This window comes from Lygodium microphyllum, chromosome 16 (assembly GCF_053477565.2).
Source record: "Lygodium microphyllum isolate KBCC chromosome 16, Lygodium_microphyllum_v1.1.10, whole genome shotgun sequence".
NCBI lineage: Eukaryota > Viridiplantae > Streptophyta > Polypodiopsida > Schizaeales > Lygodiaceae > Lygodium > Lygodium microphyllum.
Genome location: NC_141150.1, coordinates 67,809,274 through 67,881,362, shown reverse-complemented (window position 1 = coordinate 67,881,362; position 72,089 = coordinate 67,809,274). Strand labels below are relative to the sequence as shown.

The following is a 72,089-nucleotide window of genomic DNA, read 5'->3' as shown; positions in this document are numbered from 1 at the left end:
AATGACATAACCCTAATACCATTGAATGTAATGACTAGAGATCAAGGAAAGCAAGCTAGTATTTTAGTAATGAGACCCAACAGTCTAGACGCATCATTGATAAGAAAGAAGAACTAGAAAAGGAGAAAAGAGAGAGTGGAAGCAAAGCTCACATTGAAAACAGATAATGCCACAATGCTAATTATGGGAAGACAAGTCCCAAATGCAGTGTAGAGAAATTTGCATCTAAAATAAAAGAGAAAGGGAGCACTAAGATCAAAGAGTACCTTATCGAATGCAATAGCTAGAGATAGCAGAAAAGGTCAAAAGTTGGGTAAGAAAAGTGCAAACCCATCTCTAAGATGTAGATCTAGTATTGGATAATGAACTACATGAATTAGCAAGCATAAGCTCACATTTCTTTCCCACATGCATTAGATCAAGGGGAAATCAAATACCTAACACACAAGAGTAGCAAGAGGACACTTTGACAAGGCTCAATCACACAAAAGATCCTTCAATCTTAGTTGTGATGGCCTATCCTCTTTTAGAATGTAGCAAAATTTGTCAAGTATTGACATGAGATGAATGTCAACACACCAAAGTGCTTATATATAAAAATAAAATGGAACTCCTGCCAAATATAGCTCGTTGATCCTTTGAGAAGTGGGGTATTGATTGCATTGGACCTATAAGTCATGCAGCCCATAACTCACCAAAAAAATACATTATTGTCTCAATTGACTAACTAATGAAGTGGGTTGAAGAAAGGGCAACTTGAAAGAACGATATTAGGATAACAACAGAGTTTGTATGGGAGTAGGTAATCTCTAGATTCAATTACCATTGTAAGTGACTAGGGCATGAATTTCATCATTCATGGTCATTGATTGTAAATCATCTGCTTACTAACCTCAGACAAATGGCCAAGTTGAAGCCATGAACAAGATCATGATCAATGTGCTAACCGGACAATCTCAACCTCTTGTTGCAACTAGGACCACAAGCTTATGATAGCCTTGTGGACATACCAAATAGCCTATAAGATGGCAATTAGATAAACTCATTTTAAACTAACATACAAGATTGATACAATTAGTTAGTTGAATTCTTCAACCCTAACTTGAGAGTTGATGTGTATAATAATGATGGTAAGGCATAGAAGCTTGGAAAAACACCTAGTGAACTTGAACACCTATCAGAAATAAGACTTTTGGCTAGACATGCCCTAATATGTCTGAAGGCCAAATGAAAAGCACGGTTTGACAAACATGTCAAACAAAGAGACTTTAAGAAGGGTGACCTTGTGTTGCCCTATTCCATTAAAGGCCACAAGAAAAATATGAATTTTAGATGTCTCATCCCTTTCTATGTACACCACATTAGTAGAACGAGCAATGTGGATCTTGAAACTCTAGAAGACGAGGAGGTTGATTTCTTCAATGGAAGCCATAATCAAGGAGTACTACTTGCCTACACATCCACTAAATAAGCCTCTAATAACACTGCTATTAAAATCACAAAAATTGTACCCAAAGATAATAAATCAAAGTGACCCACCATTCTTAGGGTCAAGCTCATTGCAAAGAGAGAGCATATGATCAATGATCTAATAGATGAGGGAGTTGATTATAATGTCATGATGCACACATATTGGACAAAAATTGAGCAACCTAAGCTAATCCCAACCATTGCCAAAGTCAACCCATATGGGGACACACCTTACACCCTACTAGGAAAGCACAAGGTGATGTTGAGCATCAAGATTGAGAGCCATTCTACCATTAGAATTCTATGTACTACGTAATGTGGAAGGAGTTGGGAGATGCTTTATTGGCACAAATAATCAAATGAAAAGCCAAGTGGATTGTTGATTATGACACTCAACAAATACATCTCGCCCTACCCAACGTCATGGCTTTTAGCAAGGGCATGCTCGTCCCTTTGAAGTAAGTGATGCCACCAATATCCTCAACCCCATAGAGTACAACCCCTCAAGAGTTGGGCAAAACCATGCTCAATGAACTAAAGGTATAAGTGGACCGCCAGGAACGAGTCGGCAAGGCATCCAAACTAACCACGAATCTTCAAAAGTGGATTCCTAAAGTAAAACAAAAAAACATTGAGTCTCCTTCCGATGTTAGAGACAACCAAGGAAATCTACTTTTCACCAATTAGAACCAAGCCACCAATGGTCCATTAGCACCAAAATAAGATGGGTCCCAAAAGTCTTACTACATGCTCAAGACTATTATGCAAGGAATCCTTAGATTTGGCTATTGATGACTTCACAATCATCTATCTCCTCTAGAGCCACAAACCAATGGTCCATCAGCACCAAAATAAGATGGGTCTCAAAAGTCTTACTACATGCTCATGACTATTATGTAAGGAATCCTTGGATTTGGCTATCGATGACTTCACAATCATCTGTCTCCTCTAGAGCCACAACAAGACCATCACTCATGGTTAATTCATCTTTACCATAAGAGTGAGCATCAACCACATATTGTAGGAAATTGCAAAATCAAACCACACAATGCAACACAACCAACCAATCTAAACCATTGACGATATACAAAAGAAAGGCACGTGTTGCAACAATAGTTCCTACTACTTTTGTGATAGAGAAACCTTCATAGAAATGCTCATCTAAGACTTTGACCATAGTCCAAACCTCAAAGCTTTAATAATCACGAACATCCAATGCTGCAAATAGTGGGAAGGAACACAAAGAATCCTCTATAACTTCTAGTTGCCCCAAAACCTCAATACTAGAATAACTTTACATGAGCTTGTAGGGAAGAGGCAAAAATCTAAAGCTCACCTTTGAAATAACAAACTGATAAGCCACAAAAGTACATACACAAGTACCCAATCTACTTCGATCGAAGTTTGTACCTCTTATGAGACCTACCTTTATTTCATACCACGGCTTCCTCCAATCTTTTTATTGCAATGCCTTCTCTCCACTGATGATCCTTAGAGCTAGCAACCCTTCCCTACTCATCCCTTCTTCCCATGGTAGTACATTCCATGTAGTAGGTCTTTTGATTAGAATGTATTAATGTGCAACCAACTATGTTGCTCGATGGTGTCTCAAGTAATGGTACTGTGAGGGACATTACTCAACAAATCTTAGTCAATGAGGTGAGTGAAACTTGCTTGAGTTTGGCTCAAAGACAATATCACATTGGTTGGATCCATGTTTGGAATTTTGTCTAGATTTGCAAGCAATTCTAGTCTAAAATTACCAAAACCAAACTATCCAAGAGTCAGATTATCCCCGTGGTACAATTATCAAAGGCTATTGCTTCTCCCACAATAATCACTTAGGACCAACAAAAATTGCTACAAATGGAGATCTCATCTACTCTAGAGGATGCACAAACTAAACCTTGGGCAACTGTCTAGTTCAACTCTACTAATTGTATCAACTAAACATGTCCTACAACACTGGATCCATTTCTAGGCCTAAGACCCTCTTACAAGGGACCCTCCATCTTGGAAGTAATAGCTAATATAGCCACTAAAATAAGTGAAGACATCATCACATCTATCAAACACTTCAATAATACTTTCACCCTATTCGTGTGTAGCTATGAAAGGCTAGATTTAGGTCTCCTGGATAAGAGTATAGTCAAAGCTCTTAAATCTTTGCCCTGATCATGGGAAGATTTTGAAATCATATTCATGAAGCATCCCATGATTGCTAAAGAGATAATACAACTCAAATTTCACAAGAAAACACTCTCAAACTATGCTTATTACCCTCCTTCAAATGTAGTTGTGTAGAGATGGCACCAGAGGACCTAGAGGATCTTGATTGACTAGCAAAATCTAAGTCCATCTTTCTTCGTAAAAAATTGATTCACCCTATGCACTAATGTAGAATAGCATTGCGCCATCAAGTCAAATGAAAATGACCCTACTTATGTCACCCCCCTTACAATCGACCACTAGTAGAGAACATTATGCTCCACCCATATCTAGACTAGATATGAAAAGAGCATCATATAGCTAGTAGAGTATGCTCAAGAGACCTCCTAACCAATGTCCTAACCTACACCACTCATGTTCGTGTATGCACATATGACATGGATTATTATGCTATGTTTGAGTGTAAGCCTTACTTTTATGGCTAGTTGCTATAAAAGTAGCTTTGTATCATACCACTACATTACCCTATATATAAATAAATGCTTAAGTACACCATATTCACCAAATGCACACCTTTGATAATCCATTCTACTATCCACCCCTCTGCAATTGTGGGAAGAATTGCATTCAATCAATCAGGGTGAGGGGTCCACCAAAATATTAGATGTGAAAACCTCAAGATACAAACTCTTGAGTGTTACACAATTTTTTTCTTGAACATGTTGAAACTTTCTCACAAGCTTGTGCCGTGTTTAGGTGCTTTGAAATGATAATAGTAGGAGAGAAAGAAATTTAGGAGAAAGTAACCAAGACCTAGCTACCTTTCATTGACAAAGTATAGTCAAAATACAACCTTATTATGGACACGTGGAAGTACCACCATTTGAGATACTAGCAAATTCAAAACTCCACCAAAGTGGTGGCCAAGGAGCTACTGGACAAATACATCCTAGAAAAGTACCTAGAAAATTTACAGTTTATGGCAAATGCACTGAATTTCTCACATCCTATGATCCCAACAAATAAAATGGAGTCACAATAGAGGATACAATTGGCCAACATCAACTAGAGATACCATTGCAATCTAATGTGGTGCACAAAGCCTTAAATCTACTAGAGAAGAAGGAAAAGGGCCAAAAAGAAAAATAGATATCTTCACTCAATTAGGCATAGATAAGTAGAAAATGAGCATTATTGATGGAGTGAGGATAAAGGACATTTTGAACCCCACTCTAAAGATCCAAGTGAAGCTATTCTGTACACTCTTTTGTAGCACTGAATACAATTCAACCATGAATAGGATTACTGTTGGGATGCTAGAAGATTTGGTAGTAAGAAATGTGGATAACAAAACCTCAATGCATATATCAACGAGGCTATCCATGTAGTAGCCAAGACTCTGGCTACATGAGCACAAGGACTTGAAGAGTCTACATGTACACTAGTGGTGAGCAAAAACACAGATAGAAAGAAAGCCACTACAAAGGACATGCTGGTAGGATTTAGGGGTGCCTTGACATCCATTATACAAGAAGCCATTAAGGATCCATAGGCAAGAAGAGCTTTAGGGCAAGTGCAAGAAGTATCATTGACACAAGAGGGACTAACAAGGCAAGAGCAGCCTACAAAGGAATGGCAAGATGAAGAAGTAATAAAGCTACAAAAAGAAGTAGAGGAAACATCAAGAAAGCTAGCAAAAAGACAAAGGAAGCTCAATGCATGTCAGGACACAAGTAGAATAGCATCAAGCCAAGTGGGATGAGAGAAAAAGCAGAGTAAAAACGTGATTTAAAAAGTACAATAAAAAGAGGAGAGAGAGGATAGAGAGTGAAAAGTATAGTAAAAAGAGGAGAGAAAGGATAGAGAGATAAAAGAGAAAAAAGGGAGGAGAGAGGATAGGAAGAGGAGGGGAGAAAGTAGAGTAGAAATAAGAGAGGATAGAGAGAGAAAAGTAGAGAGAAGAGAGAAAAATAGAGAGAGGAGAGGATAGGGAAAGTAGAGTGAAATGAGGAGAGAGAAGTAGAGAGGATAGAGAGAAAAGAGGAGAAGAAAAGAGAGAGTAAGGAAGAGAAACTCCTACATAGGGAGTTTGGGATGGATAATTATTAGGAGTACATAGACACATATACTCAAACTTGCGTATTATGATGGCCACAATCCTTGCTAGAGAGTGGAGAGAGAAGATCAAGAAACATGTCTATAGCAAGACAACCCTAGAAGATTATATGCATACACTAAGAGAAGATTCTCTTGTCCAAGAAGACAACTTGCAATATTAAGCATTAATCCTACCTTGATATCCTCAAGCCTAATCTCCATACAATAGTGAAGAATGTTTGAAGGTGATATGGTATAATAAGTGGAGGTTTGCTTATGCTTGAGACTATCAAGATACGATTAACCCTGATGGCATAGGTTTCTTCTCTTCTAAGAGGATCATCTCTTAGTTGAGTTAAATTGATGCATCCAATCTCAAAAAGAGAGGAAAAGGGAGCAATAGAGAGATAGAGAGGTAGAGAGGAAGTGCATTTAACATACTCATGACTTTATTCTTCAAAGTTGATAAGAAAGTTGACACTACGAGCTAGGATCATCGAATGTTAAATGATGAGATATCCTCATTCTTAGAGAGCCTTGATGTCGGTAGTAGACAAGGATTCATTTGGGTTGTGCAATTGTTGTTGTGTTCAATATCACGAGTAGAGTTAGAGCACTCAACTCATACTAGGCAAAGCCAACGCACTCATCATCGCTTCTTAGATTGTGGTTGCTATAGTAGATGGAACCCTTGTGATGGTGATAATACTATCTTGCTAGAGAGGCAATGACCCTCAACTCAAAGGAGCACCCCTCCCTTGTCATTGTGGGGAGCATGACCATGCCTTTCTAGATCAATACCTTTAAATGTTCCTCTATCCATTCATTTGTCTATTCCTTAGTTCATTGGACCATCAAAGGCCCCGTCCCCATACTCACTAGGGGGCAGATACCAAATTATTCGACTATGGCTGGTAGATCCAATGTTTGGCTCCTACCACCCTAGATCCACCTTCTACTTCAACGCCCCTGACTATATCCTTGCTCTCCTAGCCATCAACACAATGGTGTATGAGGCAAGTGCATATAGCAAAAAGGAGAGCCTATCCCATAATGACCACTCGTCCTAGTCTAAGGCATCTAAATTGTGTAGGCTTAAGATGCATGTGACTCCTCAAAGGCACAAGATGCCTGTAGTAATGGCTTATGTTGTCCTGGCTGGCTTGAGAAAGTATAGTGGAAAATAATCAAGAATGAAATTTAAAAAAATCTAAACAAGTGGAAGCAACAAAAGGTGGCATATGTGTGAGTTGAATCTAGCTCAACATCATACCTTGGGAGTACTGGTTATTCCACCTCAACACAGAATTTCTAAGTATATTATGATTTGATTTATTCATTTTTACTTTGCATGTGTAGTTCTTTCAAGCAATATTTATTGTATCTTGTTTTTTATAGTTTTCATTCCCTAGGCGTTCACCAACCAAGTTGGAGAAGGAGTATGGATAGTGGCATAACATATACTTCCTTGTGAGTGAGTCATTCTACCAATGAGAAGAGGTAATATTTAATCCAACTAACCTTAATTCTACATGCACTTACATGTAATGTTTGATCCAACTAATCTTAATTTTGTGTGTATTTCTTACGAAAAGATGGCTATGACAAGCCAATGTAGGAGTATGAGATCTTTGTCATAGCTAGTGCAAGAGTAATGCTTGATCCAACTAGTCTTAATTTTGTGTCTATTTCTTAATGCATTGGCTATGCCAAACCAATGCAAGAGTATGCAATCTTTGAATAGAGATCTCATCATATTGTACTTTGCTCTATTTATCTATGTATATGTTTTGTAATATTTTCTCTTTTAAATATATTTAGTTGGGGCTTAGTATCCCTTTTGTTGCATTGTACATAGTCTAATTGAATTTAATTAGATATGATAACTTTTATTAGTATGCTTCCATTGTGTTTTACATAGGTCTAAACATTAGTCCATGTTTGACAAGATAGAAAACATGGACAACAAGAATATAGCCCTATAAAGTCATAGATCCTTGCTATTTCTTTTTTCCTCTACATCCATCGATATACATGTCAATGTTTTTTCTTGCAAATATCAAAATTTGCACCTTGAATACTCTCGTGGAAATATGCCATCAAATTTTCTAAGGCTGATGACCACCCATTTTCTTGACAAAGAGTCATGTCTTCCATACCCCTTGTCACCTTCATCGTGATTAGGCTATCAATTTGTTAAGGTAATCCTCTCTCTCTCTCTCTCTCTCTCTCTCTCTCTCTCTCTCTCTCTCTCTCTCTCTCTCTCTCTCTCTCTCTCTCTCTCTCTCTCTCTCTCTCTCTCTCTCTCTCTCTCTCTCTCTCTCTCTCTCTCTCTCTCTCTCTCTCTCTCTCTCTCTCTCTCTCTCTCTCTCTCTCTCTCTCTCTCTCTCTCTCTCTCTAGCATTAATCCTACAATCTTACACCTCTAAGGAAGTGGGAAACAAGGGGTGTTTTCCAATTCATATGGCAGGGACAACTCTTAAGATGTGCAAGGAGAGGACAAGCCAAGAAACACTTCATGTGGAGTTATTTCACACATAATTGACTCAAATTTATATAGTTGGACAAATCTAATACAATATATTTATGGGACATCAATATTATTTGAAAGTAGATGGACATGTATGGATGAAAATTGAGGTATTATGTAGTAGCTTGTGCATGTTATGCAATAAAAGGAATGTGATTATTATAGAGTTAATAACATAATTTTCGAAATGAAAAAGATAATTGGGAATCAATGAAGATAAATATTTTAGGAGGCTATTTAATGTTAAGAGTGGTATAAAGAAAATAAAATGGATTCGTATGTACAAGAGAAGGGGGAGAATATCCCAAAGATATGTCCATGTATTAGGTTGAGGCTTGAACTAGCTATGGTACCATGACAATATATAACAATAAAAGATGGTAAAAATTATGACAAAAGAGAGTCAAATGTCACAGACATACATGACATGGCAAGTGTATACAAAAGCTTGAAAGTCTTAAATATCATGTAGTGCATATAAAACAACATTCACATCATTTTCTAGGCTGACTTAGTGTTAGCCTAGTTCTTTACACTGTTGATCTAGCTCATCACCCAAGTATACATATCAAAATTGCATGATACTCCTTGATGAAAGTGGATAATATCCATTTATATAAATTTGCATTTCTTGTTAACAATGCAGATATAAAACTATGCTCACTTGCAACAAGTAGATTGAAGGTAAGATGCATGCGAGTGGCATTTCAAGCAATAAAGCACGAGGGTGTAGAGTTGCATTCACTTGAGAGTAAGGAAAGAAGCCTAGATAAGGTCAATACCTAGATAGGGGGATCTAAGCTAATTTTAGGGGAAAAAATAAGCCTAGACTTGAGACAATATTCTAAAACCTATGATGTTGGGAAATGAGTGAATATGATCTAGAGTTAAAGACATTAAAGTGGAATCTAATACTAAGCTACTAAAGACATGAGGAAGAGATCGTGATGAGAGAGAAAGAAGAGGCATTTGCTAATCAACAACACCAAGAATATGCTCAAATGAAATAGAAGGAAAATTAATAAGTATACTTGCAAGCATTCTTCGACATGTGCGACCTTTATTTGTCTTGTGCTAGTATCAGTTTGGTCTGTTAGGTGACTTACATCTAGTTCTTGCACACAACAAGAGTAATGGAGAGGGGCTTTGGCTCATACAAATCAAACAACTTATATGAGCCTACCACCAAGTTTCGGGCTAAGATGACATCAGATTGCAAATTGTCTTGGAAGTGGTTTATCCTTCCCAAATAAGAGGGGGTTAACCTCACCGATGTTGAATGATTCCACTGATGCACACCTTCAAATAATATTTCTTCAAGAAAGTAAAGAGGAGAAATATGTGATGAATGCTATTGAGGCCATCTTAGAATGAATTCAATGTACTTTGCATTTGCCTTCCACCCAAAAGGTGATATGCTTGTAGAAGTAAATGAAAAGGATGATGAAGCATTGCCCTCAACATCAAGAGGATGTTGCTACCTCAAGGGATCCAATGAAGGAGAGACTTGAGTAGACACTAGTACACCAAAGAAAGGAAGTTACATATATATTGCTTGCTTGAACGTAGTTTTAACCACCACAAAAAGTTGAGTGCACCATTGGTGTCTCTATTGTCTTCATGACCATGAAGTAATCAACCACATCTTGCAAGATGTCCATCTCTAGTTGTTTGCTCAGCTATCTATTGTGATGACACATATCCTCAAGGGCATTGCTTGCAACCACATTAGGAGCAAGTGCTTGAGTGTGAGCTTGTCTCATGTGCAATAGATGGATTTGTACTTGTCTTGCAAGCACTAGTAGTTGGAACTATCATTCTAGGGAAAAATGGTGGCCACTCCTCTTTGAAATGTGCACCAAGTAAGACTCATGTTGCATTATATCTCTGCACATTCTTGTTGTGGCCTCCTATCTCCGTGCATCCTTGTTGTGGCCTTCTTGTCTTACCATCTTATTGATAGCCTTGGGGTGTAGCCCTGAATCTAATGGAGATGGAGTTGCATTCTTCGATGAGAATTTAGAGCCATATAACCCTTAGAGACTACACTAGCTACATTGGACATGACATAAACACACAATATTGATCATTTTAAAAAAATGAAACAAGCATGCAAAACACCAACAGTACCATTACATGCATGCATGCATGCAACAATACAACTGTGCCAATGCATGTAATGTAAGGATGAGTCCCATCTCATGCAAGGATAGTTTAGTCTCCTTACTCTCCCATGTAACAATCACCTTGATTCACACAGTGATGATGCAAGACCATGCAATGCCAAAACTATACCAAGGTGTTGTATGCATGCATTTCTAAAAAAACACGATAAATCCAATTCATGTAGTGCATGAAAGGATGATTGAAATGCATGCAAGGATGAGTAGTGCCATTGTATGCAAGTTGCCAATGCATCCAAGATGAGTGGTGCCAATGAATCCAAGCTAACAATGCATGCAAGGACAAATGGTACCAAATGTGTGCAAGGATGAGTGGTGTCAATGCATGCAGGGTACTAGGTTGCAAGATGTTGATGCATGTATTTAGTTGCAATGTGTTGACAAATGGTACTAATGCGTGTAAGGGTGAGTGGTGCCAATGCATGCAAGGTGCTAGGTTGTTGCAAGGTGTTGATGAATGTGTTGAGTTGCAATGTGTGTTGACACGTGCTAGCTGTCATGGAAGCTCCTAAGGCAATCAAGTTTATTTTTGGTGTTGTGGTCCATTTAATCTTGGTCCTAAGTGTCACATGTGGCTAAGGAGTTTGGAGTATGTACAAATCATATATCAATTTCATATTTTAATCCCCTTAACCATGATTGCCCCCATCAACCCATATTCCCTGAACCGATGCATGCATGGCTTATAGCATTCGTTCAGGAGAAGTAATGTACCATCGTTTCCCCTCTTGCAATCTCCTAAAAATGCACTATACCTTGGTACGAAAAATTGCGTGATTTTTCTAACATCAAGCTTGATCTCTTGTAAAGGTAGCATCCTAGGTTTCTATCTTGTGAGTAGCCTATAGCAAAATTTATTTTTCCTTTCCGATCGAATATCTCAAGCTTCCAACTAAAAGCCTTTTTCATAGACTTAAAGACCAATATTGAGAAACTATTCTTGATCCCCTTCCAATGCTACATTGAAGTTTTGATCCAACAAGGAAACCCTAGCCTTTACATTTTTTGCTGCTTCTTGCTTTGTATCCTTAAGCATTTACACGAGTTAACATATTTCTTTCTTTATATAGCTTCCATCTTCAAAGTGTCCTCATGATGTGGTTCTAAGGGCTCTTGATTCTTCACATTAGCCTTAGCCCCTTTATTTGGTACAAGTGAGATGAAGTACATGTTTGACATCCATCTCTACCTTCAATCCTTTTGTCTTTAAAAAACTCAAATTCTACCATTGATTTGTTTAGCTCCCTTTGAGCTCTCACAAACATTTGTAAACTTCTCTAGCAAGGAAACCCTAGCCTTGACATTTTCTATTGCTTCTTGCTTTGCATCCTTAAGCATCTACGTGAGTTTAGCATTTTCCTTTCTTTTTATAGCTTACATCTTGAAAGTGCCCTTGTGTGGTTGTGAGGCTCTTAATTCTTCTCTTTAGCCTTAGCTTCCTTATTTGGTGTAGGTGAGATGAAGCACACGTTTAACATCTACCTCTACTTGCAATCCTTTTGTATTTGCAAAATCTTGATTCATGACATTCATTTGTTCAACTCCCTTTGATCTCTCATCATCATTTGTAAGCTTCTTAGGACATTTTCCAACATAATGACTATACTTCTTGCACAAGAGATAAACCCTTGGGAATGGTACAATTTGACTTCAATGAATAATTATTCTTGCTTGCATCCTAATCTCCAAACCTTCGATGGTCTATTTCTCCCATTCGATAGAATGCAAGCATACTTCCCTCACAACAACATATGAAGGGTATACTCATGAATTTGAAAATGGAAATACACGTGAAATTGCCTTAAAATGTTAAGCCCTATAGTCAGAATGTGTATTGGTAAAAGCTTCATTCTATGTTGGTAGTATGAGCATTGGAGTAAGCAACAAAATAAGCTTCAATCTATGTTTGCCGGTGTAAGCAAAAAATGAACTAGATGGATGTGCAACCTATGTTTGCCAGTGTAAGCAAAAAATGAACTAGATGGATGTGCTAGTGTTGTTAAGCAAAGAATCAAAACGACCCCCTTGAAATTCCAATCATGGATGATAAGTCTCTACAAAGGTGGGTACATGGAAAAAGTGTATTGTATGAGGGGCAATCAACATGACTTGACATACAAGTAGCAGAGTGTCAAGCCATGAGTAGAGCCAATTGTAACGTGTCAAAACAATAGACAAAGTCAATAGCTAGACCAGACCATATGGCCAACAAGCAACATGACTAACAAGTGTGTGACTGACAAACAAGGTCAACAGTCAAGCTAGGCAATGTGACAAGTAGGTAAGCATTACACACACACACACAACTTCAAAATGTATGCATTATACTACATTGTCTAATTTAGTAACTTTACAATGGATCTCATTTTGTCATATCATGTCATTTACCAAAGATAAGCAAATCTCATATTTGTTTATCTATGGCCACCAATAGTCTAGTATTTAGGCGAGGGCGAGGTCCTAACAACTAATTTGTGGAAACAAAAGAAGTACCCCACAATACCCCTCCATTCATGATAGTGGTGGATTCCTTTGGAGTAAAAGTTACGCTAGCTCTTTCTAGGTATCCAAAGTATCTCAAACTCCATAAGCATGGCATGGCTGATCGAAAAGTCTGCTTTGACAAGAAACCATTGTATCTTCTCATGATTACATACTCGCATTTCAGAGTCAATGATGATGCCATGCATCTGCATCTGTCCCCTCATCAAAACCCCCTGCAGAATCCAGAATATTAAAGTGCAGTTGTTTTGAATGCTTTGCTCTCCTCCGCTGATCAAATTCTTCCCAGCCATCCAGCTATTAATCCAAGAAAACATCATACATTTAGTACTAAGTCATTCTAGTTCTCCAGAGTTACAGTCTTTGTAAATGATAGCTCACCGCTCGAAGATACTCAATAGTTAACTCATTTCCACGAACATAGAGAGTTGACAGCACCTCACAACCTTTAAGAATTTCCTTGGGGAAGCTTTTAAGACAGTTGTTATTCAGGTTCAGGACCTGGGGAAGCACGGTTCAAAATTTTGAACATACATCAGTATAATCATTTGCTTAAAAGTACTATGCTGCACCTGTGTCTCTCTTTACCTTCAAATTCTTCAAATTGCACAGAGAGGATGGAACTTCAGCCAAGCCATTTGTTGAGAGATCAAGCTTCACAATTACAAGAGTTCAAACAGTTAAGGATTGCAGCCCATCCCACAGATGGGATAACCGGAATGCAGCAGAATGAAACAGAAAAGGATAAGCTCTTCCACTAAACCAGAACGACCAGAAAAGCTACAACACCTCTACAAGTTGCCAGCACTGTCCCAATGATGAGGGTAACCCAGACAAACTGCCAAAAAAACAAAGCTAGGTCAGAAAGTAATCAGGGTGGAATGTCCATGATAGTAAAAGCATATATCAATTTTGAAGGATCAGACATGCAGCCAATTTTTTATATGAAAGAAAAGCATCGTACATTGGCACTTGCAGAAAAGACTAACTTCAGGCTCCATCACTTTGATGTAAAGACTTGTAGATTGATATTCAAAATGTGTCCTCCCAGGCCATCATCACTATTACCTGCTCTTTTCGCGGCTCTCCAATACCTCCTTTCATTCTTGTGAGTGCCACTCCTCTCTCAACTTCAAAAATGCACATATGCACAGATATTGGTGATTGGGGATGCAATGACACTTTTCATCCTCACCACTCCCACTCTCTTACAACTTCGAAAATGCACATATGCACAGAGATTGGTGATTGGGGATGCAATTATAATGTTACTGCCATGGCATGTGTCTTTACTCAATGTTTGTTGTGTTGCACCCTCTAGAGAAAAGTGCATATTACAACATTAAGGTGGGGCTCATGTAAAGAAATGCTAGGGCAAAAGACAAACATATGCAAATGTACGACAACGCAATGAACACAAATTGAAGTAACCCCCGATGAAATGAAGGATATAGAAGTATGAATGTGTACAAAGGGGCCTCAAACCTCCAGCAGAGGTCAGCTGAGAGTGGTACCAGAGACATCAAGATCACCCCTAAGAATGTGTTGTACTTGTGAGACGAATCCCAAAATGCAGCAGCAGCAGTCCATTGGGGCTCATGATGACATGGGCAGTGGTGGAGGGAGTGAAAGGCAGTCCTCTGAGATCAGCAAGATGTCTGAAAGGGACTCCGCGCAGTAAAACGCACGTGATGCGAGCTGAAACGCAGCTCCTGCGGTCTCCAGCAGTCAAGGATGGCATAGCAGCAGCTAGCAGCTACCCCAGAGAGCAGATGATGATTTCAGGTGGCTGGGGACAGCTATTGACAGAAGGGAGTGTAGGTGGCAGGCTGGGCGTACCTCTAGAAAACTAGGCGGAGGAGTAGACAGGCTAGTGGCAGCAAGCTGGAGATGACCTCCAACAGCAGGGTGGCAGCCTGGAAAGGATGACAATACACTGAATCAACTAGGTGCCAGCTCTTGAATGGGGTGTGGGCAACTAGAGAGAGTAATGGAGATGGCCAGCTGGTGTAGGATGATGAATGAAAGGCAAGAGTGTTAGAAATAAAGGATGGTGTTAGCATTCAGTATTCATGCTGTCATCTTCTGGTTGTGAGCTCTGTCAAAGTCTGACGAAAACAAAGGAACTCTAGCATTTTTGTGTGCACTTTTTAGGTCTGCAATCATCACATGCATTTCCAGCATGATTATCATCATTTCTCGCCTGTTTATGAGGCCCATTTTGTCAGTAGTGCCACATGGAGCATTTTTGCCCCCACTTGCAGGCATGTCAAACAGTCATCAAGTCAGCCATATTTGATAGCAGTTGGCCACATTTCAGCATCTTTGCCTATAAAGGCTGCTCATGACCATGTGCCCCCTCAACCAATTCATCACCTCCACATTCCTTCCTTTGCCTGCATCATGTTCTTCTCCTACCTCAATCCAATGCCCTCATAAACATGACCTTGCACACGCTGTTGGGGATTTTAAGTGAAAGGCCTTAATCACAAGGATTCAATAAACAAGTAACAGAGAAGACAAAGAAGAAATCTCTGAAAGAAAGAATGTATTTTGCAATAAAGACACAAGAAATATCAAATTCCAACTATAGAAGAGTCTTTAATTTAGATCTTATACATCATACATGAATCCAATTTAGACAAGACAATACCTCAAGATAATTTCACTAAAATGATAGCTCAAAAGTACCATATATGCATCAATCCAACCATTGTATACATGATCCAAAATCAAGACAGATTCTTTTGCAAGGAACAAAACCCGTATATGCATGAATTTCATTCAAGTCAAAAACAGCCCACATAAATCCAAAATACCATGTTTCTCCCTTCAAAGTATACATGAATCCAATTTAGACAAGACAATACCTCAAGATAATTTCACTAAAATGATAGCTCAAAAGTACCATATATGCATCAATCCAACCATTGTATACATGATCCAAAATCAAGACAGATTCTTTTGGAAGGAACAAAACCCGTATATGCATGAATTTCATTCAAGTCAAAAGCAGCCCGCATAAATCCAAAATACCATGTTTCTCCCTTCAAAGTATCCCTATTTTTAGCCTAGATAGGGACGAAGGAACAAACCAAATAGCTGATTCAGTTTATAATTCATTCAATTTGGGTATGGAGGATCATTTATTAGATGTATCTGGTGGCCATGATACGAAGGAGGTTACTACAAAGTCATTATCCAACAGAAAAGACCTGGATTGGACCCCTGAAAGTCAATTGGAATCAAGTCGAATACCTGGTTTTGTTAGGGGAAAAATAAAGAGAAATGTCGAAATATTCGCAAAACAAAACAATATATCAAAAATTACAATCGATGTTATGTATGCGGCTAAAGAAAGAATAGGCTCCTAAATTAAGTCTTTTCAGGATTCAACTTGAAACTTTTTTTTTCGGACCCCAAGGCAACGTTGAAAGATTGACAGTCGGAAACTGATAGTTTTGAGTATCTAACAATAGAATAATCCTTGAATTCCAGATATTATGGTAAAACTTCGCTTAAAAAGATATGGTGCAAAGCGACGTGTGACTCGGTTATCGAGATCCTTTTTGCGGGAAGTAACAACCGCCATTTCTACATATTTGGAATGTTTTCACTTCAACATTTGTAAAAAGATCCTCTTTATTAAATGAAACTTGAAAAATAATATCGTATGGTAAGAATTAAGTTTCCTACGATAGAAAGAAAAAAAAATATCTATGGTTATTTCTGTAAAACGAGATTACTAACCTTCGTAACTCCACGATTGTTCAGAATCAAGACATTGTCATTTCATATTCCAATCGATGCCTTTTATTCCGTGAAACAAAATGGATCAAAATGATCGAATTGTTGACTTAGATGAAATACTGGAATTTCTGTAACATGTACATCTAAGAGTTTTCAAAATATGGAAATGGTGTTCTTTTGTCCAAAGTGGGTCAGCAGTGGGGATGGATTGTCGCAACTATTCTCTGAATGTCAACAAAGATTCGGGAAGCGAGATTAGAACCTAAGGATTTCTCAAATAGTTCCAACTTAAAAATTACATTGGGAATGGGAAAACGTATAGTCTAATCTCAATCAAAAGATAGAGCGGCTTGGAAAGGCCAACCAAGATCGGATATAGCTGGTTTTCCGCAAAATCTATTGCAGTAGAGCGTACAATGTTTATGGTTTGGGATAGAGCACTCAATGGGCTAGGGTGGCCTCAAGCCTGACCAACCTCAAGGAAACTCCGAATACAGGCCATAGGTTTGTATAGACAGACTTTGGGTGCTAAGATCCGAAGTCGAGAGGGAAACAGCCCGGATCGTATGCTAAGGTCCTTAAGCAATCACTTAGTGGAAAAGGAGGTAATCGAGCGTTGACAGTCAGGATCCCTATCTTCAATAACCTAAATCAATTAGAAAGAAAAATCCTAGATCTACCCACACAAAACCCTCAATCGGAAGCATAACATGCAATAGAATCACCCCAAATCACAATAGAACTCACTGAGTAAGTAGTAAACAACAATGAAAAGCTTGAAATCTTTGAATAGAGTAGTCCACAAAAATCCAAAGACTCTCAAATCAATCCTTCCACATGCATCCAACAATCACAATCAATCTTCTCTATGTTTACTTCAATGTTTTTCCTAAGTTCGTTTTTCTTTATGCAAGCCCTATTGAGCTAAAAATGCATTAGCTTCACTTAAACAGCCCCAAAACATGCTTAATTAAGGAAGAAACCTTGTTTATTTAAAAGAAATGCATTCCTAGAGAGTGTCTATATCCCATAAGCACAAACCCACTTGGGAGGGCCCAAACTTTCCATAAATAGGTATGCTCCCTTCCATTCAACCTCAATCTCGTTTTTAAAGGTTTCACGTGTTTTCAGCTTGCTGCCCACACCCCCATTCACGGAGGACATCACAGTCCAAGCTGTCCATTGCAGTCTTCACTCATTTGGCGCCAGTTTCCAACCCTCCGTTATCAGTTTGCTATTGTTTCTAGCCAAGCGACTACTACTGTCCGTCATCCAACTGTCATACAGCCTCCCACATCAACATACTCTAGTTGTCTCCTTGCAGATTTTCTCTCCTCTAGCTGTCGCCATCATCTCTTCAACCTGTTGCTGTTGTTTTCTCTCCTATAGCCTGTATTTACTATTTTCTCTCTTGTAGCTTGCATTCACTGTTTTCTCTCTCCTCACTTGTGTTTTTAGTCTTTTTCTCTCCTACACTACCGTCTACATCAGATCCAAACTTCCTTGGCTGCATTTGCTGGTGTTCAACATCTAGAGACTGCCTTGCTACAATTCGGGATCCGTTGGAAGTACAACACACTCTCCAACTCATTACCCTTGCCCTGATCCTTGAGATATAGGAGTTCGAGGTATAGTATTCATTCATTACATAGTGTGTTTGCTGCATGAGCATTGTATATTCAATAGTCATATCACTTCATTCATTCTCTATGTTCATTGTCCATAAGTTACCCTAATCCTAATTGTGTTCTTCTATTAATCAATGCTTTGTCATATAGTATTATTTGTGTTTCTGTGTTAGGGTATTTCTTCACAGGTCCCATGCTTGGTCTTATATGTACTCAGAATAGGATCATTCAAGTATTCAAATTGAAGCAAACAAACTTGATCGATAAGCCTTAGTGAACAAAATTACAAAAGTCCTCCTAGAATAGTCGTAAACTTTGCTTTTTTGTAAATGCATCATTTTTTAATATTTTTTGACTTGGAGAACTTCTACCACTCAAGATAAGTCCTTGGATGTATTTAAATCCACCTAGAGATCTCATTAAGTAATTAAAATTTAATATTGGATCCTCAAAATATCTCAAAGAACAATTCTATTCCTAGAAAACCTTGTTAAAAATTCATGTCATGTATCTTTGTATAAATGATTTTTCCTATGGTTTTCCCTCATTGAACCTATAACCACATGAAATCCAAAGATATCAAGAGATTTGTTGTGTCTAGCCTAAAACCATTGGGGTTCTCACAAGAAGAGATTACAAAGGAGAGAGAAGAAATTCTACCAAAGATGATGACAAAAATCAATTGAAATACAAAGAAATCCAACTGTAGATTATATTTTTTGCAAAAAATCTTTGGTTGAATCCCTATACGACATATGCATCCGCTTTCAAATGATATTTATGAGACTATGGCTCAAAGAAATCCCAATTACTAAGAATATGACTCCGTGAAATCCCAATTTTTGAGACTATGCCTCAAAAAAAATTCAATTTTAATCAGTCCAAAATATTCAATGTTTGCTAGACAAAAATAGAAGCACAAAACAATGTATATGTGGCTCAAAAATCAACCAAAACAATCCATATACATCAAAATACATGTATAAGAGCAACCTCAACCCTCTAAAACATCACAAAACCCTTTCTTGGTCTTCAGGACAGTATACATCCAAGAAGACTATGTAATATCACAAATTCTTTAAGATAGCAATCCTAGCTGCAATTTATTTTTCCCATAACTTTTAGATACGAGCGACAAATAGGGCCATCCAAGTACTCAAATCAAACCAAACAAATCTATCGACAAGCCAACACAGCCAAAATCCCCAGAAATCCTCTTAGAATAATTATAAATGCTACTTTTTCAAAATGCCTTGATTTTTGAATTTTAAGGCTTGGACAACTTGTAAGACTTGAGATAAGTCCTTGCATGTGTTTAGATCCACCCAAAGTTCTCATTAAGTCATCAAAACTTAATAAAGGAAACCTAGACCATTTCAATGGACAAGTTTTGGTCCTAGAAAAAGTTGTTAGGATCATGAGTGAGTATCCCATAAGCATATATCTGAAATCCTTGTTTAAATGTCTTTCCCTTGCTTTTCTATCATTGAAGATGTAGTTATACAACATCCATCCCCTCCACACCTACACATCCTCTGGCATATGCCACATAATACAACCTACCTAGGCCAAAAGGCCAAATACTCATCTCCCAAAAAATCATGCATATCAACTTAGAGATACCTCCAGGATTAAAAACCCAGATAATCACCTTGCATAAGTAATGAAAAACATGCAACTAACCCAAGTACTCCCTCTTGGATCATAGGGCATTGAAAGCTTATGAAATCCAAATCACATATAGCCATCTATATCCTGCTCCAAGAAATTCATAGATCTACTAGGATCAAATGGTAGTGGTACCCTATCAAAACTTTGTAGCACCCCATAGCTTGCAATTCCACTCAAATCATACACTAGCATTGAGGTTTCCCACATCCCTTTTGCAATCAGCTTAAATGGTTTTGATCCATAAAACATATCCACATTTGTCCCAACATCATGCATAGAAAAGTACATATCCACATTTGTCCTGTCATCATACATATAAAAGCATATGATCCCAATATCAAGCATCCATAAAAAAGCAAACTGCATGACACATATCTCTCTGTTTTATGCTAGGAAAAAACATTGAAAAGCATTTTCTTTAGCTTTCACAAGTTGAATATCCTTCACAACTGCATCCTCATTCAAAGCATCATCTACATTCTTTGTAAAATATCATTTGCACTCGCAAACAAAGCATCATTGGCATGCACTATCATTGTCTTAGTTGCATTCACTGTCGCTATATCATTTGCATTTTTAGACAAAGTATCTATATATTTTTTCTCTATATCTTCTACACTCATTGTCATTATATTATCTATATTCACAAGAAATGTATCCTCTACACCTTTAGGCAAAGCATCTATCAAATACACATCTATGGCATCAGTCTGACAAGTCATCTACATATTCCACGTACTGAGCATCTTCTTCAAGGCTTGTTAGCTTCCACTATAACTCATGCATTTCATGTAAGAGTTTCTCAACTTCATCCTCTACACTCATTCCTATATCCTTGCAAACCATCCCTTCCGAATTATTCGCTCTTTTTCTTGAAGTCGTATAACCTTTAATTGCAACTCATGCATTTCCTGTAATAGTTCTACTAAATCTGTTTCTTGAGACCTTTTAGAGACCTACTCCAAATCTTCATCATACTCTAGATCCTACATAAAATACTCTTGCTTAAGAGCTTGCTCAAAGTTTTTCTAGATTGCACCATATTCTAGCTGCGTGTCTCCAACATGCTCTTTGATTTCACTTACCACAATTTACTCAAAATACTTCATCATATGATTATTTGAAATAGCATACAATTCCATCTGCATGCAATAGGTTCTGAGATATTTAGATATTTCTTTCCCATCAAATTGACCCAATTCATTGACCTGCGCTTGAAGAGCTTTTATCACTAGTTTGTTTTCCATGATTACCCAATACTTCTGTATCACATCTACCAACTAGTTGAAACTCCATTTCCGAAAACCCACCCCAGTCTACAATAACTTTCTTACTTCATCCGAAGGACCTATAGCATCTCCCATCCTGCAAAATTTTCTTTAGGCCTTTCACATTGGGTTCACCAAGGATGTCAAGAGATTAGTTGTATCTTGCCTAAAACCACCGAGGTTCTCGCAAGAAGAGATTACATGAGAGAGAAGAAATTCTACAGAAAGTGAAGGCGAGAATCAACTGACATACAAATAATATAATAAATCCAACACTAAACTATATGTTGTGGAATGTAATGAGCGATCTGATTTGTCCTATAGGTCAATTTTGGGCTCAAAAGGATGTTAATCTTTTTTTTCTGTGAAGAAGCTTAGATTAAATAAGTAAAAGTATTTACATCAAGCCTTCTGGCCAGCCATAAAAATCCTAACAATTCACAAGTCAAGCCAAAAGGTTACCAAAACCTAGCACACAAACATCATGCCATGGCACAATAGAAATAGAGCAAACAATATCCAACCAAGGAGCAACCACATTAGGAAGGACCAAGCCTATCAAAATCATGGAAGAGATTTGCCATGAACACAAGCCACATGACCACGAATACCTGAATTCCAATAAAAAATGAAGGCATTATGGATGCCAAATGTGCCAGAGAGTTGTCCATTTGAGAATATGAAAGAAGAAAATATGATTCGATTTTGCAAAGTGGACAAAGAAGGCATCTTGTCTAGGACCCAAGAATGGACGGGGCCATGAGCCACCGAGGTCCACACATGGGAAACAAAGCTCCAAATCTGTCTTTCTAGAGGGTAGGAGATGAAGAGATGAATTGTCTCGACACATATAGTATAGAAGATACATCTATTACATGAGACCTTGTGGGTACGTAGAAAATCTCCAGTGGAAAGAGCTTCGATAAGCAACCTCCATTATAAATACTTTCCCTTGATAAGGAATCTCGGACCTCCACAATTGAAAAAATATATCCTGCCACTTCACTTTGCCATCCTGATCATGCCAAACTTTATGGGCTTTCTCAATAAACCATCTCTCATCCTCTACCAATTTATGGTAGATTTGATTAGCCAACCTTTTTAGAAAGTGATTAGGTGTCACAAACATCCAGTCTTGCCAAGGGGAAGGAGGTTGAAGAGCAAGCAATGGATTACATCACTCAAGCTGCTTCCACAAGGTGGACCATACATGGCTATAGCCTCTAGGCACCCAAAAGTACTGGTATATGCAACAAAAGGAATAAAGATGGGACTGCCTAGGAATGATAGCATCACTCACCGTCTACAGCCTCAATTGAGCCATCCAATTAAATTTACCTCGATGTAAATCTATATCCGGCCAATCAAGCGAGGCCTACAATTGACCAACACTTTGCCTATAACAAATTAGCCTTCTTTCGAAGATCAGGAGGACCCCAAACTGTAAATCAAAAAATCTAATGCCAAGAGGCAATCAAATGAGTAAGGAGAAATGACTGTGATGTTTTGGGAGGCCTTGTAGAATTCAGTACATGCCACCAAGATGCTCGGATCTCTCTCTCTCTCTCTCTCTCTCTCTCTCTCTCTCTCTCTCTCTTTTCGTGAAGATAATTGAATTAAGCAGTAAATATTTACATCAGACCATCAGGTCAACATTCTCTGTGTATCTCTTACAATCTATTACATCAGACCATCAAGTCAGCATACTCTGTCTCTCTCACACTCACTCTATAGAATATTTACACGGGGCCTACAGGCTCTCAGAACAACCAGAACAACTTATCACATGACCCATTCTAAATCACGTAGAAGGAACAATTGGAGTAGAGCGAACAATCGCCAGCCAGGGAGCAGCAATTTCCGGAAGAACCAGGTCAGCTGACATCATAGAAGAGATTTGCCATAACACCAATCCACGCACACGGGCCACATGTCCATGGATGCCCGATGCCGAATCAAAAATAAAGGCATTGCAAGTACGTCATATATGCCACAGGGCTGTCCATCTGAGAAAATGGAATAGGTAGGAACAATCTGAAGGCAAAGAGGGCATAAAGGACATATTTCCCAGAATCCACGAACAAACTGGTAAGCGGTGCTAAGCCACAGAGAACCACACACGGAAAATGAAATTCTAGATCTATCACGCAACAAGGTAGGAGACAAAAAGGTGAAGCAGAGTCTCATTACGTATAGTACAAACACAACGACCTGCAAAGATCTTTCGGGCACGGAGCACTTCTCCCGTTGGAAGTCCCCCAATGAGTAGCCGCCACATGAACACTTTACCCTGATACGAAACCTCAAACTTCCAAAGCTAGATAAATCTTTCACGCCATTTCTTTTTGCTATCCCTGAGATGCCAGAGCTTATTAACCTTACCCGTGACCCATCTCTTAGCTTCCACCATTTGATGATATATAGGAATAGCTGACCTTTTCTCAAAGTCGTCAGGTAGCACAAACATCCAATCACACCATGGATGCAATGGCTGTAGCACATGCAAAGGAGAGAACCTCTGAAGATTGTCCTATATGGACACTCAAATGTCCCTATATCCATGAGGTACCCTAAAGTACTAACGAATATGCCTAAAGGAATAAAGACGGGGTTGCCCAGGGATAACACCATCATAGACTGTCTTCAACCCTAACCTAGCCATCCGATTAAACTTGCCTCGCTGCAAATCTTTGTGTGGCCAATCCAACAACCTCTCTCTCTCTCTCTCTCTCTCTCTCTCTCTCTCTCTCTCTCTCTCTCTCTCTCTCTCTCTCTCTCTCTCTCACATTCTCTCTCATATGTAACATTTTGGTCTTATAGCCCAATTGGCCTTTTGTAGGCGTTAATATAACTTTCTTTCTTGCTCTCCATACATAAAAGACAATTATATTATTAATTACTAGAAAATCTGTGTGTGTGTGTGTGTAGATGGAGTAAGATCTACATGGCATTGTTGTACCTCATACACATATAGTCTCACATCTGCAAACGGACATACTTGTATATATTGATGGCTCGCCTAGATGATGAAGCACACTTCTCTCATGTCCCCAAATGGACATACTTAAATATACTAATGGCTCTCTCTCTCTCTCTCTCTCTCTCTCTCTCTCTCTCTCTCTCTCTCTCTCTCTCTCTCTCTCTCTCCCCACACGCGCGCGCGCGCGTGTGTGTGTGTGTGTGTGTGTGTGTGTGTGGAGTTAGATCTACATGGCATTGTCGTACCTCACACAGAGTCTCATCTCCCCAGATGGACATATTTGTGGCTCACCTAGATATTGAGGCACACACTCATTGCACGTTAGATAGGATGTTTCACCTTTCACTTTCTTGATACCATGAGGATATTCTCTTGTACATGGATATGTCTCATAGGCCAATTTGGTCTTTAGTAAACGTTAATATTTCTTTCTTTCTTTCTCTCTTTTGTAAACATATGAAACATGAAACACTATGCCTCCCTAAACATCTCAAGTACTACTTTGTAGAAGACACCACAGTGGTTCTCTACAGACTAGTTTACATACATTGGACTTGAGCAAATCGTTGGAGGAATGTACTAGTAGAGGTCATACATGGATCAGCCATGTATGCATTCCCCCACACCTTGCCCCGATGTAGACCCACACACTCTACTACTCCCCAAATTAGTTGGTATGATGATGAGTGCAGAGTCACTTGAGCTCGCTTACAAAGAAAACTGGAGCTAGGCACTCAGACACATCATCAAGCAAGGATATTCTTCAAACGGCTTCTACAAAAGAAAAAACCAGACTACTTAGTGAAAGCAAAAGCAAAAATATATCAACTATTTTTGGGACAGGATAACAAGAGTGCATGGAAGATGTTTCATGAAAGGCATCCCCCATACAAATTACATCACCAGATACTTGGCTTGACTATGGGAGACAACTGTATGACGTGCCAAGACAGCCATCTATGCAGCCCCCATAAGCATGTAGGCCAACAGAGTGGTCTTTCTTCACCTCGAAAATGGTTAGGGATGTGATTTATAGATTACCAAATGGGAGGGCACACAATGAGGATGGGCTAGTGGCAAAACATTTCTCACATGCTTGCAACATACTAGCACATATGTTTAATAGAGCAGCATGTGAAGCCTTCTCTATGAGCTGATTAGACAATGCTGCAATTCCACTATTTAAGAGTGGTGATCCTTTGATCCTTTGCAACTACAAGACTATCATGATCGGCCATACTTTGGCCAAGATATATGGATCTATACTGGAGCATGAACTCAATGAATGGGTTGAGATGCAAGGAAAGAGAGCACAAGGACAGGCAGGTTTCAAACGCAGATATACCATGCTGGACCATATCCTCACACTCAAAGCCATTATTGAGACAGATAAAGGTCAAGACGAGAATCTGTTGCTGCTTTGTAGACTTTCACCAAGCTTTTGATAGTGTCTCGTACACGCATCATGCAAAGATTGCAGGATATTAGAGTACCATAGAGCATATGATAGGGTATCTATGCAATGTATGAGACAATGACAAGTCATGTACGTGCACTTGGGGAGCTACGAGAGAGGATTGGCAGTACCATAGGAGTGAAACAATGATGCTCGCTTTCACACACATTGTTTGGTTTATATATAGATGGAGTGTCTAATTACATTGACCGAGGAGGAGAAGCTGGAGCCAACCTAGCATGGATGCTAATACCAGTATTATTGTATGCAAATGATATTGTTTTCATTTCAAATTCACCGGAGAGACTGCAACATCACCTAGATGTTTTGCACATCTTTTGTAGAGATAGAGATCTCACGGTGAACCTTGGGAAGACTAAAACCATGGTCTTCAATACTTCAACGGCATGGGTGACTAGATCTATGTACTAGTTCACATTTGGCAGAGACAGTGTGGAGCATGTGAGGGAATATGTCTATCTGAGAGTCACCTTCTCTAGCCCATGTTTTTCATTGAGAGGAGCATCAGAAGTATGTTTGGCACGAGGATATGCAGCACTAGGGGCACTCTGTGAAGATATGCTAGGGTTTGCATTGAGGAAACACAACATGTACAACCAAGACTAAAATACAAAAACTCAGACAGAGAGAAGTAAAACTCAAACCCTAAATGCAAAATGCAACCGCAAAACTCAAAACTCAAACACAAAGAGAAGAAACTCTGAAGTGAATGAATGTTGTAAATAAATGTAAGAGTATATAGAGAATGCCCAAGAGAAGAGCGATGAAGTGTCGAATAGTGGCATCCATCAAAGACGGACCTCGAGTGATGTGACCACTAGTCGGAGTGACAGAGTGAGAAACACCAAATGCTGATCACCAAAGTGTGAGGACACTAAGGCAATTGCATAGGATGATGCCTGATGATGTGGGCAAGGCAACAAAACACAAGAGTAGAACGCCACAATAGGACACCGTAGTAGAATGCAGAAATAGAACGCCGCAGTAGAGGAGCAGACAAGGTGATGGCAACAATCACAAAGGCTAGACCACCAAATAGTGGAAAACTGACGGCTAAGATCTGCACACAAGGGTGAGAAACTTGCACGGAAGAGATAAGGTTAAATGGTGGATAGTCTATCTATTTATAGATATTGAAGGGTGTACCAAAAATTAGGGTTTTGGCGGACCACTGAAACTCTCTTGAATAGCATATCAAATTTGTGTTTTTCATTAGTTAAGCATGTTTTGGGGCTGTTTAAAAATGCTAATCAATGTAAAGCATATTTTAGCTCAAGACCCCCCTCTTAGGCCCAAAACTGAGTCTAAAATAAAAGGCCAACAATGTTTACCCCAAGACATCCCACCCCAAAGCAGCCAAGGTATAGGCAAAGGGTATACATCAATTGCCCAATGGCCTACCAAGACTATAGAGGCAATGGTTATCTTACCAAGGGAGTCCAAGTAGTCACCCCAAAGAGGATAGGGCATTAGACAAAGGGTGCTCGTCGAGGCCCAGTGCCCTACCAAGCCCTACAAAGGCAAATGGAACCATATTCTAACTTTCATTTGTTTTGTTAGAGAGTTAATTTTAGGGGTGGCAGCTGATTAAGTAACAATGACCCAGAAAACAAGAGTAGGGATGGTCACCCAATACATCACAAAACAATACAAGCTTACCCAACCACTCAAGAATGTCGATGACGAGGAAAAGATAATGAAGTATCATGGAAAGAAAGATGGTGGTGTAATCCGACAATGAAAACACCTTAGAATCTGACCGGTGATGCTCTGCATAATGGGATGCATAGGATGCTACATACTGAAGAACGCTCATGCAAGAGGGGCTGCTTGGACAATGTCCCTCATGGGAAAATTCTCCCTTGCCCAAGTGCCCTAGTACAAAGGTGATAAAATCATGCAACACCTAGAAGAGGGTAAAGGCCAATGTTGAAGAGAATTACCGAAACATGTAGAATACCAAGAAGGATAGAAACCTCCTCTCAACCTAGATGTCAATGTCAAAGAAGAAAGAGGGGCCTTAAGATGTCGGTCTTTGTGTGGTGCCAAGAACCATATGGATGAAAATGATGAAGCATCCCTACTGGAAGAGCAAGGATAGAAGACACTGCCGTGATAGCATCAAGAGATATATTGCACTATCCGCCGCGAGAGGAAAAGCCTCCATGTTGGTAGAAGAGTAAAACTCCAAGTAGATGGAACCATGAAAAGAACGTCGTGCATCTCCTGTCTCCTACTCAACAAGGACTGATGCAAGCATGAATAAAAGCCCTACACTGAAAGACAAAACCTTGCAAAAGAGAGAAAACATTTGCAAGCACAAAGGCAAGTAGTGAGATGCTCCAAAAAACAAAATTGAAAATAAAAGAAAGCAAAGCTAAGTACAATGCAATGAGTATATAATTATACAATGGAAGTCTAAAGAGGGAAAGGCTAAGTGTATGGCCATCATCGCGTACAATGGGGTAGGGAAGTGGTCTTAGAAGGTGCAATGGATGCCTTAGGAATGGACGCGTAAAGTGCAATAGGTGAGTCACTAACAGACCAATCAGGTCATCCTTCAAGAGTAGTAAAGTAGGCTAGTTGCGTGCCACATAGCTAGTAGCCACTGGGGTAGATGAAGTAAATATGTTTACAAGACTCAAAAGAGTCGATCATCAAATGGTTGAGAGGCAAAGTTAGCCTCCAATTCTTTAGGTGGTTCTGGCACACTGGGACACTGGTAATATGCCCAATCTTCTTGCATTTATTCCATTTCATCTTTTCTAAGTACTTCTTCCAGCAATTACTTGCAAGATGCCCTTTTCTACAACAAAAAGAACATTTTGTGAAAGTTGTATGGATCAACAGTTGATCACACGAAATAGATACTAAAGTTCCCTCCTTATGGTTTCTCTTCTCTTCATCTAAGCATATGACTGGATAGTACTTTCCAAGTGGGATTTGGGATGTTCATTAATGTTGTTACAAGAGTAGGAAAAACTTTCTTGACAGCCTTCAAAAGGACAGCAATAGCATTGGGTTTGGCCACTGGTCCTTGTACGGAAGCTAGTTGGGCCATAAGCCCTTTCATATGGGAAATAAATTTTCCTAGATCCTCCCCTTGATTATATTCTTGGCTAAAAAACTCAATTTTAAGAAAAGTTTGTGCATTTTTTCCACGAGCACCGTAGAGTTTTTCCAACTCATCCCATTTGGCCTTACCAATAGAGTGTTGATCTACATGGTGTATTAAGGATCATTAAGATGAAGCATAATAATAGCCTCAACTCGTTGATCGTCTTCCATATTATTTGGGTTGAAAGGATCAACAAGTCTAATCCCCGTAATAAGAGACCATTAACCCCTCTCCATCATCTTGTATTTTGATGAGCACTTGCCATGGATGGAAGTCATTTCCGGCAAATTTTCGGATTTGTGGACGAATGTCAACATAGGCTGAGGCCATAGGAAGGTCTTACTCCTTGTTAAATGCAAGTAGCAGTGTCTAATCCTTTACAATAAGGGCCAATAGATACAAACCAAATGAAGGAAATGGTCTATGTGTTCGTAGATGCCACATAGCCTCACAACAGTGTAGACTTAACAATTAAAATTGCAAGGATGAGAAAGCTTGAAAGTCATATATGTGGAGTAATTCAAAATAAGACTTAGGTGGTCCTTTTCTTTAGACAACACTTTTTTTAGGTTTGATTGCCTTCCTGGGCTTTAGTGAAGTGAACTTGGATTGAACCTCTGGCTCCTCCCAATCTTGTGGTCTAGTAGATGAGTATTTGGTTGAGCAAGGTTAATCGAGAACTTAAATACTTGTAGAGGAGTTCGAGGAGATTTCAATTACATTCATATTTCTATTTTATCATTAATGATAACCAAATGCATTTTAGTGCTAAGAAATACTCATCTCAAAGTTAAGACCACTTGAGATGATAAGTATCTATCTTGGCAAGAGTGATTAAAATCACTGTTAATGACAACAAAAGGCGAAAAAAGTAAGAAAGTCAAGCTTTCAAACTTGTGGCTATGGTTGCCACTATGACCCACAGTTAGGGTTTTGTCTTCAACAAGCGGTAGAAAGAGAGTTAAGACAAGCCCTTTTAGGGGTAGATGGCCAACTAGGGGGATGAACAAAGCCCCACCATAGTCACTGGGATTGCGCCGCCTATTGCTACAAATCTACACGTTGTTTTAGATCAAACACTTTGACTGGTGGTCACAGACTTGGGATCCGTCTCCAGTGGATATCACACTCTAACATTGCTCTGCCCTTGAGCACACTGTACACTCTTACACTCATTTACAGTATTCATTCACTTCAGAGTTGTGTTCTCTCTCTCCCTTCTTCTGTTTGTGTTTGAGTTTTGAGTTTCCGCAAGGCAAACCTAGCAATTTTCTTCACATGGTATCAGAGCCGATGCTCTTGTAAAGAGTATCCTACAGATATTGTGGAAAGCTAGTCTTTGTGCGAGGCACACAAGACGACTCGTAACCCAATCACAATGTCCCAGGCACCTTCTTCTCCAATTCCTATGATGTCCTATCAGGTTTCTCCATCACTAGAGACCCTGAGACGGTATTATGAACTCGGTAAGGAGGACGACACTCCACTTTCACCTTCACCTTCGTTTTCTACTCCTATTCCAAATTTCACTAACACGATAGAGGAGGACTTTGACTGAGGAGTACTATCGCAACAAGTACGGTGATGTTTACACCTCTCCTACCAGTTTTGCTACCACATTCAAACCGGTTAGTGAGGCTGCCCACCTCTCCAATCATGGAGAACATACAGCATTCGGAAAATCTGGCGATCCATCTTCATCATCTCAACTAGGTCCAATGTCACGTTTGTACGATCCTTATGAGTTGCATGAATCAAAACCCTCGTTTGTTTCTTCTTTTGAGATACACGATCCAAATGACTTTGTGGATGTGAACTTTAATAGAGGGGGCTCATGAAGCAAACGGAACTCAAGTACATCTACAGCTTCTGTTTCATTTGAGCATGTCACACACTTCTCACTTCGTCCCATCCCACCCTCTTCTATATCACACCTTGAACACCTCTCACCATCTTTCCAAAACCTTGGATTACACTCCACATCTGCATCACACACCCTAGGGGTTGGATCTTCCATCTCCACTCCTAGCACCTTCTCCTTCTCTACTCCATTCTCTACCTCTTTACACCATGGGGGGAATTGTCAGAGTAAAGCAATGCGGAAGCGAATGACCGTGACAAAGAGTGAACGCAGAGGAGAGAGAGAGAGAGAAAGAGACAGTGGAACACAAAAAATTTGCAATGAAGAATGTTGTATAAGCATGCAGAATAATACATGGGTGCAGAGACAATATCAGCGTATGTCTTCGCCTTGAGGACCTCGATCTCCGTCAGCCCCGAGTACTGTCTCCGTCACCAGCAAGCTGAAATCTGTCAAAAATAAGTGAGGAAGTCTATTGGAAACTCAGCCTTAAAAAGGCTGAAAAGAATGCCTAAAAAATGTCAAAATAGGCAGGTCGACTGCATTTAATGTAGCCCACTGCAGTCGGCCGCCTGACAGACTTACTCCTACCACGTGGCAAACTGCCGTGTGGCACTATTGACATGGCAAGAGGTGACACTCAACACCTCCTCTCAGATCCTAGACAAGGCAGTTGACTGAGGGATCTGAAATGTCGATGAAGTAAAGCCTAGGGAAGAGCCTTCGTAAACAAATCTGCAAGATTGTCTTCAATCTTATAGAACTCCATATCAAAGGTCACATCCAGAAGCTTCTCCCTGATGAAGAGGTACTGAATCTCAATGTGCTTCGTTTGGGCATGGAATACAAGATTCTGTGCCAAGGCAATGCAACTCTCATTCTCGCACCGCAAGATAGTAGAATGAGTTTGGGGAAGTCAAGCTCTTCCAACAACCGCCAAAGCCACACAGCCTCACATGTGGTAGAAGATGAAGTGAGCGATGCGCAATGGCGATGCGATGTCCAGTGATGAAAATGTCAAGTAGAGAGCAAAACGTGAGCAAGAGTAGAGAGTGAGAGTCAAAGAGAGAGATACACGATGTTTTTGGGTACAATTTGTTGTGTGTGCCTCTTTAGGCTTTAGATAGATATATGTGAAAGTACAAATATACGAAGGGTGTGTTCACGCTCCTGCACATATAAAAGGCATGATGGCCCTTTATTCCCAACAATCTCCCACTTAAAGACAATATGCCTTAAGAGGAGAAAAGAATCAGCTAAGTCTAGGTATGTACAAAGCTGAAATACATATACCTATCCAACTCCCATCATCACTCGGCATAACACGGATTTGATGCACACTAAGTCCTTACAAGCAAAGGAGGATCATCATGTGCCACGACATCCTGGAGACTGCCACAATGCACTCCAATAGTTTTCCCCACTTATTTTTAGGTCAAATGGTTTCCACAACTATGTCTTGCAATTTTGCACTCCACTCTACCAAGAGACAATGATTGTTGGATACCATTGTCTCATCAATCCACTACTTCGAGAGACAAAGGCTGTTCGACTCATTCCACTCCTTCAACTCTGTAGTCCTCTCCATTGAGAGACACTGAACTATTGTCCACCCCTCGATCCTCTGAGCTTCCTATTTCCTCATCTCCCTTGTCTTGCTCCACAAACAGCAACTTCGATACAAGCATCGAGGAGATTTTATGCCTTAGCCCTCCCTCCACTCCCTCCTCTACTCAGGTTCAAGAGGCCACCTCTAGGAGCTACCTAGCTTCTATTCCATTGGAACCCTAGATAACTTCTTCGACATCACCACAGCACTTCTTTCATCATCAAACTCTTGGGAGGCTATGATCCAATAGTTTCTTAACTCTCTCTCTCTCTCTCTCTCTCTCTCTCTCTCTCTCTCTCTCTCTCTCTCTCATTCCATAGGGGATTCAAAGGGGGCTTGTATCTCTTCTTCAGAGAGGGATCCCATTCCTTTAGCTTTAGAGGGGTCTCTAATCATCCTCCGGCTCTTCACACGTCTTCTTGGGGTGGTTGACATCTCCATGCCATCTCACCCATTTATTCCCCTTCCCTTTACTTCCCTGTGATATCAAGGATCTACAAGTTCTTTCTAGTTCGAGACTTTAGATGTTTCGGCCACAACTTGGTGGCTAGGCCTATGTATACCTTCCAGCATGTGGTAACCGAGCTTGTGGCTTCTCTCTCGAGGTTGAGTTTCAAATCCTATCAACTCATCATGTCTACTCTTCTTCACTACGTGTTAACTTACATGTGAAATACTCGGATTTTTGGGTTTATGTCTTCTCTCTCCCTCCTCTTTTTCGTTCCTTTTTGGGCCCAAGAGGGGTGTAGAGAAACCATATAATTCAATACACTTTCCCTCCTTCGCTTCTATTTTTGGTTTCCATTTAAAACCCCAAAAAAGGCTTTTTGGTTGCCTTCTAAGAGAGTCAAGGCACCACCTCAGAGACTTTAGCGTGCAATACACTAAAAAGTCTATGCCTATGTATACGAAATTGACTCCACCCATTGATTCACCCCCCCACACTCTTTCCTTCCAACATTCCCTTCATTATCTCTCTTCATTCTCTCCACTGCTGCTCACACCCCTGTAGAGGACATTGTGGTTCGTGGTCAGCTTTCACCTTCTTTTTCTACCTATCTATCGTCAAGCACCCTACCTCCATCAGCTCCAGGCTTGTGTTTTGGCGGCAGCTCCTGCTGGCATCAACATCCATCACTTGGCAATAACTTTCCTCTACTTGGCAACCATCCTCCACAATTGGCATCAACATTCTAGCTATAGGCACCTGCGTTTTTGCTACCAGATCACCTATCTATCTAGCAACAGTGCTCTCCACCTGGCGTCAGCCTCTAAGGCTGTGTTTTGCAGTCTAACACCTCTCTAGCATCAATGACAACTCTGGCCAACACCTGCTACCTCAAACACCTGCATTTTTGCAATTCTTGCTCTATCGAGGGTTGGATTTCCTCATCAAGCAAGCCATCCTATTGATCCTCATCTTCCGGAGTATGCCTCCCTAGCTAGTGATTTTCTTCCTCAATGCTGATGGCATTTGAGGACTACATTTCGCTCCCTCGACAGCTGTCCATCACCTTCAACATACATCTTTGACATCCACTGCCTGGAGGACTGCATTTCGCTCCCTTCACTGTGCAAACTCCCTACAGGTGTTGCTGCTTGATTAGACAAGAAATTGTAGTTATCTTAAGAGCTTCGGCTCTGTTGTATCAGCTTTGTTCATTTAGCATGATTTTGTGCTTCATCTACAGCTCGAAATATGGTTATTACCAAAGTTTCATTAAATTAGCAAATTTTCCGAGAGAGTGCCTGTGTTGCATAAGCCAAACCCTAAATTGGGAGGATCCACTTATCGATAAATATGAGGCAGCCTGTCCACTCAGCCCATCTTGTTATTGCTAGTTCTCCATCAGCTAGCATCATCATCGATTGCTGTCTATACTACTCCATTGGTGGATACCTCAGTTCATAGTGCAGCCAGCCTCTCAAAACAAGTATGCATGGGAGATCTTAAAAGCATTCAGCATGACCGAGTGTAAGGAGATAGCTACACCTAGCAATCTACAGCAGTTACCAGCCTCTACAGGTTGTGTTTTGCAAATCAGGTTACTTCTAGTCAAAGAGTGGGCAGCAGGCTGTGTTTTCGGTAAACTGTGGTCACCTGCATCATTCTGCCCCTCTTTTGTCAGTTGCCCATCCTTCAAAGCTACTTGCTGTGTTTCGAGATCAGTATAGAGTACTGCATACTCTCCAGCTCATACTCTTTGGTCCGGTCCTTCAGAAAGTGTCATGCTAAACAAAATGAAATGCAAGTTGCTGTGACACCACGTGAGCAATGACCCCATAGTGGAATTGAATACATCAATACATGACCAATATCTTGTAAGCACCAAGAGAATGAAACCTCCCACTCTCAATGCCAAAATGTGGAAGGTGAAATAAGCACCACTTCACACCCCATGACCTCCATGCCAAAAGGGGGGGAGGAGAAGCATCCGATGAAGAGGAGTATAAGTATGCGTCCAGTTAATAACCTATGAAATGAACAACCTCCATGGTAGCCCCAAGGAAGGTTATAACTCGGCCTTGAGAGTGGAAGCCCCCATGCTGCATTACCCCTTGCATTGGCATTGTGTTAAAGTGAAAATGGGCTACTCAAATGAAGATATCCATCACCTCTGCAATCATGGTAGGCCCTTGGTGGGCAGCCCATTGAGGCACCCTTGGTTTGAGGCATCCTTGGTCCAATGCCTTAGTTTCTTTGGGATGGAAACTTTTGGATACAAATGAAATGAACAACCTCCATGGTAGCCCCAAGGAAGGTTATAGCCCAGCCTCCAGAGTGGAAGCCTCCATGCTGCATTACCCCTTGCATTGGCATAATGTTAATGTGAAAATGGGCTACTCAAATGAAGATATCCATCACCTTTGCAATCATGGTAGGCCCTTGGGCAGCCCATTGAGGCACCCTTGGTTTGAGGCATCCTTGGTCCAATGCCTTAGTTTCTTTGGGATGGAAACTTTTGGATACAAAAGAGGGTGGAGAATTGACTCTCTCTCCATCTTGGGACCTTTTTGGGCCTAAGAGGAGATGTTGAGCCACTAAAATTAGAGCACTAATCCAAAATTGCAATGCATTAATCCCTATTGTATTCTCCTTAAAACATCCCCAAACACCAAAATTGAATGGCTTTACTTTTGCACACTAGGATAAATGCACTAAAATCCTCTATAAATAGAGTCAATTGCAGGCATCCCTTTACTCTCTCTTGATCATTCATCATTACCTTCAGCCTACAGCCACCTCGCTTTTCCTATGCTCCCCCATACCCCATTTAAAGCTGTTGCTGGCCTGATCTATCTCAGCCAACATCACCTGCTGCCACTGCCATGTTGGACGATATCACCATTAGTTAGAAGAGGACATTACCAATGCCCCAGCCTATCATCTACATCCACCAACTGTTGCCTACATGCTGCCAATCAGATCAGCCTGCTCCAGCTACAGTTAGAACTAATCCCACTGCATGTTGGATTGGAGACTAGCTGCCCCTAACATCATCAACTCAATCTGCTGACATAATCATTGGCAACTATTTGCTGCATGGGACTGCTACATTTTGCCTGAGATCTGTGTTTTGTTGATCCTCCACATCATTTCCAACATCAAAATCACCCTAGAGGGCTGTGTGTCATTCCTCGTGGATTGAGGCCAAGCACTTCGCTAGCGAGGTAAAACCAATGCAGCCCAGTCACACCAAAGTCCAATTATTCCTGTGGAATGCGGATGATGGTAACTGAGACTAGATGACTACTAAACATTACCTTCTGCCATCAAGCAGTGGGTACGTCACACGTGGTATCATAGCAAAATAATTGTTACAATGATAATAAAACATTGACAATAATCATTGAAAGAATTTATCAAACGAAACCCAGTACACTACTAAAGGTCTATTGGAGTGCCAATAGGTTGTGCCCTTGGAATTGTCATACATGCCATACAACAAGATGTGTTCTTGAAGAGTTGCCCATCCCAACAATGCGACAAAATAAGAGAAAGAAACTCATGATAATTGCAAATAAAAATCCATGTGGATCAAGCATGTTCATGCATGCTTGCTAATTTAGTGATAATTTTGATGACTTGAGCCTTGAGAACCTTGGCGTTGCCCCTCCAGGAACCACTGGAGTAGTGTAATTCATTCAGATAAAAGGCTTGCATCTTGTGGAAATGGTAAGAATTCAACTATTGATTTCAGTGAAACACAATTTCATGCATATGAAAAAATTTTATGGTCCTAACGAACTTGATATGTAGCACCAGACTTCAATCCACATAGGTTATCCATCATGGGATGATGAGGAAGTGTAAATCTTGATACATGATACTCAACTTTCTTAATAATGCAACAAGTCCCTAGTGCTTATGACTATGTGGTCAAATTGTCGAGGGGAACAGATCAATGATACTGAATCCTGATCCAGGGCTATAAACAAAAGCTAGAATATCAGATCATGCATCATGATTCGTATGGCAATGTTGATTTGTATAACAAACATTATAGTTGGGCACCACCACTACATTCAACTATGAACACTACTACAGAACCATTGTTATTTCAGATGTTAACATATGCCTAGAAGAAATCTCAGGCATTTTGGGTTGAGAGGTTCAGCAATATACTATAAAATAGAACTCTACATAGCCTATGGATACAGAACCTTGAATTTTGATTCTGGAGAGGGCACCTTTGTTACACCCCATCCCAAACTCATCTAGGTGAAAAAACCAAACTAACTAACTAGATAGCTGCAGAGATCAGAAAAACATAAATTATCTGTACAGAAAGTAAGCATTATGGAGAACCCTCACAGTCACATTCCAATTAGCGAACTTGGATGTGAATTGAAAACCACCTTTGGTTCTAGAGGAGTAACTGACCAGTTTTTGCTCACGTTAAGTGTTTCAAGAAGCGACAGATTGCTGATTTCTTCTGCAACACTCTCAATCTTGTTACTTGCAGCACTGAAATATTTCAAAGAACAAAGTTGTCCAACCTCTGAAGGCACCCATGTCAATCTGCAAAAAACTTTCACCTTTAATTTTTTCTATTTCATTTATGTTAAGAAAAGCTGGTGTTACTTCACACATCCATAAACTCCAAAGGCAGAGTAGAATGAAATTAAGACTGTTCTTCATATCTGCAGAAGCGCTTGAGCAATAAACTACAACCAAAAACATTTGAACTTATCTACTGAAACCATGAGAGACACTAGATTGATTCCCACGACATGAGCATGACTCCATCACAAACCCATTTTTAGAGTCTAGACCTGCTCTTCCATAATTTAATGCATCTTCAGACTCCAAAATTGGGCTATTTATGTATGCAGAATCCACTTAGCTGGATTTGTCCAGAACAATGGCAAAATAATTCAGTGAAGAACTTACAGATTATTGTCCAAGTTCAGCACAGTTAGGTGCTGCAGTGATGTGAAGCTCTGCCAATCAATTTGCTCATTGCTCAAACCATTTGCATCCAAATGTAGTTTCTGCAAAACTTGTAGAAGTGACTTTAACACATGCATGCCCTAATGAGGAACTAAGAAAGCTCAACTACAGAGTCAGCCCAATGATCTATTTGAAAAAATAAAGGTAGCCTTTAGAGATACCTGCAAATTTATGAGACCTCTAATATCACTTGGAATTTGCCTCAACCGGTTTTCACCAAGATCCAGAACACGAACAAATTTTCCAGCATCCAATATAAGGTCAGTGACATCCTGGATAGGTGTACAAGCTAATCAATATCCTCATAAACAAACTTGGTATTAAAGCCCTTAAAGACTGCAATGACATGTGTACAAAATTTGGATAAAGCTTGAGGAGTCTTATCCAAGCCATTCTCTAGAAAAATGCAATCCTGTTGCATCTTTGTTCAGCCAGTACAATTATTTCACTTTTTTGCATCTCCCATGCTTGACTTTCCAAATTTTAAATGGCAAGGGAATAAATAATATTTGAAATGAAAACCTGCAAGCTTCTCAAGGGAAAAAGGGAAGGTTTACCTCTTGATTGGAGCCTCGCAAAGATATTATCCCTAAAAGTTTCCATCTATCAGGGATCCTCAATATTTTCTCGCAATCTCCACGTGTCCCTCTAGATTTCACTAACACTTCTTTCAAACCAGAGCTTATACTGTCTTCTTTAGTTCTAACTGGCGGTCCTCCCTTGATACGCAAAGAGTTCTAAAAATCTCCAAAAGACTGCATTAACAACAGGTATACTCTGAAAAGCAAGTGTGCAGAGAAATTCTGCAAAGTGTGAATGTCAAGCAAATATACAAGCTTCAAATGAACACTTTCCGAACTGAGAATCAAGCCGGCATGAGATTGATCACCCCAAGATTTGCTAATGCTACACATGTAAAACATCTTTGTGATCTAGCACAAACATCAGTTTAATAGCTGAGACTCATGCCACATCCAATAACTTCCTTCGAATTCAAGCATCAAGCACCAATCAATGTAAGGGAAACTAAGCTACAATATCAACTGACTTTAGCTATAGACTACATAATTTTCAACACAGTAATTGTTTTTTCAGAACAAAGTTATGAGTTAAATCTTTAAAAAGTAACAAACTGTTTTATGAACAAAATTGCAGAGTTCTGAGATGTTACATAATATGTGATACACAACATGCAAAAACACTTAAAAGTAAGTTCAAACATAAATAAAGTTTCACACTATACTTTCAAATACATGCATGCAAAACAAGAAATACTACATTGTGATAACAATGCCAATCACTCTTCCACAACATATAATGCATTTAATTTAATGTACGGGTTTCAACCTAGAGCTCCTTGTAGTGACTGGCCCGATGTTAAAACTTGCTCAAAGTAGCATTGGGAAGGCACAATATGTGAAGAAACCTAGGGTTTGCTCTGAGGAAACATAAGTGTACAACCATGACAAAAACACAAAGACATAGACACTGACGTGCAAAACTCAAACCCTAAACGCAAAACGCAAAAACACAAACACAAACAGAGAGAGAAGTAGAACTCTAAAGTGAAAGAATCAATGCAGAAAATGAATAAAAGAATGTACAAAATGCTCAAGGGCAGAGCGACGAGTGTCGGAGTGTGACGTCCGCCGGAGGAAGATCCCGAGTGTTGTGACCGCCAGTTAAAGCATGTCGAAGGGTGTAGAAGACCAAAACACAAATCACCAAAAGCAGTAGGGTGCTTGGTGATAGCAGTGGAGGTACCTGAGGATGTTGGACATGGCTGAAACTGCCAACGCAACTGAAGAAGTGTCGATCGGGACCGGGGCTGGTGATGGCTGTCTAGGGCCAAACGCAGCAGCAAGAGTGCCAAGCAACAAGTGGCAACTGGAGGGGCAATCGCCAGCAGTTGGAGCAACAAATGGAGTGGTGGCAGGAATCGCAAAGGTTGGACAGCCACGTGAAGGAAGGCCGATGGCTTGAAATCTGCACTTAAGGATGAGAAAACCTACACAAAGGATGGGCTGAATGGTGGGTAGCCTGACTATTTATAGAGTGGATGTGCCCACCCAAGTTAGGGTTTAAACAAAAACTCTCTCGAACCATTTCCCATTTTGGAGTTTTTAATTAATTAACCATATTTTGGGGCTGTTTAAGAGGCTAATCAGCATGTAATGCAAATTTTTAGCTCAATGCCCTCTCTCACGCCTTAAACAAGGCAAGAAAGAAAGGCCAACCCAACTTTATCCTGAGACATCCCACGCCAATGCAACTAGGGCATTGGAGAAAGAGTGCACGACGGCTACCCAATAGCCTACCAAGACTACAGAGGCGATGGTTATCTTACCAAGGGAGTCCAAGTAGTCACCCTAGAGAGGCCAAGGAATCAAAGAAAGGGTGTACGCTAGCTACCTAGTGGCCTACTAAATCCTACAAAGACGGATGGAATCACATTGAACCTTTTTTTTTTCTTTCTAGTGGAAAAGATGTGATAAGAGATAGTTTGTGGTCGATTAAGTAATTGTGCCCATATGGGAGAATGAAAAGGAATGGTTAGATCCAACACACCTCAAAACAAACAAGCACGCCCAACCACTTCGGGGTATCAATGACAAGCAAAAGGGTAATGGAGTGGTGGTGTGGTGTAAGAACCACCGGTAGAGACAGCTCAAGATCCACTCAAGGGTACTTTGCACAATGAGATGCATAGTATGCTACATGCTGAGAATGTCATGCAGCAAGTGCCACTTGGACAATATTCCTCGTGCGGAAATTGTTCACTTGCCCACGCACCCTTTACATAGATGATGAAATCATGCAATGCAAAGAAGAAGATACAACAAGGAAGGGAAGCCAATGTCAAAGACAAATGCTGAATCTTGCAGAGTACCATGAAAGGGTAGAAACCCCCTCTCAACCTAGGATGTCGATGCCAAAGAAGGAAGAGGAGTCTAATATTTGCCTTCGGGTGGTGCTGAGAACCACGATGATGAAGATGAGAATAAAGATGAAGCATCTCAACTAAAAGAGCAAGGTAGAAGACACTACCACGATAGCATGATATTGCACGATCTGCCTCGAGAGGGGAAGCCTCCGTACTGGTAGAAGATCAAATCTCCCAAGAATATGAAACCATGATGAGGAACGGTATGCATCCCATGTCTCCAACCCAAGAAGGACCAGTGCAAACTTGCATGTTAGCCCTATACTAAAATACAAAACCCTGCAAAAGAGATCAAAAATATGCAAGCACAGAGGTCAATAGTGAGATGCTCCAAAGCAAGACAAAATAGAAAGTAAAGCTAAATGAAAAAACAATGCAATGAGTGTATGTGTATGGGTAAAAGCAACGGAAAACTAAAGAAGAAAAAACTAAAGATAGGGCCTCCATCATGTACGGCCATCAACAACAAGTCCTTGCCAATGAGATGCCTTACGAGGTGGAGAAGTGGTCCTAGATGAAGGTACAAAGGATGACCTAGGAATAGATGCAAAGAGTGCGATGGGTAGAGAGCTAGCAAATCAATCAGCTAATCCTTCAGGAGTACTAAAAGATACACGTTGTTGAGGCTGTCTACGTGCCACGTCTAATAGCCACTAGGGCGGATGGAGTAAATGGGGTAGCAATGGGAGGCATAGCCCCACTGGGCTGTCCAGTAGGTGTGGAAGTGATCATAGCGGTCTACCAGGGTTTCTTAGAAGGAAGACCCTAGGCCTTGGTACAACACTCCTCGAAATGAACAAATGTCCATGCTAGGAGTCCCCATGCATGCAATATTAAACAAACGAGTTAAGTATGGCAGCCATAACGATGGAACTTACCAACTTGTGCTACTGAATACCAAAAATATGCCTAACATGGTCACAATGTGACATGTGCCATAAATGGCACAAAAGATGTGGAGATATGCTAGATTTGAAAAGGAAAACACAAAGCATACAAGCACAAGTGAAACATTGTGAATGAAGACACTAATGCAAAAAGCAAAACTGAGGATTAAAGGTAAATTTGTTTAAATGATGAATGATGAATGCTGAATAATGAGTGAACATTCTGTGTTCGAAGGCAGGCCAATCTAACAACTGATGGCTCACCTAGGAGCGGCGGGCTGAGGGAGGAGTGTCAAAGAGTGACAACCTCTGATTAAGGATCCCAACGGCAACAACCACCATGTCAGAACAAAAGATGATGGGGATATATTAGACTGGAGCTAAGGGTGATCAAATGGAGCAACTGTGGGCCAATTGATGCAGTACAATGTAGAAGGCTGTGAACAGCCGGACAGCAGGCTGGAAACCAAAATGCAACATATCTCTGAGGTTGGAGAAGGTAAGTGCAGCAATGTACCTTTGGCCACAATCTCAATAGAATGAAAGATGATGCTGGAGATGAAATGCAGAAATGAAAAGGACCACTAGGTGATGGACAGCAGCGGGGTAGCTTGCAGAAATAAAACACAGCAGTGTAGATGATCAGGTGACAAACAGCAGCAAGCAGAGCTGTCTACCAAGTCGAGGTGATCAGGGCAGCAGCTGGAAACTGTCTGCAGAGGCTGGAGAAGTCATGAAGGGGCTGGAATGATGATGAAATAGCTGAAACAAAATGCAGCTGTGGGCAGCCTCCAGTGACCAGGGCAGCAGCAGCAGATGGTCACAGCAGTAGCTGGAGTGGCAGACTATGAGATACTAGGATAGGACTAGGGTGCAAGTGACCTAGAGCGCACACTATTTATAGAGAGGGAACCAGCCAAAGTTCATGGATTTGTTATGGGACACTTGGGCACACTAAACACATTTGAGTTTTGGGGTTGTTTAATAAGCTAATTAAGGTTTGTGTGTAATGCACCTTTTTTAGCTTAGCAAGAGATACAAAAGATGCGTAAGTGGGCAGTATCCAAGTAGTGGATGCCCAAATATGAAGTTGGACACAATATATCAACACCCCCCTTAGTGACATATCTGAGAAAAAGAACCCAAAAGACTTAAGGGGCACACACAAAATATGCACAATGAGATAAGGAACCAAACATAGCCAATGTTGTACAAAAGCTCTGCAAGGTCGAAAATGGATAGCCTTGGTGAAGACATCTACAACATTGTTTGTCACAAGGACATGAAATTTTGAAATGCTTTAATCTTGCGATAACATTTGATTAAGTTATTAATCAAATGTGCAAGGTTGTTTAGCACATGTGATACACATGGCAGTTATTTCATGGTAGCAGGCCAAGGACCCCGAGCATGCAGTCAATGTCAAAGATAAAAGTTGTGATAAGTTATGCCAACTTGGCTTTAGAGGTCAGTTGGTGTCAGTTTTGACCCTACGACAATTATTTGGCCAATAAGTGTCAGTGGTGATATTAAAGACTAGGTATTAATTAATTAATTAATGCCAATCTAAGGGTCAATAATTGGCCTAGCCAATTTAATTATTGGCCAGTGGAATAAATTTTTTGAGCACTACAATAATTATTAAATTCATTTTTAAAATTAATATTTTGAAAATTAATTTAATAAGCTGGACAAAAATGAGATTAGAAGGCTGCCACTTGGCAAAACTTACCCATGAAAGTGGGAAAAACGTTTTTAGGGCTGGTGGAAGTCAATTCCATCCATTGTGAGAGAAAAGAAGGCTATTAGAGAGCAAGGAGAGGCTGCTAATGTGATTTGCCGCTACCACAGATCAGTCCTACAACATGTGACAGCAGTTTGGAGCCCTCCAAGAGCAAGTGACAATAGCCCAAGGTCCTGGTGCAAATGACAACATACAAGAGGGGGCAGCAATCTTTTTGGTAGTCCTAAGCTGTAGGTGACAACTTCCATGGTTGTTTGAGCACGGCAACAACAAATTTTCAATGTTTCTCGTGATAAAACTTCGAATTTTATCTCCATGGCATTCTCTCTCATCCCTAGCCATCTCTCAAGTTATCTCGGCATTTACCAGCAATTTAAGCTATCACATGAAAAGATTTCAATCAATCTCTGCTGTAAACCCTACTTTACAGCAAAAATTAGGGTTTTGGTAGCCGCCTCGAGATGCATGCTCAAAATTGAGGGCCTAGAACTTAAATTCCAAAAGTTGAAATTAAGGAACTTCTGAGAGATTCAAGAGGCCAACCAACCAATATTAGATTTGGGGCTGAATTTGTTTTTCAAGGAGCAAGGTAGAGGCCAATCCCCAAGTAAACCAAGGGGCAAATTGGTTTGGAGGCTTGCTTGTCAATTTGGACAACAAGAGACACTTGGATTAGCAAAGGAGCTTAGAAGATCTCGGTTGTACTCCTTCCTTTTGCAGAAGTGTGTGTTCCTCAGATGAAAGTACAAGCTAGGGCAATTGCAATCTCACTATTGGAGTAGACACTAGTAGGATGATCCTAGGAGTGCTCTAACTACTATAGAAGCTGGTGAAGATACAAGACCTCAAGAAAAGTATTATAGCAAGCCTTATACCCTACCTCTTCTCAAGATCTTGTAATAGTAGGCTCCTAATTGAACCAAGAAATGAGTCTAGAGCCAAGAGAGAAGAAATACCTTCCTATGATTGCCTCATATTGATGTCATTAGCCCGATCTTAAGCTGAGTAAACTTATAAAGTCTTGATGGTATTGAATGCCATGATAACTGATACCTCTTAAGTAAGCCTATAAAGTTATACTTAGGTGGAGCCAAGAGAGAAGGAATACCTTCCCTGTGATTGCCTCATGTTGATGTCATCAGCCCAATCTTAAGCTGAGTAAACCTATAAAGTTATGTCTCCATGGTATCAAAGGCCAAGATAAGTGGTACCTCTGAGTTAACCTATAAAATTATACTTGGGTTGTACCGAAGGTCAAGAGAAGTAGTACCTTTGAGATACTGACACACTCACATCCCTGCCTATTGATGAGTTAATTAGGAGCTATGGAAAACTGATTAAATATGTTGAAGTACTAGGAGATATCCAATTTGATGTTGGCTAGTTATAGAGGGGGGCCAACCAACTACAAGTAACAAGTAATATTTGTCAAATCCAAGCCATCCAAAAGCTGAAGCTTAGAGTTAAAATCGTCACATGGGTACATTTGACCACACCAAATGTAGTAAGGATTCCTCAACAATACTAATGTGAAAGATAAACGCCATGTTCACCATATAAAATCTCTATACCTAGAAAGCAATGAAGCTAACCTAAGTCACCCATCTCAAAGGTATGACGAAGCTGCTCCATAATGTCGGCCACCTTGGCTGCATGAGATTCTATAATAATCAAGTCATCTACATATAAAATGATGAAGCACAAAAGAGAATCAGCCGAACACAAATAGAGGCTAGCATCCAACTAGCTATGGATGAATACTTCAAAAGAAAAGTTGTTTCTTTGATACCAAGCTCGAATGCCTACTTCAAGCTATAATAGGGCCTTCGACAAGGAGAAGATGTGATCCTCTTATCCTAGAATGATTAATCCCTCGTGCAAGTCTAGATGGACATCCTAAATCACCCCATTTAGGAAGGTCACATCCATCTAATGAATGGGCCACCTAAGATGGGATGCACAAGCAAGCACCAATCAAATCTTGGCAACTGAATAGTGGTCATGCAAGCTGCCAATGCAAATGTCTTTGTACACTAAAACATAGCAGTTGGCTGCCAAGCATGCCTTGTATCCATCCAAGGTACCATTGGAGCAACCCTTCACCTTGGAGATACACTTCACACCAATCACTTGTCTATTAAGGATTGTATCCACCAAGATCCCAAGTATGATTATGATCAATTAAATTAAGCATCTCCTCCATGGCACGTCTCCAATCAAGCACTATGAGGACCTCTGAACCTGAAGAGGGAGGAGAAGTTAAAAGATAGGCTTGATAGGAAGGCAATGTGTCTAGATGTTGCAACAAGTAAGAGCAACAAGGCCCTATTGATGTCTCTAGAAATTTTATGACTCCTAAAATCCAAAGGGTCTGGTCATACAACAAGGGATGGGCTTGCAATATGCAAGTGGAACAGTTGCAATGTGGTATAGAAGGTGAAGTAGGTGGATAGTGATGGAGAGTGGGGCAATGGGGGAGCATAAGGACAAGGAGAAACATACAAAGGAGAGGGATAGGGAGATGGTACCAAATATGGGAAAGGAGGGAGGGATGCATACGCTCGATCAGGGAGCGTATCATGAACAGGAAGAAAAGTATATTCTAAAAACTTCTAGAAGATTCAAGAATGTTCTAGAAGATTCTAAGAAGATTCTTAATTCTTTAGAAGGTTCTAGAAAAATGATTGTTGCTTATATCGGTAATGCTTATGTCGTCATCTACTAGAAGCTTCCCCTTAACCTCCTCAATTCTAGTATAAATAGGGGTCTTCAGCTACAAGTCATTCAGTCTTATTAACACCAATTGTGAGGCTCTTGCAAGATAAGTCCTCTCTAGTTTCAATTCAAGCCATGTATCTCTAATTCTTGTCTTGTCTCATCTTTCTTTGATGTAGCCTTGTATTGAGGTCTTGCCTCATATCAATCTTAGATCCATAAATATATTGTTATACTTCATCCTTTTGTAATAAAGAAGTTCTTCATCTTCTTCAAGTTATCCTCTTATAAATTAGGAGACTGCATACTTAATCTTGCCTAGTTGTGATGGATATGGTGATGGAAAGTGTCATCACTCACCACTTTACAAAATATTCATGAACAAATTTAAGAATTTCATAAGAGTAGTGCATGATTACAAGCAAAGAAATCCCAAGCTTTGGGGTTAGCCAACCAAGATCTTCAAAATCAACTCCAAGAACTCCAAGAGGCAAGTTTACATCAAGAAGGCCTTTTAACATTTCGTAGCTGCCCTTCTAGTTACAAGGAGTCAAAGGTTAACCTACCTAAAAATTTTGATGGAACTAGATCAAAGTTTAGTAGTTTTTTTAAATAGGTGTGGTTGTTTATCCACATACAACTTGAGCACTATTCTGATGATGCTTCTCAAGTAGAGCTTATCAACACGCTTCTCTCAAGTACAACCCTCTATTGATTTACACCCTTACTTGAGAACAAATCTCCTCTACTTTATAATTTTAAAGCTTTTGTTTGAGAATTCTCAGCTACCTTTAGAGACACTAATAGAGCTACAATTATCAAAACCAAAATAAGAAGTCTACATCAAGGATCTAGACCTGCATTAGTTTATACATCTGAAAATGGACAACTCACTTGTAATTTAACTTGGCATGAGGATTATTTTATTAGTCAATTTCATTGTGAAATATTTTTTATTGACAATGTCAAAGGTTCACACATTAAGTGACTTCATTTCTCAAGCCAAAATGTGATAATAGCCTATTTGAGAGACATCAAGAGAAGCGCCATAGGGCTTTATTAAGTCCAAATACCATGAAAATAATGACCTTGCAAAGGAAACAAGAAACCAATATCAAGCCTATGTAGATTGTGTCATGGACATGCCATGATCAAGTGTACAGATTTATTCTTGCTCATGTCATATAAATCCACACCCCATGCGAATACACTCTTAACAGGACATCCTCGAGGTAGCCATGCAAATGCACCCTTGCCATGTCATCATAGAACCTTCTAGAAAAATATGCCATGTCATCGCTTGCATCATCAATGATGTCATCATGGAACATTCTAGATCATCTTTAGCCGCCCTTCAATACCTATAAAAGAGGGGCTCGCCATAGAGCTCCTCAATCTTGCCAATGCCAATCTTGGGAGCTCAAGGAGTTGAGACCTCTAAGTAAGTAACTTCAAGTTCCAATTCTAGTTCTTGTCTAGTCATCGTATCTAGTCTTGTCTTGTTTTCCATCATACTCATGTTGTCTTGTCACCTTGTAATCTCGTAGTACAAGATCTTGTATAGTACTATCTTGTATCTTGTTCATCCCCATCAAGGGAGATCCTGTAATTCTCATATCTTGTATCCATACTTACGGTCTTGGGTTGTGGGATCCTTCATATCCTACCAAGTCCTATTATCTATACCTACAGTCCCAGATTGTGGGATTTTTCGTTATCATTGTACCTTGTGCCCCTAAGTGGAATTTATCTTGTAATTAGGATTCTTGTAACAAATATTGTATCTGGTCTAGTCTCTCGAGCACAATCTAGTGCTCCCATAACACATTGATTCAACTGGATTCAAGCCATTGTCAACCTAACAGAAGCAACAGTAACACGCTCTTTGATTGTATTTATATTGTGAAGGACTTGTGCATATTGCTCAACATTGTCCTAATAAGATACAAGTACAAAGCTCTACAGTGCCTGGCAACCAACAAGGAAAACTAGATACATTGTCTCAATGCTTCTATCTTGCACCTAAAAAAGGAGATACAATTTATGACCAACAAGATTCTGTTCCCTTAAAACCAAGACAATTCCCACTTTGCATAAAAACAAGCAAAGTCCCAAAAGATCCAACCTTCCTTCTACAATTCAAGAAAGAACTCTCCAAGGATTACTTTGCCTAGAATATCAAGCGTGAAATTCAAGAAGGGTAAACAAGCATTGAAGGATTCCAAGAAGTTGAAGGTCTACTCTAGTATCAAGGTATTATCAAGGACTATTGTATATACCACCCAAATCGCTTCAATTACATATACTTCAAACAAGGCAAGACCTTCCTATGGAGAAATACCCTAACTCAAAAAACTCAAACACCAATCAAATACAACAATAGCACAAACCAATAAAAGCATATAGTTAGGATTAGGGTAACTCAAAGACAATGAGCACACTAAATAATGTTATAGCTCAACTGTACTGTGTAGAAGTTCGAGGAGTGAGCGTGAGTGTAACGGCTGAAGAGAGAGAGAGAGTAGAGTGAAAGTACTATTCGATATGAGTGTACCAACAATGTGTTGGTACACAAAGAATAAAATGGATTTATACTTAGGGCACGTTAAGGGTGCATTCACATGTACAGCTAAATAATGTGTGTGTACTTTACACGAAGGTCAAACGGGCCTTTATCCTACAACCTCCCACTTAAAGGTCCGAAGTAAACCTCTAGCAAACACCCACTAGTCGTACGCAATGCTCATGCTGAGCTTTGCTTAGATTTTTAGTGAGAACATCTGCAAGGTTGTCCTGTGTTCCAATCTTGGTCAATGTGATTTGACCATCTTTCAAAATCTATCTCATAAAGTAATATCGCACATCTATATGCTTTGTGTGTGAATGATACATGGCATTCTTAGCCAGATACACAACACTCTAGCTATCACATCCCAAAACTGCAGTACCCATAGACATGCCGAGATCCTCTGTAAGTCTGCTCAACCATATAGCTTCCTTAGAAGCTTCAGTAGCTAATATGTATTCAGCTTCAGTGATACTGAGTGCAACGATATTCTGTAACCTGGAACACTAAGAAACAGCCCCACCAGCAACTATGAAGACATACCCGCTGGTGGACCTATGAATGTTCAAGTCACCTGCCATGTCTGCATCACAATAGCCATGCAAACTAAGTGCACCCTTCCCATAGCAAATACGCTTTCTTTGTGTACTCTTTAGGTATCGAAGAATACACTTGACAGCCTCCCAATGTGTTTTGCTAGGATTTGACATAAACCTGCTAACAACTCCCATTGCATTAGCAATGTCTAGATAAGTAACAATCATAGCATACATAAGAGAGCCACAAGCTGATACATAATTGACTCCCTTCATAGCATTTGCTTCCACGTCATCTTTTGGGCTGTTGGCTTTACTAAGCTTAAGATAAGGAGGTAAGGGTACCCCAACAGGCTTAGCTTCAGCCATATTAAATCTGTCCAATACCTTTTCAATGTACTTTTCTTGAGATAAAAACAGCAAGTTCTGCATTCTATCTCTACGAATCCTCGTGCCCAAAATATGCTCTACATTCCCCAAATCTTTCATGGAGAAAGCTGATTTTAGCTGATTTTTGAGAGCATCCAAGCTAGTCTTTCTTTTCCCAGCTAGCAACATATCATCCACATACAAAACAAGTATGATGGGGCTGCCATTTGTATCCTTTTTCATGTACAAGCAATGATCTATATGGCTGCATGTAAACTCATGAGATAGCATAAAAGTGTCAAACTTTTTGTACCACTGCCATGGTGCTTGCTTCAGTACATACAGGCTATGTTTTAGCTTACACACCAACTGCTCTTTTCCAAGAACTACAAAGCCCTCGGGATGTTTCATGTAGATTTCCTCATCAATGTCACCATGCAAGAAAGCTATTTTTACATCCATTTGATACAGCTCTAAGACCAATACAACAGAGAGAGCAAAAAGCACACGTAGAGTGGTCATCTTCACAAGTGAGAAAACCTCTTGGAAGTCAATCCCTTCCTTCTGTGCATACTCTTTGGCAACCAATCTTGCCTTGTACTTGGGTTTTCCATCAACTGTCTTTACTTTGTACACCCATTGGTTCGGAAGAGGCTTCCTTCCCTTGGGCAATGACACAAGATCCCAAGTATAATTTGCATATAGAGATTTAATCTCTTCCTGCATAGCTAGCTCCCACTTACTGCTGAATTCGCATGACTTGGTCTCTTTGTATGTAAGAGGCTCGCCCTCATCTATAAGCATCACATAATGCAAGGAGAGTACCATGAGGCTCATTTTTTGAAGTAATAGGTGGCTGCAAACTCTGAAATTTGACCTTTTTCATATCTTCATTTGAGACTAAAGTACCTTTCAACAATTTTGCCTCATTAAACACAACATTACGGCTGCGAATCATTTTCTTGGACTGAGGTAACCACACTTTGTAGTCAAATTCACCCTCATCACCATAGCCCATGAAAATGCCTTTGGTGGATTTTGGGTCAAGTTTGTTCCTCAACTCATCTCTAACATGCACAAAAGCATCACAGCCAAATATGCGTAAATGGTTATATGAGGCTGATTTGCCAAACCAAACCCCCTCATGGCTGCCATTATTTAAGGACTTGTTTAGAGAGCGGTTACAAATGTGAACCACGGTTTTGAGTGCCTCTTCCCAAAATTCATGAGGGAGATTAGCAATGGACAGCATGCACCGCACTCTTTCATATAAAGTCCTATTATATCTTTCAGCCACCCCATTTGAAGAAGGGTTGTAAGGGACTATAAGCTCTCTCTTAATTCCATGCAAGTCACAAAAGGACTTGAATTCAATTGATGTGAACTCACCCCCATTATCAATTCTCAAGCATTTCAGCTTTCTACCAGTCTGAGTGGTCACAAATGCATGAAAAGTTTTAAAAACAGTAAACACTTTACTTTTCTTTTTCGACAGGTATACCCAAATCTTTTTGGAACAATCATCAATAAAGAAGACAAAATATGCAGCACCACCCAACAATTTCACGAGCATACTACATACATCAGAATGCACTAAGTCCAAGACATTGGACTTACGAGAGACACCAGAGTAAAGGAATTTTTTATTTGCTTTCCAAACTGACACTCATTACAAAAGTTAAGTTTAGAGCCTTTTTCATCAACCCTCTTCAGAGAGGATTCTTTTTTTCATTTATGTATATATTAACAAGTCTTGGAAGATAAAGGCTATTATGGAAGAAAAGAGAAAGAGAGATTATGTAAATTTAGGTGCGTCAAAGAGGATGGGGATTTTATTTTTGCGAGCTTTCATTTTCGATCTTTTGCAATCAATCCTTTTTTTTTTTGCTTTTCCGTTCTAGCAATGTTTGACTATCAATTGCAAAAGCACGAAATTGAAAGCTCGCAAAAATAACACACTCGTAGAGCATCATGTATGTCTGACACTGGAACCTTATAGCAGTTATTTCAAGCAATATAATTTTAATAATTATACATAACTACCTTCATGGGCAAGCAACCAAAAAGCACATGAATTTCAAGTTGATATAAGACTACTCACCTACTGAACAAGTCATAGGTCACTTCTCCCAACTCTCTCGGCCAAGAGATGACTCTACAACAAAGGAGGTGGTGGGTGCCATAGAGGGAATTGAAAGAACATCAAGTCCTTTTTGGCTCATATGGCCTAATCTCTTATGCCATAACTCCAAGTGGCTGCAAATTTAAGCAACTTGCCATTCAAGGCTTTACAGTGCAAACAATACAAAGTGCCCTTCTTGGTTCCTTTTGCAATCAGCATGGAACCCTTTTTCACTTTCCACAAACCACCACCAAACAGTATAGTGTAACCATGCAAGTCAAGCTAACCAACAGATAGTAAACTCTTTTTAATGCCAGGCACATATCTAATATCTTTCAACACAAGCTCTTGCCCATTGTCTAAAGACAAGTGTACAATGTCAATCCCATCAATGCTGCAAGCATGGTTATTTCCAAGATACACATTTCCATAACTGCCTGCATTGAACATAGCAAAACACTCCAAGCAAGGAGTTACATGGAAAAGAGGCACCAGAGTCTATAATCCAAGTCTAAGTGACACCATCATCACAACTGACAAAAGTGCATCAATCACATCAACCTTAATAATTTGCATATCCTGCATGTGGCATACAAGGGCATCATAATCAACTGCACATAATACATCAGCCTCTGTATCTGAAAGCACCTCTATGACCACACTAGAGGCCACATTGGCCTTTTCCTTGCCTTTAGCTACCTCAGATGCATATGTCTAATCCTCCTCCTTTTTATCTCTTGCATTCTTCTTTGTCTCTTGTTCCTTCTTGTAATACCTGCAATCATGTTTCTTGTGGCCCTTCCGACCACAGTGATAGTAAGTAATGTCACTCTTTTCCTTTCCTTTGCTCTTGCTCCTGTTTCTCTGTCCTGCATTTGCATTTGAGTTATTGCCTTCTCCACTAGACATACGTCTAATTTCTTCACTCAAGATTGAACCCCTCACCCCATCATATGCAAGATTGGGGTTATTGCTGAGAGAAACCACCGAGGTCTCCCAAGAGTTAGGCAAGGTCATGATCAAAAAAATCGCCCTCAACTTATCATCAAAGTCCAAAATTGCATCCTTGAGTTGATTTAAAATGTCTGTAAATGCACTCAAGTGCTCAACTGCAGGCTTTGACTCATCCAGCTGCATATTCACTAACTTGCGAATTAAATGCACCTGATTAACAAGTGTGGTGATCTCATAGGTAGTTTTCAGCTTCTCCCATATTGCATAACATGTATCTAAACCCTTAATGTCAATCAAGATGTCATCAATGATATCCATCTTAATGTAAGCCACAGCCTTTTTGTTTACTCTAGCCCAATCTGCATTAGACATTAGTGCGGGTTTATCTTCCTACAAAGCATCCTCACAATCCTTTAGAAACAAAATGCCTTGCATATGGTCTTTCCAAAGGTCAAAGACATGACCATCAAACTATTTAATTTCCATCAAACTCTTGATGTTTGAACTGGAACAAGTTGCAGCCATTTTATCACGAATACAAAAGTAAATTCCCCTAAAATGCAAAAGCACAAGCTAAACCAGCAACCACACTGCTGTTCTTCCTCAACCAGAAATAAATCTCTACTGTTTGTACATGAACCAGCCACCACACAAGTAAAAAATGCAGAAATTTACCAAATTCTGCACAAATCCCCAAAATTTCAAGTCCAAAATTAAATAAATGTCAGCCAATCTGACCTAGTTGAGAAAAATTTTACCAATACATAAAAAGCCCCAATTTTCTGGGATCCAATGTCAAAAAATTTTACTCAAAAGAGTAAAGATCTGACTAATTTGGCAAAATCCCCAATTTAATTGAGGTCACCACACGCAATGTCTTCAATTTCTGACTTGAATATCACTACCAGGCATAGATGAGGTCAAATCTAGGAAAAGCCCTAAATTTCTGGGCCGGATTTGCACAGATTTGTGACCTGTGCTTCCACACCTGAACCCCCCTATCAAGGAAAAGGGAAAAATGTGAAATCAAGGAAGTTTTGATTTCCTTTGAAAAAAAAAATACTGACAGGGGGCCCGGGGGGAGAGGGATGTTTCTCCCGTTGACTCACCAGCCCGTCGCACCGTGCTGTCAAAGAGTTTTTTGTTCATAATATAAATCCTAGAATTCTTATGTTTGCAAAAGAACTTTATTAGGATTCACAAGAGGAACTTTCATACATAATTCAGTCATTGTTACCCAACAACCGACTTAGATATCACTTAGTTTCATAAGTTCTTTTGTAACTGACATACAATTTTCAGTTGTACCATGTATATTGACAAAAATTAAGTCTATGGGAACCCACAACTTGATCAACTGGAGGTAATTGACAGTTTGCAAGCTAAGTCACATTGGTTCAAAAGGAAAATATGGTTGGAAATCAAGAGAAGTGCCAAAAGTCCATTAGATTTGAGTGGGACCTGAAATAATGGTCTTATATGACTTATAAGTGACCTAAATGGTCAAACTGAAGAGTAAGAGCTGAGGAGGATGCAGCCCGCATTTTTCGGCGCAAAAAACGGGCCTGCATACCTATGGCAGATGGAGGATGAGCTGTGGGCTATGGTGCATGCTCCAAAGCATGCAAACTCAAGGCAAACTGAAGCTGAAGAAGGAAATACAAACAAGGAAGGTGAGAGCTCTTCTTGCCCGTCCATTTGGTATGACGAAAATGAGTGGTATGACAGTCTATAAAAGGGGGAAACCTAAGAAAAAGTATTCAGCCTGCTCTTATATACGTCTTCTTTCATTTTTTTACCATATTCACGGTCCAATGAAGCCCGTCTTGTACCCAAGTACTTGAGTGACTTTGGGAGCAAGCAAAGGGGAGGATTTTGAAGGTGTATGGGCTGTTTTGGACTGAAAAAACCAGTCATAAACAGGGCAGCCCACTGTTCTTGTCCATTTTGATGAGTAAATAAGTGATCTATGTGGTTGTAAGAGAAGGTATTGACCTCTTAACATCAGGGCTTCATTTGTGAATGATTAGAGAAGCTTATTCTTGGGATTATGTGCACTTTTGGAACTCAATTAGGGGCTGAAAATTACTGTTTTAAAACAGGGCTGAAGTAAAATTTATGCTTTGTCAATGCATTTCATGAGTTTTTGATCTATGTCTTGGATGTAATTAAGTCTACCATCAAAATACTTGTATCTTGGAGTTGTTATCCATTCATGTTCATGAAATAGAAACCATTTGAGCTTGCATTCGGAGTATGCATTTGGATTAAATCTGAGATTATCCCTAAATGTATTAGTTTATTATCCGCATATGCATTTGATGTGATCAAGACAAAGTCTTTCATTCCATTCATGTATGCTAAAAGAAAAAGCTTGAGATCTTCTTCTTCAACTAAGTCATCTCAAAAGCCCAAATCTTATCAAACCCCAATCTTTCCTCCTTCTCCTAACCTTGAATCCCACACTCCTCTTCTGCTCTAAACCCCAATGGAAGACCTTCAACCCCCAACACGAGGACAGTGGTGAACCCGACGTGAAGGTCAGCCGCGGAAGAGGAAGTACAATGGTAGAATCATCAAGTTCGGGAGGAGATGCCTTGCAGCAGTTGGTTCGTCTGATGCAAGAAAGCCAACAACAACAATTGCAATTTCAGCAGCAGTTGCAACTGCAACAATAGCGGAGACAAGATGAAGAGCGGAATGATGCCGCTGCCATTAAGGCTTTGGAAGCACTTGGGCAGGAGCTCAAGCAATTTAATGGGTAAAATTTGTCCTCTTTTATCCGCCTCTATACTGACAAGATGGTCTTCTTTGGAGTTCCTCATCATGCTTGGAGCCGATACTTTGCCCGTTTGGCCGTGCATGGCCTCCAGGACCGAATTCATGGTCTTTTTCAAAAAGATACGGATGGTCTGCATTCAAGAAGGCTCTTCGAGAAGAATTTTTTCTTGAAGATTCTGGCCTCATGACGAAGAAAGTCTTCACTGAATGGGTTGAAAGGCCCAATAAGGGACTAACCGCCACTGCTCTTCACTGCGAATTTGAAAGCAAATTTGCTCGACTAGATCCTGACGATCAACAGGGTATGGAAAGCCAGAAGATTGAATTATTTCTAAAGGCTGCGGATCCTTTTCTTCAAGAGAAGCTAATTGATCGGCTTGAAGATCCTGACTCTGAGACGGGATTGAAGACTGCTTGGAGTGATATCACTGAAGCAGTTAATATGATTGCTCGAAGAGAGCGGATGCGCCTAAGGTGGGGATCTACCTCTGCACCAACTGAATCCATGAAGGAGCATGTTCCTGTATCTCGACCTCCTGTCTCTATGGCCAAGCAACCAAGAAATCCTGCCATTCCACCTCCAAAGAAGGATGTTATGGACGATCTGATCAAGAGCATGCGGGATCTCCATCTTAATCTAACGGAGATTAATTCCAAGGTGGAAAGGCTTGATGTGAAAGTGGAAGAAAGAGGACAGACAACTGCCCAAAGACCCGTACGAGAAGGCTTCAAAAGACGCTGTATCTGGTGTGATAGCCTACAACATGATAAGAGGAAGTGCGGTGCATTCCGTGAAGTTGAAGCGCAAAAATTAGTCTTTTGGAAGGATGGTAAAATTCATGCAACTGAAACCGGGCTTCCTCTTGAGCCAAATTTCGGTAATGGTAGCATGAAGAAAAGACTGGAGGATTTGGCAACAAGAACAACCTATGCAGCTGTTGATGCAACTACCTATGGGCTGCAAATTGAGCCAACTAATGAAATTGTTAAAGCATGTAAAACTGATGCAAAATCTAAAGTGTGGATGCTGGCCTTAGATCGTATGGAGCGAAGCAAGGCAACCAAAGATGATTTAACTACTACCAGTCAATGCATCCGAGGAAGAACTAGACGGATCGAGCCAGTTGATTCATTTTCAGCTTTCGCTCAGTTGGTTGAAATTAATAATCATGAAGCTATGATAGAAAAAAAGAAAAGAAGAGATGAAGATGTTGCCGGTCCCTCCTCTTCGGGGCCAACTAAACGTGTGATAAGAAGTAAACCGGATCAGCAGAAGGCTGCTGAAAATCCACCACCGCCAGAGCTTGATATGGAAAATGCCCCACAAGCAAAGAAGACGGAAGGAAAGAGAAAAGGCAAACAACCCAACTACAAGTTGCAGTCTGACATAGAGACTGCGACGGATCTCAAGCGGATCCTAGAAGAAAGGATTCTTGGAAGCAGAATTGAATTTACATTAGGTGAAATTCTCGGAATTGCAAAACGAGGATTTCATGATGTAATAATTGATGTAATTAAACAGAAATGACAATATGTTGGTGAGGAAACTGAAGAATCTATACATGCTTTTTGCAAGCACTTCATGTGTATTTGCAGGACGAAGAGAAGTTGAAAACTCAAGGGATTCAATTGGAGGCAATCAAAGAATTGATTGGCAGCCATAGAAGCCAAAGATGAAGACATCTATGAAGCAGAGATTGAAGAAGCTATTGCAGAGAATGTTATGGTGGGGTCTTCTCAATCCAAAGAGCAGCCCATGCATAAGAAAGAAGCTCGTCTTCACAACATGCAAGAAGAGAATGATGCTCATTTTATTCCTAGTAGTCACTACTCCCGTACCCATTGGGCAAGGGCGACCACCGAAACCGTTGTCAAGATTAGAGAAAGAGAGACTCCATGCATTGCCCTTATAGACCATGGCTCGGAAATCAACGTCAGGTCAAGAAGTCTCTACGAGAATGGCGGATGGCCCATAGATGTGGACCCAGGATGGCGCATGAAAGTAGCCAATAACTACTCTGGCGATCTCTATGCGGCATGTCCTTATGTACAAGTTACTATTGGTAATGTAAAAGATGAATTTCATTTCTTTGTTCAAGATTCCTGCAGCTATCCTATCATTCTTGGTCAACCTTTTATTTCTGAGTCTCGTTTGGAGACAAAGGCCCTTGATGATGGTTCATCATATGCTCGGATAAGAAGTAAGGATAATGATAAAGCTGTCCAATTTTTGATTGTATGTGTAAATCATCACCGGAATAGAGATCGGTTGAGATATCATCCTGTACCTCCTAATGCCCGAGAATTTAAGGGTTTTCGGGTAGCATTGCTGTAAGTGGAGGCTATGGCGGTGCTTCATGTCATAAAAATTTGCCTCCATATGTAAAGGGGGTTATGCCAAAAGCTGACTTGTAGGTTTTTACGGCCGACAGTGTGGGCTGTTATAAACAGTTTTCAGCCATGCATAGGGCTGAAAGAAAGCATTTTATGTCATGTGAAACGAGAGTTGAAGCAAATTGATGTTTTGGCTGAAAATGAAAAAATTTCAGGGCTATTTCATGGGCTGATTTATAATGATACATTAGCTAAAATACATGCAACTGTTCATGCAGAAAATCAAGCTAGAAATCAGTCCATACAGGTATGCACATTGAATATTTATGACATAATTCAAGAATTTGCAGATCAAGAAGCTTTTGGACAGCCAAACAAGGATGAGGTAAGAGTAGAAACAAAGTATAAGACAATTGACAAGAAGGTCAAGCCGGTGGCTACTCCGCTACCTCCCGAAAGTGAAGGACTGGCAGAAAGGGCATCCAAACAGCCAAGCCTTCGTGATCCCAAAGATATTGGTCACCAATTTACAGCTGAAAGTTTACAAGAGCTAAAAATTGGTGAAGACTCTTTTCTCTTGCCAGCTGAAAAGCAAATCTTCATGCAGATATTAAAGAAACATGGAAAAGCTTTTTCATTTCAGCCACATGAAATTGGCTGTGTGGATCCAATTGTTGTGGCACCAATGGTGATTTTCACGGTCCCACACGTTCCTTGGAATCTTAAACCAATTCCGGTACCAAGGGCTCATTTTTCTAAGTTACTGAAGCTTTTAAATGAAAAGATAAAGATGCAAATATTGGAGCCATCTTCAGCTCTGTATTCCAACCGATGGTTTACCGTGCCTAAGAAGAATGGATCTTTGCGATTCATTCAAGATTTACAGCCTATAAATAAAGTCACTATTAGAAATGTTGGTTTGGGGCCAATTGTTGATGAATTTGCTGAGGCTTTTGCAGGTAGAGCAATTTATTCCATGGGTGATTTATATTCGGGTTATGACCAATTTCAACTTCCTTTGGAGAGCCGAGACATTACCACAATGAATACGCCTCTTGGTTTAGTCCGCATGTGTACTCTACCTCAAGGAGCTACAAATTCAGTAGCTCACATGATGAATGCCATGCATAAAGTATTGAGAGATTATATTCCCCAACTAACTCTTCCTTTCCTTGATGATGTACCAATCAAAGGATGTGAAATTCATGAGAAGAATGAAGAACGCAATGAGCTTGGATGCCGCAAGTTTGTTTCCAATCATATTAATGATTATGCTCAAATCTTGTCTAAATTAGAAGAAGTCCATCTTACTCTTTCAGGTGCTAAATCTGTTTTTGGAGTCCAAGAAGTTCTTGTGGTAGGGCATATGTGTGGTCCATATGGCCGAAAGCCTTCTCCAACCAAGATTGATGCTATCAACAAAATGCGGGAAATATGCACAAATGTTTCGGAGGTGAGAAGATTTCTTGGAGCATGTGTTTTCTATCTTATTTGGATCCCACATTTCGCTCATGTTGCTGAAAATCTTTATCAACTGCTAAGAAAAGGCCAAAGGTTTATATGGGAAAAAGAGCATACTCAAGCTATTCGGAAATTGAAGAAATTGCTGATTTCTACCCCCGCCTTAAAGAGGGCTAATTACTCTAATGGTCAACCTATCATACTCACAGTGGACACAAGTCCTATTGGAATAGGATGGGCAGTCGGTCAAGATGATCTTGAGGGCAACAGATATGCAATTCGCTTTGGAGCGAAGGTTCTTAATGAACGTCAAAGAATGTATGCTCAAATTAAAAGCGAACTTTGGGGAGTTGTAACTACATTGAAATGTGACCGGGAGTACTTCATGGGCGCACATGTAATAGTTGAAGCAGATTGTCTTCCACTCTTGGGCATGATTGCCAACTGCTCCACTCCCGACATAGCTATGCTAAGATGGATAGCCTATATTAATTCCTTAAATCCTGATTTGAAACATATTGCAGGAAGAGATAATCCGGTTGCTGACATGCTTTCACGTGCCAGATATAAGGATGAAGAAGAGATGATGGATGAGGAAGAATCACAGACTATATTTGCTAAAAATGATGCTATAATTGCAGGTTCAGATCTGAAAACGGCAAGTATAGCTGTACCTAATGATGGTTCAGCTGTCAAAAATGCAGGTACATCATTAATTACAGCAAGTACAACAGGTTCAGCTGTTGTAACAAAATTTATAGCAGCATAGAAAGAAGAAACAACCATGGAAGGACGGTGGGCAGCTGAAAGACAGCATGCTCAATGTTTTGTTTTGGTTTGTTCGCACTTTAAAGAAGAATATTATGCACGTGATTGCCTAAAAATTGGCCAATTTCTAAGCACTATGACAAAGAAGGAAGATTGGACTAATGAAGAGTTCAAGAGAATCAAGAGAAAAGCTTATGGCTTCTTCTCAAACATGGCTACCTTTGGAGGCATGCGAAAAAGAAAGGAAGAACGCCTGTTCGTGTCTTAGGAGACAAGAAGACTCAAAGACAGGTCATGCAAGAATTTCATGAAAGCCTATTGGCTGGTCATTGAGGCATATGGGGCACTTTTGCCAAAATAAAAGAGAAATTTTGGTGGCAAAACATGTGTAAAGACATTGAGCATTTTGTTGAGTCTTGTCATATTTGTCAAATGTACTCTATGGTTAAGCATAGAGCTGGGCTTCAGCCTACCTTTCCTTTATCCATTCATTACAGATGCCTACAGGAATTTGGAACATAAGATATCTAGTACTTGCTAGAGAAAATCTCACAAATCAAGTGGAAGAAAAAGCCTTGACAACAAAGTCCACTCAAGCTGTTTGTAGATTTTTACTTGAAGAAGTATTTTGCAAGTATGGCTGTGTTGCCAAAGTAACTGCTGATAGAGGAGAATTGGATGCCGATGAGGCTCGCCATTTCTTTGCTCAATTGGGAATCAAGCTTTCTCTTACATCAGCCTACAATCCTGAAGGCAATGGTAAGAGTGAAAGAGGTCATCAACCAATTCTCAAAGCATTGGCAAAATCTTGCAGAGGAAAGATGAGAGAATGGCCTAGAATGCTTCCATTCGCGTTATGGGCTGATAGAACTACCCATAGTGCAGCAACAGGTTATATGCCGGCTGAGCTAATATATGAGCAGCCACCTATTATGCCTATTGAGGAATCTATTGTCACATGGAGTATCTTGCCTTGGGATGAAGGCATAAATAGAGAAGAGCTGCTGATTTTGCGCATAAGGCAGCTTGAAAAAAGGCCAGAAGATGTCAAGACAACCACTGAAAGGCTGAAGGCAGCAAAATTGAAAAATAAGAAGAGGTTTGACAAGCATCATCGACTCCGTCCAAGAGCTATTCAAGAGAATGATTGGGTAATTGTCTATGACAGCAACCTGGACAATCAATATAGTGCTCATAGGAAGTTAGCCAAGCGATGGTTTGGACCATATGTGGTGAAAGTAGTACATGATAATGCTACTTATACTTTGGCTGAAATGGATGGGACCATGGTCAAGGTACCAATAGCTGGTAAACGTATCAAGCTCTTCAAACGAAGAGAGTCTTCTACTTATGAGCTTGATGACTTGGATGTGAGCCATCTACTTGAAGACAAGAAAGATGAAGAAGACTTAGAGGATGAAGATGAAGATATGTCAGAAGAAGAGCCTCCTTAACCCGCAATTTTGTGAAATGGCACATGCTGGAGGATGTGCAGGTTAGGAGGGGGTGAATGTCAAAGAGTTTTTTGTTCATAATATAAATCATAGAATTCTTATGTTTGCAGAAGAACTTTATTAGGATTCACATGAGAAACTTTCATACATAATTCAGTCATTGTTACCCAACAACCGACTTAGATATCACTTAGTTTCATAAGTTCTTTTGTAACTGACATACAATTTTCAGTTGTACCATATATACTGACAAAAATTAAGTCTATGGGAACCCACAACTTGATCAATTAGAGATAATTGACAGTTTGCAAGCTAAGTCACATTGGTTCAAAAGGAAAATTTGATTGGAAATCAAGAGAAGTGCCAAAAGTCCACTAGATTTGTGTGGGACCTGAAATAATGGTCTTATATGACTTATAAGTGACCTAAATGGTCAAACTGAAGAGTAGGAGCTGAGGAGGATGCAGCCCGCATTTTTCGGCGCAAAAAACGGGCCTGCATACCTGTGGCAGATGGAGGATGAGCTGTGGGCTATGGTGCATGCTCCAAAGCATGCAAACTCAAGGCAAACTGAAGCTGAAGAAGGAGATACAAACAAGGAAGGTGAGAGTCTTCTTGCCCGTCCATTTGGTATGACGAAAATGAGTGGTATGACAATCTATAAAAGGGGGAAACCTAAGAAAAAGTATTTAGCATGCTCTTATGTACGTCTTCTTTCATTCTTTTACCATATTCATGGTCCAATGAAGCCCGTCTTATACCCAAGTACTTGAGTGACTTTGGGGGCAAGCAAAGGGGAGGATTTTGAAGGTGTATGGGCTGTTTTGGACTGAAAAAACCAGTCATAAACAGGGCAGCCCACTGTTCTTGTCCATTTTGATGAGTAAATAAGTGATCTATGTGGTTGTAAGAGAAGATATTGACCTCTTAACATCAGGGCTTCATTTGTGAATGATTAGAGAAGCTTATTCTTGGGATTATGTGCACTTTTGGAGCTCACTTATGGGCTGAAAATTACTGTTTTAAAACAGGGCTGAAGTAAAATTTATGCTTTGTCAATGCATTTCATGAGTTTTTGATCTATGTCTTGGATGTAATTGAGTCTACCATCAAAATAATTGTATCTTGGAGTTGTTATCCATTCATGTTCATGAAATAGAAACCGTTTGAGCTTGCATTCGAAGTATGCATTTGGATTAAATCTGAGATTATCCCTAAATGTATTAGTTTATTATCCGCATATGCATTTGATGTGATCAAGACAAAGTCTTTCATTCCATTCATGTACGCTAAAAGAAAAAGCTTGAGATCTTCTTCTTCAACTAGGTCATCTCAAAAACCCAAATCTTATCAAACCCCAATCTTTTCTCCTTCTCCTAACCTTGAATCCCACACTCCTCTTCTGCTCTAAACCCCGGTGGAAGACCTTCAACCCCCAACACGACAACAGCGCGCTTGCCGGTGACCCACTGACGTGCGCCTACAGCCCGTTGGCCCACTGACGTTGTGTGCCTACTGCCCATGGCATTTCTGCAACGTCGCCTGCACATGACCAATCGTGGCACGTGCTGGTCACCACACGCCTGCTGGTCGCCACACGCCTGTTGCCCACCCACTAGATGCTGTCACTTGGTGTAGACAGGTGACGTTAGTCACCAGCGTGGTCACCTGCCTGGTCACGAACTCTAGCCAACTCCCTACACGCCTTTGATGATCTTGTACCGCAGGCTCTGATACCAATTGTTGTAGCTCAGTTGTACTATGCAGGAGTTCGAGGAGTGAGCGTGAGAGTGTGACGAGACTAAAGAGAGAGAGAGAGAGAGAGAGCAAAGTGAAAGTACTATTCGATATGAGTGTACCAACAATGTGTTGGTACACAAAGAATAAAATGTATTTATACTTAGGGCACGTAAGGGTGCATTCACATGTACAGCTAAATAATGTGCGTGTACTTTACACGGAGGTCAAACCGGCCTTTATCCCAACAACCAAATCCCCTATGGAAAAATACCCTAGCTCAAAAACTCAAGCACCAATCAAATACAACAATAGCACAGACCAATAAAAGCATATAGTTAGGATTAGGATAACTCAATGACAATAAGCACAGTGAATAAGGAAGCAAATGAATCTAAATAATATAATGCTCATGCAGCAAACACAAGGAGTTGCCAAAGACACTTGTTCCAAGCATGAAACTTTGACACCATAACTTTATCTTCTTCTTTTGGCAATGGAGTAGTACCTTTGCTGTACTCTAAAGCCCCAATGAGAGTGAATCTTCAAAATTGGTATGACAAGCCATTTAAATCTTATAGTTGTGTCCAGTCAGCTTGACGTTAGAACTAAACATGGATGCCATGTCTAATGAACAATACGCAGCAATAATGATAGGAAAACGGCCAAACACAAATGTAGTACCAACAAGAAAGACAACAATAGTTATCCCCGGGATACCAAAAAGTGCAAAACACAGCTAGATCTCCTATCACCAAGTGCAAGAATGTGTGACCAGCTGCAAAACGCAAGTAGAAATGCTGACAACACGGCTAAGATGATGACAACTAGCTGGAAAGCTGATAATGATAGCTGGGAGAGTGATGAATGATGCTGACAAGATAAAACGCTATTGTTGGACTGCAAAACACAGTCACTTGCTGACTCTAAGAAACACTTAGATACACATTGCAAGTTGGGAGGGGTAAACCTAAAGATATTGCATCATATTAGCTGCAAATGACACTAAAACAAGGAGTAAATGATGTCACTTAGTACTGTTGAAATATCAGAATGATAGCATGAGAAGATGTGCACAAAAGGGAGAGAGAGCTCAAGAAGAATATCTTGCTTAGTAAGTTGCTCACAAGTACAACTGGTACACTCTCTCTACATTCGAGAGTGACTTCCAAGCTGTTTATATAGCCTCATTGTGAGCTAGGGTTAGAGTTTCCCCTACCCTTCAACTCATTCACACCTCACCTTCCCTCATGCACCCTTGCTTACTTAGGGTTCCTATGCTACACTTCTAACACCCCCCCTCAACGTCAAGGTGGCATTGGATTACATAACATGGAAATGGTGTCGCCCCTCGATGAATCAGTTGGATGCCTTTATAAAACAGGCTACAAGGATGTTTATGAGAAGATGCTACAACAAATATTAGAATAGTCTGTCCACATGCTTTGGATACATAGTTCGACTCCAATTCTTTGGGAACTTCAGGAGACTTGGAATATTTACTAGTGATATGCCCTGTTTATTTACATTTGTTACACTTCATCTTGTTGGGATATTTTTTCCAGTAGTTGCTTACAATATGTCCCTTTTTGTTACAAAAGAAGCATTCAGTAGTCACAATATGAACTAAGAGTTGTTCACAGTTGTCAAGTTAGATGTTGAGCTAATGCTACCTTCTTTTTTTATTTCTTTTCTCCTCATCCAAACAAGACTAAATGACACCTTCAAGTGTAGGATTTGGTACATTTGTTAGGGTAGTGATAAGAGTTGAAAAGACTTTTCTTACAGCTTTCAAGAGTATTGCAATGGCATCTTCTTCAGCAACAACTGGACCTTGAACTAAAGCTAATTGAGCCATCAAACCCTTCATGTGGGAAATGAAGTTTTCCAAGTCTTCTCCCTTCTTGTATCTAAGCTGAAGAACTCTATTTTGAGGAAGATTTTGGAATTCTTCCCTCTTGCACCATACAATTTCTCAAGCTCATTTCACTTCTCTTTTGCAATTGCAAGTTGGTTTTTAACATCCATAGGGTTGGATGGATCAATGGATTTTGTCCCTTTCATTAAGGGCCAGTAGCCTCTCTCCATCATTTTATATTTTACTAACACCTGCCATGGGTGGAAGTCTCTCCGATCAAACTTGCGGATTTGAAGCTTCACATCAATATAGGCCATGACAGGAAGGTCTTACCAATTGCACAAGCCATGGCAATGTCCAATCCTTTACAAGGCAAGCACTAAGAGTGGAAGCAAATGAAATGATATTATAGACCAAGTAAATAACAGGCTGAAAGCAACTAATGTGTAATCAAGCAAAATAAGTTTATATGAGGAGATGGAAATGGTCTATGAATTTATATCTGACACATAGCCTTACAAAGGTCAAGAAGAATGATGACAATTGAGCACTTTAATGAATATGCTTAAGGTGAAAACTAATCTCCTCAAGATTGAGATTTAGCATAAAACATCTTCCACATATTGATTGGAAATAAGATCATGACTGAGAAATATAGCATCAAGGCTTACAAGCATTCATCTCACACTATATGCCGGCTTTTTGATGAACTTAATAAACAAGTATGTCCAACCTTGAGATGCAACTTTTAGATCTTCAATGAGCTCCAACGAAGGTTAATCAGTGATTAAATCAATGTTAGAGTTAAAATAATGATTGGGTTTAAGAAAATCCTATAGTGCAATGAAGCTTTCATGGCTACCAAGACCCACAATTAGGGTTTGGCTCAGTGTGAGCAACAGGGATGGAATTTCCAAAAACCCTTTGAGGTGGAGATAGCCCACTTAGGGGGCTACAAATGCCCTATGAAAGCTGCCCTGATAGTGTCTTCAGCAGGTCGCGCCATTGAGCCAAACTGATCACTGCGAAATTTGCACCTGATTTACAAATTTCAGCAATGCCAGCTTCCTAGCTACCAAATGTTGAACTTTAAAGCTCCAAGATGTTTTATCTTGAGCTAGGGAAGAGATCCTCAGAAGAGGTCCTAAGCTAAAATGCTCTCTTTTGCTCTCCCCAAGTCCTCCAACAGAGGTGGGTATGGCAAGCAGCTATGGAGGTGAAGAGGTATGATGAGGAAATGACATACTCGTGTGCACTTAGTGTGAAATGGAGTTGAAGGAAGCTTGTTGGATCAGAGTGTCTCTAATACCATGTTGAAATATTAGAATGACAGCATGAGGTGTGCACAAGAGGGAGAGAGAGCTGAAGTACAAGATCTTGCTTAGTAAGTTGCTCACAAGTACAATTGGTACACTCTCTCTACATTTGAGACTAACCTCCAGGCTGTTTATGTAGCCTCACTATGGGCTAGAGTTAGGGTTTCCCTTGCCCTTCAGCTCATTCACACCTCACCTTCCCTCATGCACCCTTGCTTACTCAAGGTTCCTATGCTACACTTCTAACAGCTGCTACCAGTATAAACCCAACCATCTGCTGCCCTGAATTGTGTGTGCACCCTTGCTTACTGAAGGTTCCTATGCTACACTTCTAACAGCTGCTACCAGTATAAACCCAACCATCTGCTGCCCTGAATTGTGTGTACACCATGTCAATCGCACTGGAATGGCATCAGTCATGTCAGGAACGCTACCACAAAGAGGGCAGCTCTGAAACCTGCTGCAAATGGCAGCCTCCCGCTGCTACAATTGCTATAAGGGTGAAGGAAGCACCGAAAGCTGCTGCACAATCAAACACAATCAGCTGTGACACCTTCTGTCACAAGAAAGCAGGTCCAAACTACAACATGATTCCACAAACAGCTTGCAAACACCTTCCACAGAAGCTTCATGGTGAAATGAACATTGTGCTTTGGCCAGGCTGGAAGGCCCCAAGTGTGCATGAGTGAAGCAAGTACAATCATGAAGGCCAAATATAGGCCATGATAATGAAACTAGATGACCTGAACCAGTGGGTGCCAGAAACATGGCCCACCTGGTCAGAGTGTGATGTGTGGCATGAGTGGCATAAAAGATGCCTAAAGCGGACAGTGCCCAATCGAGTCAGGTGATCAGATATGAGCTGCACACAAAATGTCAACAACAACAACCAAAACACAATAAAAGACAACAGATTATGACATAGAATATAAACTGCCAATATCACTCTATCAGGGATAGGTCGTAATTCAAGATATTAAGCAGAATGACTTCATTTTCTACGTTACAAAAGGATCAAGGCATACCCCTTGATTCACAGTTGCAGAGCCAACCATCATCAACTTACTGCCATCTGATAAGGATGCAACCCTCAAAGACATGCTTGAATCCAGCATCCTACCTGCAAAAGGTCCGAAAGTGATAAATTAGATGTGTGCCATGGCACTAGTCGAATGGAATGTCCCTGCGAGTAATAGTCAATTCACAATCTATCATGATTCTGTGACAGTATTAGAGGGATGTACATATAAAGTGAGCAAAAATACGAAATGGAAATTTGATACTAGAGAGTGTGTCTGCACAGCTTACAACTTACACACTACCTCGACTCTGTTACCGCTAAAGGATTTTTCAACAGAAACAAGTGGCAAGTCCTAAACTACATCTCCACTTTTTATCCTGTGAGTAAGCAGGGCAGTTTATAATATGAGATAAATACAGTACAATGACTCTGTAGCTAGTCATGACATCTCATCAGCTTGGCAATCAATGATGCGCCAAAATTTGAGCTGACAAAATGAGTTTACTTGGAAAGTACATTATAGTCAAGGAAACACTCAAATTATAATGTGCTATGAAGCACGATAACTTTGCCACTGGCTGGTGAGATTGACAATCCACAAAGCACCGTCATCCCAGCTGACAGAGCAGAGTAAAGTCCATGTGTGAAGAAAAGGGCTGTCTATTATGTGCCAATACGGGTATCATTGCCTTTAACATCGATTTCAAGAAATTACCAAAAGAATCTAGGCCGTAGATATGATGCCATTGTCATGAAATCGAGAACAACTATTGACATGGAAAGGCATCCTGAAAATTTGTCAAGGTTTTACGAAGTAAAATCATCCGCGAAGATTATCAAACGACCGAACAAGAAAAACCAACTATCGGGGTCAAATTCCTTATGAGAACAAATGACCTGATTCGACAGTCATTTGAAACCAAAGGTGCAAGATAACCGCTCTCAGGAAAAGCAATGCAGAATGACAGAGCCTAAATTTGCGATATGAGAATTGCTTCGAATCTACAAAGGCAAAGTCAAAAATATGCGGAACGTAAGAGGAACCAGAACCTTTAAAGATGATCTTCTGCAGGCGAGGAAGCACGCCAGATAAGGCATGCAGCTTCTCTTTGAGAGTTTGGATGGTGGCGTCCTCGGGGAGGGGAACGGAGAAAGTGTCCTTGCCGCATTTGCAATGCAACGTGATGAAGGTGATTGCACGAGGTTGTTCTTCTGCGGCTGGCTGCAGCCGATCATTCTCTTCTTCTGCTGTTGCTGCAGCAGTCCCGCGTTGCTGTCCATGATCATCTGCCATCAGAGAGGGCTTTTCGAAACGAGTAAATATTAATACAACTGCCGAGGTATTTGCTTTCACTTGCAAAGTTGCAACTGCTCTCGACTTTTGAGTGTGTGTCTGTCCATGTGGGCCCTGTTATGCTGACGTGTACCAGCCACGTGGACACTGCTGGTGCCACGTAGACGGCAGAAGATTATTGGAAGAGATCCTATTCCGCGCCTAGGCTCGCGGGCACAATTTTTCGGGGGGGGGGGGGGGGGGGCGGGCGCTGGACGCGTGGCACCCGCCCCCGTGTTCTCTTTGTTTTTTGTGGGGGAGGTGGGGAGCTGCCACGTGGCACTCACCCCCCACTTTTCCTTAACTAATAGTATAGATTATTGGAAGAGATCGTATTCCGTGCCTAGGCTCGCGGGCGCAATTTTTGCGGGGGGCGGGTGCTGGACACGTGGCACCCGTCCCTGCGTTCTCTTTGTTTTTTGTGGGGGAGGTGGGGGGCTGCCATGTGGCACCCGCCCCGTGCCTTTCCTTAACTAATAGTATAGATGAAGGGTGAACCGATTTCTCATCCGAATGTGTGCGTAGTGCATATTTGCCCATAGTTTTCAAGCGATTGATAGATATTTGCCTCATCTAGGACTCATATTCGTGCCCAACTCATAAGGATATGAAACTCATTCCCATTCCATACCAAGTAGATAGTGTGACTAACAAGGAGGGCTTTGTCAGAATGAGCTTGGAAAGCTACAAGTGCAAATATTGTTTAATCGCTTCCTTTCCCATGGTGAGTTTGGGAAGGAATCCCATGAAAATAGGGAACTTCATTCCGTTTGTGAAATTTTTGCGAGCAAAATTTAAGTAGAAAGCATGATAACTTCATCTTCATGTCATGGACCCTTGTTTAGTTGCCCTCGCCCAATGCTAGCACATGCATTAATGATTCCACTAGTCACCCTAGTAGTTGTTAACGATGTGGGAAGGTGCATTCAAAACTCCTACAATGTGCTTGAAACTTTCATGCCCTTTTCACGTCCCTTTTCAAACTCATCGTAGGAAACCCCTCTTATAATGTTTGATTGTCTCTACGGCATGTCTAATGATGTGGCGCTAGCTATGTGGACATGGCTAGTTCAACTCTCACCACTTTAGGGTGTGGCGTATCCACTACCATGGCATGTTTAGCCCCGGTCTTGGCCACCTCCTCTCATCATCAAATGGTCAATAAAACATTTTAACACAACAAAGGCACAATGAGATTTACATCCAAATTAAGAGCCATGTCACACTAAGGGGATTGGAACCCCAATGCATGCAATCACATGGCTTAGTGTTGGGATGCAGGGGGTTTTCTCTACCCCCAATTCACATTGTAAAAATCTTACAAACTATAGGGCTAAGTCAAATCTAGGAGCTCTATTTCTTTGATTTGTTGTGTTTTTTATGTACGTGCCAATAAAAAATCATATTCTAACGAAAGAGGATGAATTTCCCTTGTTAAGAAGCTTTCACAACAATGATGCAAGGTATGAATAGAATGGCTTGTAGATAGCCCTATGTGCATCAGCAAACACTAGATCAATAGCATATGTCCACTAAACATATCCAAAAGTAAGGTCCCTTTTTACCATCCAAAGCCAATGGAGTCATTTGTGGAGGTTTGTGCTAGGAATGAGGGCCCCTTCAAGCACATCATACATGCCTTGTTTACTCACCTACTCATCTCATTGTACCATGGATTTTCCTTCGAATTCAATGCAACATTGTGCTTGCATGGCATCCTACAACTTGTTGCTTGGCACCTATGATGTGAGATTGATTGCTCTACTTGTGCAATTCGAGTTGCCAATGGCTATATTTTGCCATGTTGTTGCTTCAAATTCTAAAGTCATCTCTTCTTTTCATTTTTTAATGATTTCCATTTGTTTAAAGTGATATATTATCTTATCTAGTGATTGGAGGGGTAGTAAGGGAAAAGGATATCCCATGAGCTTGTGTAATGGGTTGACAAGCTCACAAGTTATAGGTGCCAAGAATGAAAGTAGTGCCAAACATGTGCAAAAGATGTGAATGAGAGGTACAACAAGATTCCCCATTAAGAAGGTATAAAAAGATGCACAATTCATTTCTAAATGCAAGATCAACCATCTTTATGCATATAGGCTTTTATTAGTGTGCTTAATACTTATTCATTTTCTTTTGTCATTAAGAGTCACTTGTCTCTTTTATTCTTTTATTCAACTAATGGTTATTGTGAAACATTTGGATAGGTTAAGGTTTTAAGTTCCTCTTTATTTGAATGAAAAGTTATGAAGATTCATGCCAATGGAAAGGTCAAGGTCTATGATATTGAGGGGTTAAAAGTCATTAATCCATATTATTCATTTATTTAGTGAATCTTTTTGTTTAAATTGGAACACATTATAATATTGTAGTAATAAAGTAAGCAAGCGTACAGCTTTCAAAAGGATTCTTCAAGGCCTTGATGATTGCCTTGTATGGATGTCCCATCTTCTTAACAATACCCAAAAACCCTCAATATCTACAAGGCAATTGCAACAGCATCATCGATGTTGTCTTTGCCAAACCCTCTTCAATACTACGCCTTTAATAACTACCTACACCTTTCAAGTTTTAGGGTTATAGTAGTCTTTCCCATATGATGGAATCTTGGAGGAAGATCTTTCAAGTTTGTAGACTTGACATCTCTTTAAGCAATTCCATCTTAAATCCCATAAAGAAGATAATATATTTCAAGTTGAGAACATGATATTCTACTACTGGGGTCAATTCTCTAAATGAATGGATTTCTCCAAGTACAACCGTCAAGGTAATGCCAAGGTTATCTTAAGATAGTTAGACCTAGCTCTTATTTGGGTACATGATAATTACATGAGAGTTCATAATGCATCATCCCTTATACTAGCTTTTTTTACAAAAAAGATGAAATATTAATTCTAATGCCTCTTCAATTCATAACCCTAACACAATGAGTTTTCTTATAGAGAATTGCAATATCATGATTCAAATACAACCTATTGCTTGGGAGTGCCTAGATTAGAGGCATATTGTGGAGAGATTTGAGGTTGACCTATTCCTCTACTCTAGCTGAAACAAAATAGGGATTTTGGGTAGAGAAAAGAGCCTTTTTGAAGCTTCAAGATGATAGGTATTTCAATTTGTGTGGGATGTTTTGAACTTGGACTATTCTATGTATATTAGAGTGCCTGTTTTTAGGTAAAATATACATTGTTTTGTGCTAGGAATTATATATAGCAATCATTGAATCTTTTGGTCTAAGTTAATTTGGATTTTCTTTGAGCTATAGCCTCAAAACTATTATCTTCAAGTGGATGTATATGTTGTATTAAATGTGAGTCAAAGCTATATCACGATAAATATAATCTACATTTGGGTTTTCTTTATTTCTTGTGTTCATGTTGCTTCTTTCTTTCATCTTCAGCAGAACTTGTTATCTCTCTTT

The 72,089-nt window shown here is 40.1% G+C and overlaps 1 protein-coding gene across 1 annotated transcript; it reads right to left on the bottom strand.

The window, feature by feature from the left end:
- Positions 1 to 12,756: 12,756 nt before the first annotated feature.
- LOC148022938 (LRR repeats and ubiquitin-like domain-containing protein At2g30105) lies at positions 12,757 to 68,684 on the bottom strand. Its single transcript, XM_087695860.1, has 10 exons — positions 68,386 to 68,684; positions 67,340 to 67,434; positions 38,326 to 38,505; positions 37,930 to 38,040; positions 37,709 to 37,809; positions 37,199 to 37,336; positions 13,741 to 13,789; positions 13,540 to 13,605; positions 13,333 to 13,452; positions 12,757 to 13,248 (listed from the first exon to the last, which is right to left on the bottom strand). Exons 1-10 carry the CDS (start codon positions 68,627 to 68,629, stop codon positions 13,120 to 13,122), a joined length of 1,233 nt encoding a protein of 410 aa, XP_087551986.1. The 5' UTR covers positions 68,630 to 68,684; the 3' UTR covers positions 12,757 to 13,119.
- Positions 68,685 to 72,089: the final 3,405 nt, after the last annotated feature.

Excerpts from the sequence above, each read along its gene's own strand:
- LOC148022938 (XM_087695860.1), bottom strand. The coding sequence starts at position 68,629 with ATGGCAGATGATCATGGACAGCAACGCGGGACTGCTGCAGCAACAGCA. Across the intron at positions 38,041-38,325 it reads TGCGAGGCTCCAATCAAGAG|GATGTCACTGACCTTATATT; the intron begins GTAAACCTTCCC and ends ACACCTATCCAG. Across the intron at positions 13,606-13,740 it reads AGTGCTGGCAACTTGTAGAG|CTTGATCTCTCAACAAATGG; the intron begins GTGTTGTAGCTT and ends GTAATTGTGAAG.